The sequence below is a fragment of the Cololabis saira genome, chromosome 5 (genome assembly GCF_033807715.1).
Source record: "Cololabis saira isolate AMF1-May2022 chromosome 5, fColSai1.1, whole genome shotgun sequence".
Lineage (NCBI taxonomy): Eukaryota > Metazoa > Chordata > Actinopteri > Beloniformes > Belonidae > Cololabis > Cololabis saira.
In genome coordinates, this window is record NC_084591.1 from 8278028 (window position 1) to 8350116 (window position 72089).

General features: G+C 42.9%; 2 protein-coding genes across 2 annotated transcripts; one reads left to right on the forward strand and one right to left on the reverse strand.

Moving 5' to 3' along the window:
- Positions 1–31194: 31194 nt before the first annotated feature.
- Positions 31195–46547, forward strand: LOC133444543 (zinc finger protein 678-like; the record flags this gene model as incomplete). The annotated part of the gene is made up of 2 exons (XM_061722383.1): positions 31195–31263; positions 45579–46547. Coding segments are annotated over exons 1-2 (1038 nt in total), but the record flags the coding sequence as incomplete, so codon positions are not given.
- Positions 46548–55803: 9256 nt separating this feature from the next.
- On the reverse strand, positions 55804–56679 carry LOC133444544 (uncharacterized). Its single transcript, XM_061722384.1, has one exon. The coding sequence runs from the start codon at positions 56677–56679 to the stop codon at positions 55804–55806; it is 876 nt and encodes a 291-aa protein (XP_061578368.1).
- Positions 56680–72089: the final 15410 nt, after the last annotated feature.

Consider the following 72089-nt stretch of genomic DNA (forward strand, 5'->3'; position numbering starts at 1 on the left):
AGAAAATGACCTGAAGAAACATGCAAGTTCTGATATGCATACCCGTGCAACAAAAAACAAAGGCAGCTCAAATATTGCAATATTCTTTGCAAATTCCACTGCAGAGCAAGACAAAATCGCTGCATGTGAGGTAACATCAGTGTATCACACAGTTAAACACGGAATGTCTTACAACAGTATGGACTGCAGTAATAAGTTGAGCAGCACTATGTTTTGTGATTCAACTGCTGCTAAAAAAATGCAATGTGGAAGAACAAAGGCAGAAATGATAGCAATTAATGTGCTTGCCCCCAAAACAGTGAGTGACATTGTGAAAGAGCTGAATCCTCCTGTGCCAGCAGCAGCAGCTGCAGCAGATGTGTGCACCTGTGCAGCCCCTGTATATTTCTGTAAGTGTCTCACATGTATACCTCAAATACAAAACTGATCAAACTGATCATGAGTTGTTATTACAATCTTGTTACTGTAAGTGTATTTAGTGTAATACAGTAGCCTAATGTGTTTGTATAGTCTGTTATAGGTATTGTGCCAAAATGCTGTTATTTATGCGTTTTTGACCCCCAAAAACCCCAACATTTTTCTGCGGCGGGGAGGTGTCCCTCATTTGCAAATCTGGATGTTGGCAACCCTAACTACAACTAAGAAAGTGGACCACATCACTATGTGTCTGAGGTCTTTACACTGGCTCCCCAGCACCTCAGAGAATAGACTTTAAAATACTTCTGTTATTTTTAAAAATACATCAGGGACTTGTTGCCATAGCAACCACCCAGACCTCTCAGGTCTTCTGGTTCAGGTCTGCTCTGTGTCCCCACAATCAGAACCAAACATGGAGAAGCAGCATTCAGCTTTTATGCTCCACAGATCTAGGACTCTGAAACCCTCAGTTCCTTTAAATCAAGGTTTAAAACCAATTTGTTTACAACTGAATTATGTAAACAGAAGTCTAATAACGGAGAGCGCTCGGGCTCAGATCGGGGAAGCCGTTCCTCCCAATCAGACCCCTCCAGATATCCCTGTCATCGCCCACGTGAGCGTTGAAATCCCCCAGTAGAACAATGGAGCACCGTCACCTACCTCTCCCAGGGAATCCAACAAGGCTGTACTCCATCCTGCTGCCTGGCCCGTAGGCACAAACAACAATGAGGGACCTTTTCCCTGACCCGAAGGCGCAGGGAAGCGACACTCTCGTTCACTGCGTTAAGCTCCACAAATGTGCGAATAAGGTAGCCCTGCAGGGGGTTGATGTTTTATGAAATAATCATAACTCTCTTAACTTTCTGTATCTCGTCCTGCCAGACTTTTCAAAACAAAACAAAAAAAAACTACAGAAAATCCATCTGTGGAAGAAGTTGAAGAAAATATCTTTGGTCTTATTGCGATTGCTGCTACAGCTATTGAGACAATAGTCAGATGAATGCAGCAGAGGATCATGCCAATGATTATTCAGACGCAAAGCCCTTATGTAATGCATAATAATATTGAGGATTGTTAAAGCAGATGTTGTGCAACTCAGAGGGGCTTTAGCTGATCCAGTTATCGAAGGGTTATTAATAATTTTGTTAATAATTATTAATAATTAATAAAGTCGACTATTTATCAAATTGAATGACCAATATGATAAATAAAATCCTCGGGGCACCACCCTGTTCCTTAAGCAGGGAAATGATAACATTTACAGCAGAATATCAGTCTCAGAAATTAAGGTTTATGCCTATACAGTAATTGAAGGGTGAGATTCGAGCGCTGAGCTCTGTCAAACAAATCAATTGTGACCAAAACTTGCATGAAACAACAGAAACCACTCATTAAAAATCAATCAGAATTTATTTACATACGGGTAAAAGCAGATGTAAATAAATACCCAAATAAATCCTGATGGCACACTACATCATTATAAAACCCTTAATTAAGAAAGACAACAATCAATAAAAATGAAATGAAAGTTAAATGCATGGAATGAAAAAGAAATCAAAGCAATAATAATGATACAGAACCTCTACAGTTCAAACGTGGCTGCAATGTTTAAAGAAGCCGGAGCTCCTGTGGTATTTAAAGATGGCGAAACCCTCCCTAAGCCACGTGCAAATTTAGACTGGATGTTAATTCCGGTGTTTTAAACCGTGATTAACTGGCGAAACGGCGCCACCAAATGAACAAATAACCGTAATATGCACACAGTAATTTCATTAAGCATAAGTTCAGGTCTACACCAGTGACTGATTGCCCAGGACGCAGCCTCACGCGTCCTCGGGAGTCCGGATCTGAAGCTGCAGGCTCCGTCGCCTGCGGGCACAGTCCTGCAGGAATTTCCCCGTCAGTCTCCCGGCTCACGTGGGTCGGCTTTTGATCCCCCCCGCCGATCGCGTTCCTGGCGGGGATCCTCAGTCTCAGCGGCCGCTCAGTCTCTCTCCTGCTCCTAACTTCAAAGGAAAAGTGAACAGTGGCTGGAGCAACCTCACGCCGGCTCTCTCTGGTCCTGCGGCCTCAACACGCCGCCTTGCTGCGCATGGGGGGCCGGTTCCTCCCTTCGGAACGTCGGCTCGTCCCGTGTTGTGTGTCGCCGGGCTGCGGGAGGATCTCGCGGTCCACTGCTGGAGCTCCTGGCGGGTTCTGGCTCCTGAGTAGAGGACAGGGCTCGGAGAAAAGAAAGGAGTTAGGCAGGAAGACAGAGTCCAGAGCGCATCGCTCTGGGATCGGATCTTACGCCCGGCCCGGTTGGTGCGGGCCTCGACGGCTCCTTGAACCCCCCCCCCACAGCTCTTAAAAGCTGCTGGACAGCAAAGCGCGTCCCGGCTCGTTGGCTGAAGAGAAGAGAAGAAAAGATCTTTTGGGGTTGCTGGTATTTATAGGTTTTGGGTCTGTTCAAAGAGGCAGTACCCCCCTTTGAGGCCTGGCAGGAACCTGGTTTCCTGGGGGGCTCCACTGTGCCCGACCCCTGTGTCATAAACCTTAGTCTTGTCTCCGGGATTTTCGCTGTCCTGCTTTGATCTGGGGCCATGCAGCGGGGGTCATAAACTGACTATCTCGAGCCAGGCCGAGATGACCAGGAGGTTAGCAGCAGGGGGTCATAAAACTCATATACATTTATAACAGTCCATATGATCACTGGGTGTGGTCCAACACAGAACTACATTGTATTAATGACGCCAAAAATAGCAAACTAAGATTTTGATGACTTTAGACTTTAGCTACGGCGCATCCAGTGCTGCCAGAGACGTGCACAAAAAACGTTTATTACACTTTTGCAATGAAGTGGATCATCAAATTGCCTGAAAAACCACCTCCTGGAAGCATAAAAAGGTGTTAGCCATATTTGGAAGTCGTTTTTGAATCAGAGCTGTTTCCATTATAGGATTTCTTTATCGATATGTGTTTTGCACAATTTCTTTGTACCATCCCAGGAGAGCTTATGTCAAGCAATATGTCAAGCTGTGGTGGTATGATTTTTCTACATCAAAGTAGAGCACTGCCACAGCACCACAACAGAGCTTGCTACAATTGGGTGTGTAAAGTCCAGTGGTATAAAATTGGTGGCCCACTTTTATGTAAATGTTACAGAATGACAGTATGTAAGCACTTATCATCAAATTATTATCTTATTTTCTGTACTCTTACCCTCACTCAAAGACCATAACTCGGATCCTGAGATACTTTACTTGATCATCTCCATGTGCGGTTACATGTACTTTTTAAGCAATTAACAAAAGGTGAAGTGGAAATCAACAAAATGTGACCTCTTATAACCGCTAATAGACAGATCAGAACAGACAATTATTGTTCCATCCATCTGTTTCTCCGAGATGAAACATTTGCTTTCAGGGAACCATCCAAGGACACTCTATTGTGTGAAGCAGCGACTCTAAAAACTAAAAACAAGGTGGACCAGCCCCGCCCCCTGACTCTGGCGCCTCACCAGTCACCGATTTCCAAAAGAGAAAGAGAAGACGGAGAAGATACTAGTGAGAAGTAAGTGATACTTTAGTCAGAGAAGAGGCTAATAAATAAAAGCGCCTATTTGTTAGAGTCAAAGGGCCCGATTTACTAAAGGTTTGCGTGTGTGAAAACGTGTGCAAACTTGACAGCACCCGCAAACCAAAGTGCCAGCTGATCTACTAACAGCGTGCAAAGACGACTGCGTCTCTGAAATGCGCAAAATTGCACACGCAATTCAGTTAGTACTTTTGCCCTGATGAATAATCAATATGGGGCGTACCCAGCAGAAAGCCTAAATACTGGGAGGGGAAGATGCAAATTGCTCCATTTACCACGCGCAATGAGATTTACCAAGCCTGAAAGTAATTGCGCGTATTGTGATTGTGTCTGTATTTAATACGTTTGAAAGGAAGGTGCTAATCTGCTGCTGCTGTTATTGTGGCAAGGAGGCGACATCCAAAATCAAAGAATACGCAGAGAGAGAGTCTTTATTCTGCTGCATGCTATTTTAAAAATGGTTGCACAAGTTTTATTAAAGGCCACTTTTTCTTTAGTTCTTCGCCTTATATGTGCACCTTCTCTTATTGTGCCCCCCTCCACTCGCCCACAAGCAGGCCAAGCCTTTGTGCCAAACTTTGTATTTTTTTATCTTATTGAACGTGAAATCATCCTTCGTAAATTACATTTAATTAAAACCCGTGCTTATTAATCACAAAACACAGGTTAAACATCATGACCAAATCCGCTCCGACCCGGTGTGTCTGTGATCAGCGCAGACAGACTGCAGCTTCGCCTGAATTATGCTTCTGCGTTAAATCGACGGCCATATGATGGTCCCGTCTGTCACACATTTACTGTCAGTGTTTGCTATATAATATATAATATTTGCAATATACTGTGGACATCTGAATAAAAACTTTTTCTCCTCAGATCAGGCCGAGCACCGCGGGGTCACGTAAACCCGACCAATTAAATATTAAAATCAAATTCAGTCCTGTGGCCCGTTTTTCTATTTCGTATTTTTGATCTGTGCCTAAAATTGAAATATGAAAAACCAGACTTTTTTCTGTTTTTTGTGTTACCAACTGCATTTATTCTATCGCAGGTTTTCTCCGATATTCCGTTTCTTTTGGTAATGTTTAAATTTCTTTGCTGTAGTTCATGAATGTGTTTATTTGCCTCTTCCAGTAATATCTCTAACTCCAACTCGTCAAATTTCATTTTGCGCTTGTGACTTGTGACTGTGCATTCCATCCACTCTCTATGGCGCAGAGTTTGCGCTCGCAAACCTTAACACGCAACACCTCATTTAAATACTGCTGTTTGCACCTGTTATCAATTGCGCACGCAATCTTAGTTGATCACCCGCAAACCACACGCAAACAGCACGCGCAAACTTTTTCAGTGCACACGCAATTTAGTACTCTTTATTTAGGATCTTAGTAAATCGGGCCCAAAGTGCCTTAACCATGTGGAAAAACCTGTATGATCTCAGCGCTCCCTGTTAACACGTTTAAAAATGTGCGGATAGAGTGAGCAAGAGCTCTCTCTGCTGGTCAAAAAAGCTTACAGCACTTACTATTCCCAGGCGGGAATTAAATTCAATACTGATTTTTCCAACAATTTTCCAACAAAAAAAATCGATGTGTTACTGTTATTATTATTCAAATATGTTTATTGAATTTTTCAATTATATTTACATTAACATTAGAACTTGGTTCCCAGACCCATAAAATGAGTACAAATAAATGCAATACAAAAACAAATATAATGTATGCCTATGGTATGGCATGTAACGACAATGTAATGTATAAAACACATATCCACAAATAAATGTAATCGAATAATCTATATGCATACATACCGACACACAAAAAAAACAAAAAAACAAAACAAAACACTGTCAGAAATTTATCTTCAAAATAAGATAAAAATGGCTGCCAGACTTTAAAATATCTGTGCGTATCACCCCGTGCAGTGTATTTCAGTTGTTCCAGTTTGAGGTGAGACATCACATCCTCCACCCACCGCTTATGAGAGGGAGGTGTGGCCTTTTTCCAGCTAAACAGTATCAGACGTCGTGCGAGTAGAGTTGAGAACGCTACTGCTTCCGCCTGGTGCCTAGAAATTGGCATCTCCTCAGGGATGACCCCAAATAATGCAGTCAATGGATTGGGACTAATAATTTTGTTGCAAATATATGAAAATGTATCAAATATATTTTCCCAAAATAAATCTAGCTTTGGACAGAACCAAAAAATATGACTAAGGGTAGCTGGGTCCTGCCTGCATCTGATGCAAGTTGGGTCCAAGCCAGGGTAGAGTTTGGCTAACTTACTGGCAGAAAGATGTAACCTGTGCAAGACCTTAAATTGCAGCAGCCCATGTCGGATACAAATTGAGGAGGAGTGTATCAACGTCACCGCTGTTTGCCAGTTTACATCCGAAATGACGGTGCCTAATTCTTCCTCCCATTGCCTTGAAAAACGATGAAGTGATATGTCAGCAGCATGCTGGATATTATCATACAACCTAGAGACCAGACCTCTGTCTACTGAATCCATGGTCAAACAATCATCTATCCATGTACTCTTAGGGGTTGTCAAAGAGAAGTGTTTTTTGACATAGCTCTGCACCTGCAGGTATCTGAAGAAGTGTGACTGAGGAAGATTGAGATCTGACCTTAGCTGTTTAAAGGAAATGAAATGTCCATCCTTAAATAAATCCATCACATTGTTAATCCCCCTCCTACACCACAGTTGAAAAGCTGAGTCTGTTAGGGATGGAGCGAAATTAATGTTAGCCAAAATTGGGGAAGCGACAAGAGCCTGTTTATGCTTAAAATGGATCCTAAACTGCAACCATATTCTCAGGCAGTCAGATATTACAGGGTTGTTTGTCCAACAGCGTTTACTCAAAGGTAGTGGGGCACAAATTAGGGAGCGGAGTGAAGCTGGTTTACTGGCATATTGTTCCATATGACACCATACTGGACATTTATCATCTGATGTATCCGAGAACCAGAATAAGATTTTTTGGATATTAGCAGCCCAGTAATAATACAAAAAATTGGGGAGGGAGAGCCCACCGTCCTCCTTCTTTCTCTCCAAATACCCCCTCTGTATTCTGGGTATTTTTTTATTCCAAATAAAAGTAGATATTAACTTATTTAAGTCCTTAAAAAAGGATTTAGGTATGAAGACTGGTATCGCTTGGAACAGAAATAAAAATCTGGGCATGATAGACATTTTTATTGAGTTTATCCTTCCGGCGAGTGACAGAGGGAGTGTCGACCATCTGTCCATATCCTGTTTGGCTCCATTAAATACTCTTTTAAAATTACTGTCGAACAAATCTTTATGCCTGTGTGTGACACAAACCCCCAGATGAGTAAAACTATCCATATTGATGGAAAAAGGGAAATCCTGAAATGACATCTGGCGCGCTTTGGCATTTATGGGGAATAAGACGCTCTTATTTAAATTTAACTTATACCCTGAAATTTGACCAAACCTGGTAATAAGATCGAGAGCAATAGGTATAGTAGTACATGGATCTGACAGAAAGAGGATAAGGTCATCCGCATACAGAGAAACCTTATGCCAGTGTCCCAACCTCCATATCCCAGCTAGGCTACTGGTCTGCCTTAAAATCATAGCCAAGGGCTCGATGGCAATATCGAATAGCAGCGGACTCAATGGACAACCCTGTCTCGTTCCTCTGGAGAGGGGAAAATAGTCCGATATTATCCTGGAGAACACGGTCACTGACACAGCAGTGGAAAACACCATCTCCCTGCACGTCATGGAACAGCTTGACATCCCACCCTCCCTAGAGGAGCTCAAGAAGGCCATCAACTCCCTAACCTGTGGTAAGGCTCCAGGTAATGATGGCATTCCCCCAGAGGTCATCAAGGCTGGCAAGCTGAGCTCTCTCCTCAACCACCTCCACAAACTCCTTCTACAGTGTTGGGAGGAAGGGACTGTGCCCCAGGACATGCGGGATGCTAACATCATTACGCTCTATAAGAACAAAGGAGATCGCAGCGACTGCAACAACTACCGGGGAATCTCACTGCTCAGCGTTGTTGGCAAGGCTTTTGCCCGTGTCATATTAAGCAGGTTGCAGTCACTTGCCGAACGCATTTACCCTGAGGCACAGTGTGGATTCAGAGCAGGGAGGTCAACAATCGACATGATATTCTCACTCAGACAGATGCAAGAGAAGTGCCGTGAGCAGAGGCAGCCGCTGTACATCGCCTTCATTGACCTGACAAAGGCCTTTGACCTTGTCAGCAGGAAAGGCCTCTTCATCCTTCTGCAGAGGATTGGCTGTCCCCCCAAACTCCTGAGGTTGATTGAGTCCTTTCACGAAGATACTAAAGGCATCGTCCAGCATGACGGCTCAGCCTCCGACCCATTCCCAATCAGGAGTGGCGTAAAACAAGGATGTGTGCTCGCCCCGACACTCTTTGGAATATTCTTCTCCTTGCTGCTGTCGTATGCCTTCAGTCAGTCAGACGACGGAGTATACCTCCACACCAGAAGCGATGGAAATCTCTTCAATCTCGCACGTCTCAGAGCGAAGACCAAAGTGCGAAAAGTACTGATCCGGGAGTTGCTTTTCGCAGATGACGCTGCTCTGACGGCACACAACGAGGAGGCTTTACAGCGCCTTATTAGGCAATTCTCATGTGCCTGCGGAGAGTTTGGTCTTACGATCAGCCTGAAAAAGACCAACATCGTGGGCCAAGACGTCTGCAGCACCCCCCGCATCTCCATCGGTGACTACACCCTTGAGGTGGTGGAGGCCTTCCCCTACCTCGGCTCTACCATCTCCAACAACCTCTCCCTGGATGCTGAGCTGAACACGAGGATTGGCAGGGCAGCAACATCAATGGCCCGCCTGGCAAAGAGAGTCTGGGACAACCCCATGCTGACCATCAACACCAAGATGAAGGTGTACCAAGCCTGTGTGCTCAGCACACTGCTGTATGCTAATGAAGCATGGACCCTCTACTCCCATCAAGAACGCAGACTCAACTCCTTCCATTTACGCTGTCTTAGAAGGATTCTTGGCATCACCTGGCAGGACCGTATCTCAAATAAGAACGTTCTGGCTCAGGCAGGAACACCAAGCATGTTTGCTCTGCTTAGTCAAAGGCGCCTACGCTGGCTTGGCCATGTCAGTCGCATGCAAGATGGAAGAATTCCTAAAGACATGCTTTATGGGGAGCTTGCCACTGGCTCCAGACCAAGAGGAAGGCCTCACCTCCGCTACAAGGATGTCTGCAAACGAGACATGAAGGCAGGCAACATCGACCCAGCAGGTTGGGAAGCGGTAGCTGTGGACCGCAGCAAATGGAGGCTCGCCATCAAACAAGGCATTCAGAGGAGTGAGAAAAGGAGAGAGGACCTCTGGGAGGAGAGGAAAGAGCGAAGGCAACAGAAGGTGGCATCAGCACCCACAGAGGCAGGCACACCATACATCTGTGGAAACTGCAGCAGAGACTGCCACTCACGAATCGGACTGTTTAGCCACAGCAGGGCCTGTATCCCACCATCAGACTAATCCCTGGCGCATACCCCATTGTCTTTCGAGACAGAAGGAAGCCAATGATCCTGTTTGTTCTCACTGAGGCATAGGGCGCTGTATAAATAATCTTGATCCATGAACAGAACATGGGTCCAAAGCCAAATTTTTCCAGTGTGGTGAGCAGGTATTTATACTCAATCCTGTCAAACGCTTTTTGCGCATCTAAGGATAGAATCACTTCTGGTTCAACGCTGCCAGGTTGATATAAGATGTTGTAAACTCTGCGAAGGTTGTTTGACAACTGTCTGCCTGTAATAAAACCCGTTTGATCTGGATGGATCAGTTTAGGCATAATCTCCTCGAGTCTGCCAGCCAATACCTTAGTCAAAATTTTATAATCGCAACATAGCAAACTTACGGGACGGCGGTAAGACTCACACACTAGTGGATCTTTATTCTTTTTTAATAATAATGAAATGGAAGCTTGGGTCATAGTGGGGGGTAGAACTTTTGTAATCAGGGCCTCATTCAATACCTTAGACAACAATGGAATCAGTTTAGGGCCAAATGTTTTAAAAAATTCTATTGGAAACCCATCAGGACCAGGCGCCTTTCCGGGTTTCATTTTCCTAATTGCACTACCAATTTCCATTACGGTTATACTTTTTTCTAATTTTAATTTGTCTGATTCCTCCAACGAGGGCATTTCCAGTTTACTAAAAAAATTCTCGATTGGCTCTCCCTCTCCTGCCTCTGAGGTATACAAATTTTCATAAAAATACTTAAAATGGGCATTAATGCCTATTTGGTCTCTTACGATCTTACCTTCCATGTCTTTTATTGCAGATATATAACCGGCTGCTGCTGATTGTTTGAGCTGGTGGCTCAAAAGCTTACTGGCACGCTCCCCGTTCTCGTATAGCTTGTGACGAGTTCTTAAATGAAGATCCACCGCTTTATCATTCGTCAGAGTATCGAATTCTGTTTGAAGCAGAATCCTTTCTCTGTATAGGTTTTCAGAGGGTGATGTTGAATGGAGTTGGTCTACCTTTTTAATCTTGTCAATTAGCTCAGTAACCCGTTTTGATCTCTTTTTATTTTCCCCAGACGTATATGAGATAATCTGTCCCCTTACATACGCCTTCATGGTCTCCCACAACGTACAAAAGCTTATCTCGGGGGACTCATTCATTTCTAGGAAAAAATCTATTTGTGCATTTATGAAATCTACAAATTTTTTATCAGCCAGCAGTCGCGAGTTAAGACGCCACACGTACGTTTAAAAGGCTTATTTTCCTCAAGCCGTAGCTTCAGAAGTACTGGACCGTGGTCCGAAATGACAATGCTGTCATATTCAACTTCAGTGGTCATGGGTAGTAATTTTTGGTCTATTAAAAAATAATCAATTCTAGAGTAGGTTTGATGCACTGGGGAGAAGAAAGAGAACTGTTTGGATGTTGGATATTTGAACCTCCAAGGGTCTATGATTCCACACGTTCGAAGGAAAGTATGCATCGGGCTGATTTGCTAAGTGGAGTAACCTTTGTACTGGAGCGGTCTTGCCTTGGATCTAAAACGCAGTTGAAATCACCCCCTGATATTAAATCATGTGAATCCAGTCCTGGCAAAAGAGAAAAAAAGGTCTGAAAAAAATCAACGTTATCCCAATTGGGAGCATATACATTTGCCAGCACCAACGACCTATTGAACAGTTTCCCTTGAATGATTACATAGCGACCATTTTTGTCCCTTATAATGTTAGACTCTTCAAAAGGCACATTTTCATGCAAGAGGATAGCCACCCCCCTGCTTTTGTGACCGAATTCAGAGTGAAAAATTTGTGTGAATCCTCCCCGATGGAGTCTTGCTTGATCCTTATTTAAAAGGTTGGTTTCCTGCAAATAAACTATTTCAGCTTTTAATTTGTTTAAATGAGAGAATACCCTACTTCTTTTAGCTGGCTGGTTCAATCCTCTTACATTCCAGCTCACCAGCGTGGTATCAGCCCCAACTGTACTTTTATTCATCATCATCATCAAGTGGACCTTTCACATAATGACGCATCTCAATGGGGGTTTGCTGAGCTTGATGACAGTGATAGCCAAAGGAAAAAAGGGAAGGGTAAAAAAAAAAAAAAAAAAAAAGAAAGAAAGAGGGGATCCTGAACCAATATCATAAAACACATTTTTGACAAACATTAGGCTGTATGTAACTTCAGCCTTACACCTAGTACACAAACACCTGAACACACACATTACACCGTTTGTCTCTAAATAGAGACCTCCTCCTCTTCCACTCACCTTCTACTCCTAACCCGCTTACCATGCGTGCTCCCCACTAGGACCAATATAAAACATAACAAATTCTTAACTCTTACAACATATTTATAGCCTCTTGACACAGTCTTCGCTTTGACATCAAGTTTCCCATTTTCAACTTTAAATGTGGAAATATTTATAGTAAAAGTAAGACAAGCCCGAACGTAACTCTATGAGATAAGAGATGCCCACGAAATTTTCAGACTAAAAGGCAACGTGCAATGTGTCTTAGCCTCATCTCCCCGTTTAATAAAACTGTACATCAGCCAGTGGCCACTTACCCAAAGCTGAACATTATGAAGCCTCATGTAACACAGTCTTTAGCACAAAGTCCTTAGCCAGCTTCGGATCTTTAAAGCTTGCCTCTCGACCATCCGCTGTGGTTATTCTTAGCGTTGCGGGGTATCTCAGGCCGTAACGGACCCCGTCACAGCCCCGGAGCAGCCTCCGCACCTCCGTGAAGGCTGCGCGTTGTTTGCTCACAGTCTGGGTGAAATCCTGCAGGATCTGGATGTGGTCGCCATCCGCGGTGGTCACTGACTTCATCTCCATCGCCTTCTTCAGAAGTGACTCTTTTTCCGTGAAGTAGTGGCATTTGACTACAAACGCCCGGGGCGGGAGGTTTTCTTGCGTCGGTTTGCTGCGGTGGGTGCGGGGCGCCCGGTCTATAGTCGGGAGCTTCAGAGCCTCCTTTAACATCTACAAACTGAGAAGGATGTTTCCCATGTTCACGGCCTTCCTTCACCCCCGTTATGCACACATTACAGCGCAGCGACCTCGCCTCCAGATCCTCGCAGCGGTCCCTCAGCGCGGCCAGCTCCCTCCTCATCTCCCCGACACCTGCTTCCATGGCGGCAAACGAGTCCGCGCGCCCGCTCAGGTCCGTCTCCAGTGCTGTCACACGGGACTCGGCCACCGCCACTCGTTTATCGACTTTCTCCACCGCAGCCAGGAGTTCAGTCCTGAATTGGCCGAACTGGCCTTGTAACTCTGCCAGTTGAGCTGTCGCCTTTTCCTCTATTTTCGCCATAAGATCCTGCTTTAAGGACTGAATAGCCAGCAGCACAGCCTGTTGACTGTCCTCATTGACGTCGCCTGCTCCACTCGGTCCGGCCTTAGCATCGGCGTTAGCCTCCAGCTCCGACCTGTTTCCTTGCTTTTTCGGCATTTTTTCTCTCAACAGCTAAGATAAGTTAGCTATTAATCTGGTTTAGGGAAATGCACAGGGTTGAAGATGATAAGTTAAAACGATATGTTGAGCAGTAAAGAGGTTATTTTGTAGTCCTGTGGGGAGCTCTGCGAAAACACGTCTTCACATGGCTCTGCTCAGACCGGAAGTCGTGTTACTGTTACACCACTTTTTTGTGTTACATTTTTTTGCATGGAAGAATATTTTGACATGTTTTAGGGGTTAAATATAGTTAGATATTTTCCTCACAATGTAAAACCATAATGACACATTCTCTTTCTCGCAGCTTTCTAATCAACTTTCCTCTTCATTAATTCCTCATCAACGACATTTTTGAAGTGTTAAAAACCAGGAGTGGTAGATTTCTTCGTTGCTGGACAATAGGTGAAGATTTTTTTCTGACCGCTTCCAGCAACTTTGTCCTTGGAGGGTGTGTATCTTTTACGCTGCCCAACACATTAAGGTACTTGGCAGGCCCCACATGGCTTTGATGATTTATTAGCTGTGCTGGATCTGGATGGCTGTGCAGGGGGCGGTGGTACAGCTACGAAGCCATTGCTCCCCTCACTGCATGATGGCGTCTGAAGTTGGATGGAGGGAGCCAGTGGTTGTGCAGGAACCACCGGGAGTACGGCTGCTGCAGAGACTCTGGACGCCATGCGTGTGGGCACGGCAGGCTTAGGCTGAATGGGCCTGAGCTGAATGGGCCACCATCTAACCTGAATATAAAACATAGACGGGATGATGAGTATGATTTACTGTATGTCCACACTACAAGTGTTGTACATTTACACTTTTTTAGGAGGTGAAATTAAGTGCTTAACCAACTTACCTCCGCTTATCACCATGCCTTTCACCCTGCCACATGATTGTGGCAGGGTGCAGGATTGGGGCGGGGTCTGCAGGGGGAGAGAGGGAGTGTGGGGGAGTGGCGCACAGGTGACGCGGCTGGAACAGATGATGGTACACAGGTGGGTCTAATCACTCTCTGTGTATTTCAGTAGGTGTGCGGGCCCTGGAGACGGAGGAGGACGGAAGCAGAGCAGAGCGCGAGCGAAGCCCTGCTGGAAGTGCTGGTGCACGTGTTGCCTCCAAAAAGAGAATTAAGAACGTTGCAAATAAAAACGTTTCTGCACCGATCCCTGTATCCGCTGTCCTGTCTGTGACCCCCGTAGCAGCGAGACTTGCTACAGTGGCGCCACACGTTGGGTGCCAGTGTAGCAGGGCGAGTGCTACGGACTACCGAATGCTACCGACCGACAGGATAGAGAGGACACGGAGTTTAGTGCAGAACCCTTTATTAACCAAAATCACCGCCACACGTGCACAAGCACGTCAGCCGACATCAACAGCAGCTTCTCAGCAGCAGCTCCTCCGCCTCTGCAGCTTCTCTGTCTCTCCTTTATAAGGCTGGCAGGGTGGAGAGGTTGACGGGCCACACCTGTGTCCCGTCAGCCTGAGTGGCTGCAGCTCCTCCACCCTGCCACAATGATGAACATCCTGGAACTGCACCGCAGGTCAATCTTGTGGTGGTAGAGATGTTGGCAGAGTTAGCACTGCTGGCATTTGTTCCTGTGAAAGTACTGTCCAGTGAGGCTTTGCTGTTGGTGTTACTGTAGTCCTGTAGTTGGCCTTCTTCTCTTCTCTTGAGATGAAATTGGAGATGGATCTGGCAATCAGATCGGGCAGAGGAATGGAGAGAGCGCAGAGGATGGAGTCGGCTCCAACTCTCTCAACAATCCTTTATGCCTCCCTTTATGGAGGCTGTTATTTTACTGGGAGAGGGGAGGCGGCTGGTTGGTGGTCGACTTTTGAGCATCTTGATGACGACGTGCAGCAGAACAGACAACTCTGATCAGATCCTCTTACACTTGTGCTGCGTGAGGGAACCTGTTGAAGAATATTACAAAGTCCAGTTCAGAAGTCCGCTGTGGGAATAGAGATTTTATTTAGCCGGCGTTCAGCAGACCGACACAGACACAGTGTCTCGTTCGGTGGGCTGACATCGAGTGGTTTTGAAACAAGCTTCTTTATACAAGAACAAACAACAGAATGCAGGAATACACGAATCAGGCGAGAGACAAAAAGTAATTTACAGTCGGATGTGACTCGGGCCAAATGTCATTATCAGACATTTGGCATGACTGTCACAGACCTCCAAATCACCCCATAGGGTGCTCTCGTGATTCAAATCTGTTTGAACCAACTTCCGAGGTGTCGGGACCTTCACGTGGGGTAGGAAGCTGGAGTCACAACAAAAGGTGTTGAGTCCAGTTGTCTGTTTGAGCCAACTTCCGAGGTGTCGGGACCTTCACGTGGGGTAGGAAGCTGGAGTCACAACAAAAGGTGTTGAGTCCAGTTGTCTGTTTGAGCCAACTTCCGAAGTGTCGGGACCTTCACGTGGGGTAGGAAGCTGGAGTCACAACAAAGGTCTTGAGTCCAGTTCAAAGCCCTGTAGGGGGTAGGGGCTGGAGCTTCCCATGACAATGTGGCTCGACAATTCACAATTTTTTTTTTTTTTTTCTTTTTCACTTAAGTACAGTCAATCCCAATTTTGAACAGAAAGTCTGAATTTTCCTCCTCCACTGACGGTAGAGGTGGAATTACAGTGGAGTACATGATTGTAGTAGTAGTTTGAGCCATACATATTTTGCAAGTGAACCTTAGACATGTAATCAGAAGCCAAATAACAATTAGGAGTACAAACCCCAATAAAGCAAATTCAAATATCAAGTAACCAACGTGTCCTAACTGTTCTCTAAACCAACCAAACAAACTAGTCGTGACAGGTGTATGTAATGTGTTAGCAATGTTTTTCAAGTGATCTGTTATTTCTTGGATGGTGGCATTGTGGTTAGGTATAAAGGTACAGTTTTCAGTTTTAATCACAGCACAAGTTCCCCCTTGAGAAGCTAATAAGTAGTCCAATGCAGCACGATTTTGCAAGGCCATCATCCTTACAGCAGTCATCTCTTGTGAAAGCATAGACATGCCCTTTGCTGTGGTATTTGCTAAGTCTTCAACTGCATGAGATAGATCCCTTATCTGATCCAAAGCTGCCATGACTCCGTAATTTGGAACGAGGGCACCAACAAATCTTGTCCATGGTGTTTGGGTGTGTGTGTTCAATTCTCTTTTAACAATGCGAACTTTCGGTGGTACAGGGACGATTTTCATGGCTGGTACCACATGGCCCAGACCACATATACCAGACCAATCGTTTGGAAGATATTCGTAAGCCTTCATGCCACAAATCCAGTAAACACCTTTTGGTAGAGGTATGGAACAGCGATTAACCATTGTAGCAAGGTAGTTATAATCCGTAATGGAATCGGGCAGTGGATTTTGGCTTGTTTTAGGCTTGACAAGCGGTTCTTCAGAAGGAGAGTATGTGGAGTCACAGTTTGATATTCCTAGGTGGATAGTTCCTTTGCCTTCAACACACCACTTTAATGTCTTTGGGATCATGGTGAGGGTGAGAGGAATCGGTGTGCTGCAGGAATAACAGCTAGTGTGAATTTGATCACAATACATTTGTCTCATTTGGGGGGGTTTGTGACAGTTGCAATGCCCATAAGAGGAATTGAGGTTCAAAATGTAACAGGTGTCACATGAAGTAATGGGCAGAGTCATTAATGGGAGTCCTTCTTTTGTGCTGTGTGGAATGAACCCACACACATAACAGTTATCAGGGTGTGGGCTATTTTCAGCAACCATTTTTGCCAGTTGGAGGTATGTGTTTGTTGAGGGTTGTGTTTCATATATTTTAGGAGTTATTTTCTCCTGGTAAACGGTTAGGTCTCGTTTGTGGTGTTTGCAAGGGTGTCTGTTTTGTTCCTGCGACAGATGTGAGTGTTTTGGCGTGTACAATGCATCTGCTTCTGGGCCTCTGTGGCCTGCGCTGCTCCCCTGCTCCTCTGCCAGTCGTCGAAGTCTGGGGTGTTGAAGTTCATCTACTTCTGGGCTGTCCGAGCCTGCGTTGTTTCTTTCACTGGCTCCGACGGTGGTGAGGACGAAGACCCCCAGGAAGAAGATGGTACCAGCTGGTTTCCGGTGCATGGCGGAGGAGTTGTTTTCTTGCAGTGGGATGCGTGGATCCAGATTAGACGCCCCTCACACTTGACGGCGGTGTTGGTGGTGAGCAGGACGTGTTGAGGTTTAGACCAGCGAGGTTTCAGGGCGTTTTTCCGTCGGAACTCCCTGACACAGACCCAGTCGCCGGGTTGGAGGTTATGGCACGGTTTGTCACTAGGAGGAGACTGGACAGCTTTTACTTGTCTGTGGATTGACTGGACAGCAAAAGTTAGAGCAGAACAGAATGATATCATGGATTCATCCATGGCATGGAGGTCCATCTTTTTCATACATAGAACTGAATTACTTGGTATAGTCATAGGTCTACCCGTAATAATTTCATGAGGTGTGAGTTTATGCTTCCTAACGGGTGTTGACCTCATCGATATTAGGGCCAAAGGCAACAACATTGTCCATTTTAGCCCAGTTTCAGCACACAGTTTGGCTAGTTTGTTTTTCAAGATGCCATTTTGTCTTTCAACTAGCCCTGCAGACTGCGGGTGGTATGGGCAATGCAGTCTCTGTTTAATACCCAGGGATTTACAGAGTTCAGTCATTATTTGTCCAGTGAAATGAGTACCTCTGTCTGAATTGATGCTGTGTGGAATGCCGAACCGTGGAACAATGTCTTTTAATAGGCATTTCACTACAGCAGTAGAGTCCGCCTTCCTGCAAGCCCAGGCTTCAGGCCAGTTTGAAAACATATCCACGCATACAAGAACATTTTCATATCCCTCACATTTTGGCATATGAATAAAGTCTATTTGCAGAGCTTCAAAGGGTCCCCGTGGGGGGGGGGTGTGTTGACAATGTTGTTTGTACTGTTTTCCCTGGGTTATGTTGTTGACAGATTAGGCATTGTTCACAATATTTTCTTGCATAGGATGTGAATCCTGGAGCATACCAGTCTTTCAACACTATCTGACACATTCCCCCTTTGCTTACATGTGACAAACTATGTGACATGCGTGCTAGCCACGGGTACAAGGATGTGGGTGCAACAACGCGGCCGTCGTTGCTGACCCACAAATTATTTACATTTTTACAACCATGGGAAAGCCACAATCTGTGCTCCTTCGCATCAGCAGTCTCTTGTAAGAGGGCTACATCATTAGGAGAAGCCAGATCGTTAGCGGGTATAGAAGGGTAGAGCTTTACATGGACAGGTAAGCCAAATTTGGCGGCTTCTTTTGCTGCATGGTCAGCCGAAGCATTGCCTAGTGAAACAGGGTCCTTGAATTTGGTGTGGGCTTCACATTTAACAACAGCAATAGATGAAGGTAGTTGACACGCTTCTAACAGTTCACCAATCAATTGACCATGTTTAACGGGTGTCCCCGAAGATGTGATAAATCCTCGGTTCGCCCACAATATACCAAAATCATGTACACAACCAAAAGCATATCTGGAATCTGTATAGATCGTAACAGTTTTACCTTTTGCTAGTTGACAGGCTCTCATCAGTGCATATAGTTCAGCTACTTGGGCGGAGTTGGAGGAGGGCAGGGCGGCACTTTCAACAGTTGAGAAATTATCACAAATTGCATAACCTGCATATGGTATTCCATTTTCTCTATAAGCAGAGCCGTCAGTGAAGAAAACAAGATCAGAGTTGGAGAGTGGAGTTTCAGAAAGGTCGGGATGAGGTTTAGATGAACATGAGGTGACATCCATACAATTATGGGGTTCACCATCATCTTCGGTTGGAAGTAATGTAGCAGGGTTAAGGATAGAACATCTTTTTAGTGTAATGTGTGGAGCAGTGAGAGTTAGTACGTATTTTGCTTCTCTTGTCCCTGTCACATGTCTATGTGCCTCTCTGGTAATCAGGGTGAGTGCATCGTGTGGGACCATGACTGTTAGTGGTGACCCTAAAACAATATCAGCAGATTTGTTAATAGCAAGTGCTGCTGCGGCCACGGCTTTGAGACAAGGTGGAAGCCCTCTCTCGACGGGATCCAGTTTAGAGGAAAAGTACGCCACAGGTCTGTAAGCAGAGTTATGACGTTGAGTGAGAACAGATTGGGCAAATCCACATTTTTCATGTACAAAAAGAGTGAATGGTTGGTTGTAGTCGGGAAGGCCGAGCGCAGGGGCAGATAGTAATGCCTGTTTTAACTTGTTAAAAGCATCGTCAGCTTGTTGTGACCAGGTTAAGGGCTGAGTGCAGTCTGAGGGTTTGCATATGTCTTGGAGTGGCATTGCAAGTGATGCATAATCCATTATCCATTGTCTGCAATAGCCCGTCATACCTAAAAATGTCTTCATCTGTGACATAGTTGTGGGTTTGGGCATTTCTATTATAGATTTTATTCTGGAGGGAGTAAGGACCCTTGTGGAGCCAGATAGTGTATGTCCCAAATACTGGACTTCATTCTGACACAGTTGAGCTTTCTTAAGTGAGGTTTTGTGGCCTTTGACAGCTAAAGCGTTGAGAAGGCTAACTGTGTCTGTTTCGCATGCAGAGGCAGAGGGACTGGCTAAAAGTAAATCGTCAACATATTGAATCAGAGTGGAGCCTCCAGGAAATGACACGTCTTTGAGATCATTATTTAGAGCACGAGAAAAAATTGTAGGTGACTCAGTATACCCTTGGGGTAATCTGGTGAATGTGTATTGTCGTCCATCATATGTAAATGCAAATAAATATTGGCTATCCTTATGTAGAGGGACAGAAAAGAATGCACTGCAAAGGTCCAACACAGTATAGTGGGAGGAATTGGCAGGTATTGACGACAAAACTGTAGTAGGATTTGGAACTAAAGGGAAACGTGGGAGTACCACTTCATTTATAGCTCGTAGGTCCTGTACAAATCTATATTCTGGTTTACCTGGTTTTTTAACAGGAAGTATAGGCGTGTTGCATGGACTATCACACGGCACTATTATTCCCTGGCTTAACAGAGATTGAACTATAGGGCGGATGCCCTCTCTCTTTTCCTGAGAAAGAGGATACTGTGAAATCTTTGGCAAAGAGACATTCTGTTTCAGCAATATCTGTACTGGTTCAGTAGATTTGATCAAACCAATGTCATTAGAAGAAGAAGACCATACTGATGGGGGCACGCTGGACACTATTCTATCCTGTGTTTTCCCTTTTTCCGCATCCATCAGCTGGTTCTGATCTATCAGAGCTGCTAGTACGGCGGTTGTGTTATCTTGGTTAGTCTCTAAAAAGATACCGTCTGGTGTGCAGTAAATGGTACAATTTAGTTTGCACAACAAGTCTCTCCCTAATAGATTTACAGGTGTGGTGTCTGACAGCAGAAAGGAGTGAGAAGTTGTGAAGTTTGACATGCTTTCAGTAAACGGGCCTATAGATACTGTAGTAGGCTCAGAGACAGGTAAACACATGGGAATCCCTCCAACTCCCACAGCTCTGACAGTTTCTTTAGATGATTTCAAATTTGTAGAAGTGATTGGTCTTAAAGTTGAAAGAGAAGCTCCTGTATCTACCAGAAATGATGTAGATTTTCCATTTACATCTATTGTTAAGTTAGGCTCTTCATTTGTTTTTGCTAGTTTTATCAGTGGAGCTACTGTTACAGTTATTTCTGTTTCAATTTGGGCACTGTCCTGACAGCTCTATGGATTGTGCTGTGGGGTTTGTTGGACCTCCATGTGACCACTTGATGGAGTTACCATAGGCAGGGTAAAATTAGGTTGGGATGTTCTATAGGGGCAGTCTTTTATCCAATGATCTGGTTCACCACAACAGAAGCAGTTCCTATTGTTTTTGTTTGGGAAGTGCGACGTGTGACCTTTGTTGTGGTGTGAGCGATCCATTGGTCCACATCTTTGGTTGATCCCTCTGCCGCTGCGTCCTCCTCTCGGTACTCCGCCTGTGTAGTGAGACACTTGGGCAAGCATTAGTGTTTCATACATTTTAGATTCCTTTTGTTCTGTGTTATCCCAGTGGTGTTGAGCTATTTCCACCAGTTCAGTCATTGCTTTCCCCGCCCACCCAACTGTCAGTACTACTTTAGCCTTAACCTTTGGTTGAAGGCAGCTAGCAAATATATTTTGCAAGTAACCTGGAGGAAGTCCATTAATCTGATCTTGTGACAAACCACAATTTTCTTTTGCTGTTATCATCATTGTAGCATAGAGTTCCCTGGGATTCTCATCTTTTCCTTGTTTAAGTTTTGTGAGAGGAGTAAAGTCCACTTGTTGTACTACTTCCTTTTAAACTGCTAAAGTGATGACGCTGTAAAGGGTCTGAGCTTTTTCTGGTGTGATTTTGGCAACAGCTGTAGGATCAGAGGGAATTCTACATGCATCAAGTACTCTGCTTTTCAAATCAGGTGGCAAAGTTAGCTTTAACAGTTGCATTATGTCAGGCATGTGAGGTGTGTATATTGTGCATACTGATTCCCATTCATCTAGCCATTTTTGTTTATTTTTTCTGACATCCTTGGGAAAATCTCCTACTATCGCTTTTAGTTCTCTTCGGCTCCAAGGTTTGTAGATAACATCTTTTCCCATTGTGATCAGTGGAGCTAATTTTACTGATTGTGTTTTCTTTGATTTTTTTTGCCTCTTTTCACAACCCACTCCTCTTCACTGTTTTGGCTATTGTCTTCAGACTTGGGATGTTGTAAAATCCAGTCATCATCAGAAGTGTCATCGTCACTTGATTCTTTAATCTGTTTTACCGGATAAAGGTTTTTGATTTGATCATTTAAATGGTTTTCCACTTTCATTTTTGTCTGCGTTGTGTTTTTAAGTTCTTCCAATTCTTTCACAGGATACATAGTTGTGGCATGATTGTTTTTGTTTATTTTAATGTTTGTGGAGGACCCGGTTAATGGGTCTAATTCCTTCTTTGTCTGCGTTGCGTTTTTACACTCTTCTAATTCAGCCATCAGCTTTTTATTCTGATCCGTAAGCGAAGCTATTTGGGATTCTGCATTACGGCGTCTGCTTTCATCCCTCCAAAATCTGAAGGAGTTGAAGTGCTTTTGTCCATTTGTTTGAGAATTTAATTTTTCCTTTAAATTTTCTAATCTAGTCCGGTCAAAGGTCCCACTTGGGGGAAATTTTAAGAGACCGTCGTCTTTAGTTATCTTAACCCATGTTTTAACAAACTTGGTGCTATTGGTACCGTAGTTATCGTACATGTATTTAGAAGGACCAGTCAACTCTTCCTCTGACTCTTTACTGAGAAAACTTCCCATTGTTCCTTCTGTAAGATCCCACCCAGAAAAAACTTCAATTACACTTACTTTTACCCACAAATCACTTGCTGATTCTTCCAACCATCAGTCTACTTGAGCATACAAATCATTCGGCTTAATGTAAGGAGAGCAAGTCGATTCTTACTGAAATGAAATATACCCCAAGTATTTGGGAGAGCTAGTCATCCCCATTTATAAAATAAAACCAGTTCTTCTACATATATGTCCGTTTTCCACAAATAACTCAGTGTTCCAACACTTTTATGGACCTCACGTCCTGCATATGCAAGTCCCACTGGACTTAGTTTTGGTACTTCAGACCAACCATTTCGTTCTGGCCATTTCTTTCTTTTAATGTTACCCGAGATATTAAACCTTTTTAGAAGAGCGAGTCAATTCTAAGGCAGGAGAAGCAGAACATTCTCACAACACAATCAAATTCAAGTGTTATGAAATTGTCAGCATTCCTAAAACATCTCTACAATAGCCTTCCCAATAACACAAAATAATAATAAAAAAATAACCTTCACAACCACACAGCGGACTTACCTAAATTTCAGGATAACGTCAACTTTCTCTGGCACTCCAGTTCACAGACTTTCGACAACAGCCCAGAAACAATAATTTGGGATTTTGAAAATGGACCCCTTACCTCTGATTTAATTTAGATAGAAGTCGCTGGTTGTGTCGTTGGTCTGGAAAAAGGAGTTCCCATCGAAAGTCTATTGTTATCCGGGTCACAAGCACCAAATTGTTGAAGAATATTACAAAGTCCAGTTCAGAAGTCCGCTGTGGGAATAGAGATTTTATTTAGCCGGCGTTCAGCAGACCGACACAGACACAGTGTCTCGTTCGGTGGGCTGACATCGAGTGGTTTTGAAACAAGCTTCTTTATACAAGAACAAACAACAGAATGCAGGAATACACGAATCAGGCGAGAGACAAAAAGTAATTTACAGTCAGTTTGGAAAAGCTTATAAACCGTTTTTATTCGTACAACAGTGAGAACAATTATTTACAAGAGAGAAACCAAGACCTCCAGAGTCCCCAGACCTGGCTGAGCAAGTCCACACCAGGACAACTACAAGAGGACTGAACAGGGACGGTCTGTCAGGACGAGGAAGAAACCTCTTCTGTCTACAACAAACATGGAAGCAGGACTGAGGGATGCTGGCCTGGACCTGGACCAGGAACTCCTCTGTAGACCAGAGTCCTCTGTCTGAAACTGGCTCATGTGACAGGAAATGATCCCAAACGCAGCAGCAGATCTGCACCAGAATGATGAAAAATAAAATAAAGTAAAAAATAAATAAATAAAGACAAACCTCTAAGAACTGAAGCAACGTCGGACAGTTGACCGGACCAGAACCCCTCCAGAACCAAGAGACCCTGAAGGACACAGGAACCATCAAGTCTTGATCTACAAGCTCTTTGAATCTCTGGGGTACTTAGTATTGCCCCTCTTTTCTCTTTTCTTCAGAATAAATAATAATATGTTAAAAAAAGCGGTTGAGGTTGAGACAAAACTAGATAATCAGATGAGCTTCATTATATATTACACCTAAAACATTATTAAAAGTGAGAGCGGTGCTGATTTCTACAGAAGAGTGTTAGGGCCAGGCAGGAGAAAAATAAAAAATATTTTAGAAAAAAGTCGAAATGTTGAGAAAAAAGTCGCAATGTCGTGAATAAAGTTGAAATTTCAACTTTATTCACTTTTTTATTGAAGTGCACAATAAAAAAAAAAATCTTCCCCCTCTAAAATATTATTATATTTTTCTCCTGTCTGGCACTAATACTCTTTTGTAGATTTCTGTTCAAGATGCATACTATTATTTATTTAAGATTAAAAAAAAAAAAAATAATAATAATTTATATGATGTGATTTTGTACTTTGTGAGTTTGAATTTAATTCTGTCACTTTATGTCAGAAATGATGATGATCCAGCAGTTTTTTTTTAAATAAACTGATATATAAGAGCAGCGTTGGTGTTTCTCTGCTGTAGTGCGAGTTTCCTCCACCAGGGGGCGATCTCGCGAGACTTTATACGTCGTGCTCTCTGAAAACCATAAATATCGCTCTTTCACTGATGTCACATCCTGACTCAGACTCAGGAGCTTTTGGACGTTGCGTCTTTCCTGGACCTGATGGCAGTTCTTTCAAGACCATTCTCATTCTTTGCCTGTTCAACTTGAAGATGTTGCAGACGTAGGGTTGCCACCTTTCAGAAATAGAAATAAGGGATGCCCCGATTTCAGCAGCGCAGGCGCCAAAAAAAGGGACATCCCCAAAACTTCTAAACTGCATAGAAATGTATTTATTTTATTATGAAAAAACAAAATGCTTTGATTTAAAGCTTAAAGTGCCTTAATAGCACTGAACTTGCATGACTGTACAGACAACCAACCATACCAGCAACTGAAATAGCCTCCTATGCTATGTTTGTCCACATCAGCCAATATGTATAATATAGCCTACAGGTGAAGGTCGGAAAATTAGAATATGGTGTAAAAGTTAATTTATTTCAATAATTCAACTTAAAAGGTGAAACTAATACATTACATAGTCTGATTACATGCAAAGCAAGATGTGTTAAACCTTTATTTGTTATAATTTTGATGATTTAATTGTTTATTGATTTCATAATATAGAGATTTTTTATTTGGGGTTTTCATAAACTGTGAGCCATAATCACCAAAATTATAACAAATAAAGGCTTGAAATATCTCACTTTGAATGTAGTGGGAAATAATATATTTGTTTCACCTTTAGTTGAATTTACTACGAATGAAGTGCACTTTAAAATTTGCATCTTCAAATTTTCCGACCTTCACTTGTATATTATGACATCAATAAATAAGAACATAATATATGTCCGTATTGGTTCAATACGGAACGCAACTTTTAATTCCCAATTACGTAACAATTCCGTATTTCAAGGGACGGGTGGCAAGCCTATGCAGACGCAGAGTTACGGAGCTACCTGAGGACTCCTGCCTTTGATGGTGGAGCTGGTGGAGGATGGAGACATCAGTTACCCACAACTGAGCTTTATGGTCTGCAGATATCGTTGCAAACCTGGCGCCAGCGCTCCCTCCCAGCTAAAATTGCTTTCGTCAATGGAAATTATGACTAAATATCGTCGTCAACGAACCTTTATCACCTGAGGAAAACGAGACGCAACGAAAATGCTGGTCATGTGACGATAACGATAATATATAATGCGGAATAGAGGAATAAAAACCAGACTAAAATGTAGATTACAAAATAAAATCTCTGCTAAAATGTGTCTTCATTTTCGTTGACCTAAACGAGACGAAATGTTCTACCAAAGATCCTTAATATGCATTTTTTAAGTTTCTTCTGGTTTAGTCTTTAAACCAGTTTAGTCTTTAGATCTTTGGATCCACTTTCCTACATAGACGTGGAAAAGAAAACCCAATGTGTTGTGGAAAAAGAAAAAGATGGAGAGAAATACGGAAAAATAAATATGTTGTAAACTCAATTTAGAGTCTTCTGTATCTGGAATGTATTATTGAGTCTATAAGGTAACAATATAATAATAAAATAACCTTGTTTGAATTATAAAATGGGTTTGGCTAAATACAATCTTTGACTAAAACTTGACACGACTAAAAGGAGAAGGAACGTGACTAAAACTAATAAAAACTAAAATGATATCTGGACCCAGAGACTAGACTGAAACTAGAAGTGAAACAGGCTGAAAACAACAACACTAGTGTCACGTTGAGCTGTTGACATGTTTTCTTGTTGTTGATCACATGGTTGTGTTTGTGCGGAGGAGGACAGACCAGCAGAGGGACGGAGGAGCCCGTCCTTGTCCTCCAGCTCCTTTTTACATCCTTGTGGTCGTTCAGTGTTTGTATCTCTGGAGTCGTGGAGTGTTTAATGACGGCCGCTGTGTTTTATCAAAAGAATAACGTGAACGTTTCTTCGTGTTTCTTCTCCTCTCCTTTTCCTTCCTCTATTCTCCATTTCCATTTTTATTTATTATAAATATCTCACAGCTATCGTTTTTGTCCATCGTTCCTGTAGTTTCTTGTGCCGGCCCCCCTTTTTTCTCTTTTGTGCATGTTTGCAGGCCGGAGCCTCGGGAGCTGCGTTCTGGCCTGCGGTCCTGGTCCCCCCCCCCATCCCCGGTCATCCCGTTGCTGCTTCCACCTGCCTAAGTGGATGTCTGCTGTGTGCTGCTGACGCCTCCGCCCCTCTGGTCATCCCGCTGCTGCTTCCACCTGCCTGTTGTGTGCTGCTGACGTCCCCGACTCCCCCAGTCTGGCCTTCGGCAGGAGGGTCCCCCCTTATGAGCCTGGTCCTGCTCAAGGTTTCTTCCTCCTAAATTTTTTTACTGTATCAACCCTCACGGACCCTGAGGTCCTCTGGCACCGGCCTTTTAACCATTCCCCGAACCGCGACCAAAACCCACGGTGAGGCTGCATTCAGCCATTATGGCCCTTATTTATGGAACAGCCTGCCAGAGAACCTCAGGGCCGCAGAGGATGTTGACATTTTTAAAAGGAGGCTCAAGACACACCTTTTTAGTTTGGCTTTTATCTGATCTCATTTACCTAGTCTTTTTAGCTATGTATTGTGTCTACTTCTTTAGCTCTTTTTATCTTTAAAACTTTAATCCATTTTAGTGACTTTTTACTTTATGTTATTTATTATTCATCTTAAGTTTTATATAGATTTCTCTAAAATTTTACACTTTTAGGCATTTCTTACTTTCTTTTAATCTTTTAGTTTTTAGCTCCAGCGTTTCCTCAGGGGGGTCGTCCACACTGGGAGGTGTGCCTGCTCCGCCCATGGGGGTGTCATGGGGGTCCCTCAGGCCTGGGTAGCTGGGGGTGGGACTCCACCTTCTGTGTGGGGTCTGCCCCAGTCTGTCCGGGTTGGGGGGGTCTCTGTGGCGATGCTCCTTGTGGTCGTGGTCGGTGGAGCCTCTCAGTGTGGACGGCCACCCATAGGTAGTGTTCTTCCTCACCTGGATCGTTAGTGCTAAGCCATGTCACCAGTCCACTTACTGTGTGTGTGTGTGTGTGTGTGTGTGTGTGTGTGTGTGTGTGTGTGTGTGTGTGTGTGTGTGTGTGTGTGTGTGTGTGTGTGTGTGTGTGTGTGTGTGTGGGCGTGTGAGTGTGTGCACATGTATATGAGTGTGAGTGAGTGTGTGTGTACGCGTGGGGGGCGGGGTCGTATGGAACGTTTTAAATTGTGTTTTTTTTATTGTTATTTTATTCTGCATGTAAAGCACCATGTGTTGCATTTTATATTGTATGATTTGGTGCTATACAAATAAATAAAGTTTAAAGTTTAAAGGGGAGTTTTTCTTGCCACTGTTTGGCTTAAGGCTTTTCTCCCACTATGGGAGTTTTTACCTGCCATTGTTTATGTAACAATTGCTCGGGGGTTTATGTTTATGTTTATGTTTATGTGTATGTTCTGGATCTCTGGAAAGCGTCTAGAGACAACATCTGTTGTATTAGACGCTATATAAATAAAATTGAATTGAATTGAATTGAATCCCCCCCCCATTCACACCATTAGCTTTCATACCTGTCAAGTTTTGGATTTAAAGATGAGGGAAATGTTCCAGCGTCCCACCAGCCCAACCGAGGTCCCGTATTACATTTTAAGACGGGTTTACAAGAAATATATAATAACGACCTGTCAACCTCTTACAAACTACAACTACGTGCTCAGAATCCCATGTTGTGGACATTCTTATGTGTGTAATTCCTATAATAGAGAATACATTAAAACACAAAAGGGAATTAAATTACATTCATTTATTTGACATATTTTCAGTTTATTTACATATTGATTTCCTTCAAGTTAAACATTTACATTTTCTTTTAACTTGTCATTTCCACTCATGTTTCTCTGTTATTCCCTGAAGGATCATACAGATGTGCGAGGCTAGTGCCAACTCAGTTAGGAGAGGAACAAAAATGCTTTTTTAAAATGATTAGATTATAATACGGGATAAACTAATGCTGGAGGAGGGCAGGATGGAGATGTGTGGCACTGGGGCACAAAGATGCTAGATGTGAGGCTGTTTACCCTTTCAGTTAGCTTTCTCTGAAAAAGTTACATTTCTTTTTAAAAACTTACTTTGAATGAAAAGTAATATGTATATAATAATCCAAGTTTACTGTAGTTTGGTTTATTTGCACACAAAACAGAACCTGTATAAACAGTAAAAACAATGGTCAAATGAAGCATTGTGCAGGAGAGGTGGAAGCCAAAAAGGCTTATGAAAATGCCTCCCCTTTATAAAACAAACATAACAATAACAGCAGTAACAGCCGCAGTTGTAGTGTGGCACATAGGATATTTATATATATACACTGATACAAATATCTTGCTTGATCTACTTAAAAAAATAAGTCAACTTTTTGCATGAGATTATTATGTAGATCAAGAAAGACTAGTCTTTGTAAACTACTTAATTTTATGTATGTAAATAATACATTTTGCAAGTACAGTCAACTTAATTGTATTAAGTTTACTTTATTTATCAAAATTAATTTGACTTTAAAAAGAAAAAAAGGGGAAAAAAGAAAAAAAAGGAGAAAAAAAACAAGTTGACTTTATTTGCAAAAATTAAGTTGACTTTACTTGCAAGTGAATTTTGTATATACTAAAAGTTAAGTAGTTTATACAAAGACTAGTCTTTCTTGATCTACATAAAAATCTCATGCAAAAAAGTCGCCTTCATTTTCTTAAAGTAGATCAAGCAAGATATTTTTTACTGTGGTTGTTCTACTTAAACAAATAAAGCATGTTTCATCTAAAGTTGGTCAATCTGCCCAATAGATTAAAACTGTTAAAGGAAAAGTAAATACAACAAGATCGCTTGTTGTTTGAGTTTAAATGAAAAGATTGCCTGGGATTACATAAATACTGCTTGTTAAGGAAAAAATGCACAATGTCTTGTTTTTTTGAACAAATGCAGATTAAGTTCAAAAACTAGATGTATTCATGTAAAGCAACAAACTTCATTTTTAATTGTTAATATCACAGATTTAAATATGTCATATTTACATGAGCTTAGATTAATTTTTTTCAGTTTAATTGCCTGCTCACTTAAATATGTTATTTTATATATAGCGCTTATATTGCAAATTTACAGACACCCCCATTCAATTCTAAGCAATTCTTGTTTTTTTTTTTTTTTTGAGTGTAAAACGCACGAGACCAGCCGGGGGTTTATAAGCTGTGGTTGCGCTGAATTCTTCAGTTGGCAGTTATATATTATTATTAACACTGGGACCAGTAAGCTCTGACGATCAGCCAATGCACATTTCTGTTTTTATTGATTCTTTCAGGTGGGTAAATGTTACATTAGTGTTTTGTTGTTTATATTTTCTGTGTTTTATTGATTTTCTCCTAACGGTTATTAATTTTCCGTCAGCTGATTAGCAGCGCTGTAGTTTACCGTTGCCATGGCAACCAGGCAGCGCGCACGCTGTAACACGTCACATTTAAACAAAGAGGACAAATGGGAGAGATTATATTATTGATGTAATTGTTGTGTGTCTAAAGCCATAAGGGAATAATATAATTGTTTTATATAGATAATGTAGCATCCTCGACTGATGACGGTTGACTCTCTAACTGATGGTTCACAGATGTTTTTATTCCTTCAATGTAAAATCACTGCAAACACACCGTAAGAGCTTGTGCCCCTTATCAGCCAGGTGCTTTTTGTGTCGGTTAGGCACACTTTAGCACTCCCGACACTAGTTTAGTCTTGCAGAAAACGTTTCTGCAGCCGGTAAAACTTTAACCGTTAAATACCGGAGCGCTGAAGTTCTCGGCGAGACGCCTTCAAAATAAAAGCACTAAATACTCATCCTAATATATAACAAAATAAAAGCCTGGCTCCAAACAACGCCAATAAGAAAACAAACACAAAAACACAGAAATAGTATAGTATAATACAGAAATAGTCATATTAAAGGTCATTTACAGATAATAATTAGAGTTGTAAATAATATAAATATAGAATTGATCATTTTTAATACCCTACGTCTATTCATAACCACCTATTTTATGTTTATTGTGATTCTATCAGGGGTGTCGGACTCCAGTCCTCGAGGGCCGGTGTCCCTGCAGGTTTTAGATGTTTCCCTGCTTCATTGCACCATGATACAAGTGACTGTGTCATCAACATAACTATCCAGACTTTGATGACAAGCTGGTGACGATGATTAATTAGAATCAGGTGTGTAAAAGCAGTGAAACATCTTAAACATGCAGGACACCGGCCCTTCTGGGATTCAGTTTGACGCCTGTGTATTAGCTTATTGATTTTGAATTGAAATATTTTAGTGAATGTATTTTTAAACTGTATTCCAACCAAGAACACTGTCCATACTAAAGTGTACAAAAAATGCTACCTAATGGTTTTCTACTTAATGACCGGTTAATTAAAGGGGAATGAGTGAATGAATATCAAATAAAGCGGTAGAGTTGTTTTTTTTTTGTCTTTATCGTATAATGTTCACAAAGTGTAATGCAATTCATGTCATGGGTCGTTTATTTTGAAGGATCAAATACTCAACATCCCATATTATCAATTTTAAATCAATATTTCAGGGGTAGCATAATTTGATAGTCCAGTAACATCCTATCAAATAATGCTCCCGTCACTAAATGCATTCAGGTAAGATACTAATCACCTCACTGCCACTGCAGGATGAATGTTAGCATTCTTATACCTCAATTTATCCATTTTAAATCAATATACCTCAATTTATCCATTTTAAATCAATATTTCAGGGGTAGCATAATTTGATAGTTTTGATATTTTATATTATTATTATTATTCTTTTCTATATATTTTGATATTCTTACAGCCGGGGTTTGCAGACAGACCGGGATCCGAGCCAGAACCAGGACTCGGAGATGGACCGGGATCAGAACCAGAACCAGGACTCGGAGATGGACCTGGATCCGAGCCAGGACTCCGGATCCAGCAGCAGGACTAAAGCGGACGCTGCCGGTCTGCAGGTCAGTGTTGGGTCCAGAACCAAACCTAAATGGTAAAGACGTGGCAAATACAAAGTTGTTTTTTTGCATGTATCAAACAAGGACCAAAAGGTGTAAACTGAAGCCAAAGCTTAGTTTGTCTACCCTTTTAACACAATGTAACCACTATAGTGCAAGATTTGAAAAAACAAAACAAAATTAAAGCTGCAAGCAGCGATGAACGGGCCCTCGCACTCACGTCCACCGCCCCCCATAAGCATATCAGAAATGACACCACCCACGACTCTCTATGTCAAACCATCCAAAAGTTATAGCAGAAAAAAGGAACAACCAATCAGAAGAAGGGGCAGGGCTAATTCAGGCCAATGAAGGTCAAGGACTCATTACAGAGTCCCATGACACCACCCACGACTCTCTATGTCAAACCATTCAAAAGTTATGGCAGAAAATCGGGACAACCAATCAGAAGAAGGGGCGGGGCTAATTCAGGCCAATGAAGGTCAAGGACTCAAAACCGAGTCCCATGACACCACCCACGACTCTTTATGTCAAACCATTCAAAAGTTATGGCAGAGAAAAGTATTCTAGGGGGCGCTGTTGAGCCGTTAGGCCACGCCCATTAATGCAAACCATGAAATATCAAATGTATCGCCAGGCCTGGCTTGCATGCAAAATTTGGTGACTTTTGGAGAACTATCAAATATGGACCAATCAGATGAAGGGGACGAGCGCTTTTTCGCGTCTAGCATCGCCACGGTAACACTTTTGAAAGAGAAAAGTAATGTGCGTCGTCACAGGACAGAGACGCACATTTTGATGTAAAAAAAACACACAAATTGCTGACAATCTTTGCATGGAGCGGGGCTTGAACCCACGATCTCTCACACGAAAGACGGCGACGCTACCCCTCAGCCACAAATCAGCTTCACCGTTTTCTGACCGACTGATTGAGGAGAGACCAACATAGCGATATGATCTGAGTCCCGAATTGTTTTTTTGTGATTTTTAAAATATTTGTAAGATATAAATATTAATAAAACCCCACTATTTGTGCTTTTGTGAATAGCATGAACCAGTCTTTACTTCCTAGACACACGCACTGCATGGAAGGGAGCCTTTGATTTATTGTTCACGTAACGTTACTTTTATTTTTTCACAACCAAACCACGCACTTTATTTATGTCATTTGCACCGGGCAAGGACAAAAAATAAATGATTCCACAAAAATTCCAGAGTTTTTTGTGGTTGGCTGACACATTACCAGCATATTTCAAATATATCAAACCATTCAAAAGTTATAGCAGAAGAAAGGGACAACCAATCAGAAAAAGGGGCGGGACTAATTCAGGCCAATGAAGGTCAAGGACTCCATACAGAATCTGATGACACCACCCACGACTCTCTATGTCAAACCATTCCAAAGTTATAGCAGAAAATCGGGACAACCAATCAGAAGAAGGGGCGGGGCTAATTAAGGCCAACGAAGCTTAAGAACTCATTACAGAGTCCAATGACACCACCCACGACTTCCCATGTCAAACCATTCAAAAGTTATAGCAGAAAAAAGGGACAACCAATCAGAAGAAGGGGCGGGGCTAATTCAGGCCAATGAAAGTCAAGGACTCCATAAAGAATCTGATGACACCACCCACGACTCTCTATGTCAAACCATTCCAAAGTTATAGTAGAAAATCGGGACAACCAATCAGAAGAAGGGGCGGGGCTAATTAAGGCCAACAAAGCTTGAGGACTCATTACAGAGTCCCATGACACCACCCACGACTCTCTATGTCAAACCATTCAAAAGTTATGGCAGATAAAAGTATTCTAGGGGGCGCTGTTGAGCCGTTAGGCCACGCCCATTAATGCAAACCATGAAATATCAAATTTATCGCCAAGCCTGGCTTGCATGCAAAATTTGGTGACTTTTGGAGAACTATCAAATATGGACCAATCAGATCTTTTGGCATCTAGCGTCGCCACGGTAACACTTTTGAAAGAGAAAAGTAATGCGCGTAGTCGCAGGATGGAGACGCACATTTTGATGTATAACACACTTGGGGACACGTTACGGTTCGGGCTGAATTAACTGCAGAAGGAATGGCATAAATTTCGCCAAAATGACACGATTAATTCAAAATGGCCGACATCCTGTTCGGTTTTGGGCATGACCCCAAAAGACTTTTGTTTAAGTTGCGCCATGATACAGGTGTGTACCGATTTCCGTGCATGTACGTCTAACAGTATTGTGGGGCTTGAGGCACAAAGTTTTCAAGGGGGCGCTGTTGAGCCATTTTGCCACGCCCATTAATGCAAACCATTAAATACCAAATTTTTCGCCAGGCCTGGCTTGGGTGCAAAATTTGGTGCCTTTTGGGGAACTATCAAATATGGACCAATCACATGAAGGGGGGGTGCGCTTGTTGGCGTCTAGCGTCGCCACGGTAACACTTTGGAAAGAGAAAAGTAATGCGAGTAGTCGCAGGATGGAGACGCACATTTTGATGTATAACACATCTGGGTTCACGATACGGTTCGGGCTGAATTAATTCTCGAAGGAATGGCATATATTGCTCCAAAATTATGCGATTAATGCAGAATGTTCAAAATGGCCGACTTCCTGTTCGGTTTCGGCCATGGCGCCAAGAGACTTTTCTTTTAGTTGCGACATGATACACGTGTGTACCGATTTTCGTTCATGTACGTCAAAGCGTATTATGGGGCTTGAGGCGCAAAGTTTTTTCTGTCTGAACCAATCAGATGAAGGGTGGGCACGCTTTTTGGCGTCTAGCGTCGCCACGGTAACGCTTCAAAAGAGAAAAGTAATGCGTGGGGTCGGAGGATGGAGACGCACATTTTGATGTATAACACCCTTGGGGGAACGTTACGGTTCGGGCTGAATTAACTGCCGAAGGAAGGTATAAATTTCGCCAAAATGACACGATTAATTCAAAATGGCCGACTTCCTGTTCGGTTTCTCGACATGATGCCCAGAGACTTTTCTTTAAGTTGCGCCATGATACAGGTGTGTACCGATTTTCGTGCATGTACGACAAACCGTATTGTGGGGCTTGAGGCACAAAGTTTTCAAGGGGGCGCTGTTGAGCCATTTTGCCACGCCCATTAATGCAAACCATTAAATATCAAATTTTTCGCCAGGCCTGACTTGCATGCAAAATTTGGTGACTTTTTGGGGACGTTTAGGTGGGCAAAAAGGCCCTCCTTTCGTCAGAAGAAATAAAGAAAGAAAAATTCCTACAGATACAATAGGGCCTTCGCACTGCAAGTGCTCGGGCCCTAATAATAATAATAATAATAAAAATTCCTACAGATACAATAGGGCCTTCGCACTGCAAGTGCTCGGGCCCTAATAACTACATGTAAAGAAAAAAAAAAGAAAAAAAATACATATATATAAATATATATATATATATATATATATATAGATAGATAGAGAGAGAGAGAGAGAGAGAGAGAGAGAGAGAGAGAGAGAGAGAGAGAGAGAGAGAGAGAGAGAGAGAGAAACAAACAAACAAAGTAAATAAATCAGAAAAATAAATAAATGTTGCTCAAACTGGCAAACTGGACTGAATCACCAAGGCGTCCTCCATCACCATGCCACCCCTACAACACTGCACTTCTTCTAGCATTCCTACTCATACTGTAAAATATTATGTATTTGTTGTTACAGTAAATAATTGTATGTTGTTTTCTATTTGAGTAGCCTATACATAAGAATACTATATGGTGATATATTACATCCAACAGCTGAAGGTGTAACACTGAACATACAAATGCATGATTCTACTGAGACATTCATATAGTGTTTTCCATTCATACTATAGTGTCTTCCATTCTGCACATTAGTGTTCAGTGGGTGCTTAGAAATGTCTACTCAAATGATGTATGCATTTGAGAAGGAAATACCATTTAGTGAAGAGTTAACACCATTTTGAGGGTAGAGTGTGCTTTTGCAAGAGAAGTGTAGGATTTTTCATTTTGTGTGTGAGTTTTGTAATTTGTATTTTGAGTTTTGAGAAAGTGAGGTAGTCTATCAGGAAATGTGTTTAAACAATTGTGAAAAACTGTAAAGCCAAAATACACTTAATATCTTACCAAGGCGAGTCAGTTTCAGTCCACTGTCCAACGTTCTTTATCTTCAAATGCTCGTGCATTACCGACGTGCTCCCGTGATAAGCAATGTGTTCTTTGCAAATGAAATGGTTGAGATTGTGCTCTCATTATCTTCCGCATTTTACCTTGGGATGCGCTTTATCCTGGTCTTCCTTGACATAATTCCATCTAGTTATTCAAAGGTTGAGTTAACATCATCTTCCAAATCATCCACTGCTGTTTCCGCTTCAATTTCACGGTCATTATCCAGTAAAATTGACTCTCTCGCCATCAGTTGTTCCAGGTATTCTTCCAACACATCCTTGCTGGGATCTTCTTTACCAACCTCCCTATCAATCTTATTTAGGAGTCGTGTCGTAGCAGCCCATACTGCTCCCCTAAATTTATTCTATCTTTGCAAGTCCAACATTGTTGATTTGTCCTGGTATCCGCGTCTTCCTTCTTTCTTTGTTTCTTCTCCCGGGTTTCGGCACCAAATGTTGTAAGGTGCAGATATCAAGAGGAGTCGTCTTGCAAAATTTTAAGAATTTATTTACTATCTAAAATTCAGAGGAAAGGGAGGTGGAACAAAGTCTTTTGTTTGTCAAGAATTCTCTGCATCATCCAGGCGCTGCGCATCAGTACCTAATGAGCTCTCACTGACGCTCCCAGCTGCAGCACGACTGCGCTGTCCATCGTTCCAACTTTCAGGGACCTTGGTTTGGAGGTGACAGCAGCTTAATGTTTTCCAATTAACTTGCAACAGGAGCTCTGCTGCAGTGGAAAAGGGGCTGGCCTTGGATTTTGGAGCCAACAAATGGTCCTCCCGAGCAGTTGTGTTACTGGGTCTGCCGGACCTGGGCTTGTTCAAAACATGTCCAGTCTCTTCAAATCTTTTTCTTATTCTTTGTACTTGACGCTGAGACACATTAAAGGTGTAAGCCACCTCAGCAGTGGATCTTCTCTTTATACACACCCACTAATTGATTGATCAATTACAAGTGAGGCTGTAATCTAGGATTGGATGCGTCATGTGACAAGACTGTTGTCTTTGCAAAAACTGCCTAGTGGACTTTACCAAGCTGTGTGCTTTTCAGCAGTCTCGTTTGGCACCAAAACATTATTTTAAAACCTGATGGAATTAAAATTTGTCATTTCTTTAAAAAAAAAAAAGATATATATTTAAAGGGCACTTAAGGTCAACTTGTACCCAACCGACAAGAATTTTGTCAGGGACTGTATTAAACCACTTTCTCAGGTTAAGGTTGTGGATTGGCCATTATTAATAAAAAAAAAACACTGTCAATGACAGTAATGGCAGATGGTCGTTTTCTTATTGTGACAGGATGTCTGTATTCCATGCATGTAAGGTTAGTGAACATCTATTGGCAGAAAATTGACGACCCAGACTTTGGTCATATAATTTTTAACATGCTGGCCGACCTGTCTAATACTAACCTGATAATTGCATGGGATCATAGTCTAGTACTTGTTGTGCATATTGATGGATATTCGAGCAGAAACTGTAATAATGGATTCGATTTTTATCGCGCTTTTCTAAGGACACTCAAAGTGCTCACAACAGCTCCATTATTCATTCACGCCTCATTCATACTTGGTGATGGTAAACTGTGAGTAGCCACAGCTGCCTTGGGGCACTGATTGAAACGTGGCCGCCAATACGCGCCTAACGGCGTCCCCGACCACCACCAGAACATTCAGACAATATTCACGATCATTGAACAATCATCTCCTCCACCTTGCCACTGTACCCCTTCTCATGCCTCTACTACTCTCAAGGGTATTATTTCTTCTACCAATATAGTTGACATTTGGAGGATTCAACACCCTGCTGAAAGAGAGTACTCCTTCTCCAACGTACACATATCTTACTCGTGAATTTACTTTTTTCTAGTAGATGCCAAACAAGCTTCAATTACCATAATATTGTCATTTCTGATCATGCCCCAACTGTATTGTTCGCGATCTCAAAAGACCCAAACCAACCTTCTCGTGGCGACTACATTCATCATTGCTCACTGGTGAGTCCTTTTGTAATAACTTGTCTGACAAAAACAAGGACTTTATTTTTATTAACTGACACCCCACACGTCTAAGACTCCACATTATGGGAGGCATTCAAAGTTGTCATCCGGGGCCATGTCATCGCTCATAAAGCCAATTTAAGGAAATCGCAAAAGAATGAACAAAATTTATTTTAGTTATTCACATTCAGAAATAATACATATTTCAGTTGTTTCGATATCAAGCAAAAAAGATTTGGGCTGAAGCAACTTGCTTATCATGATTATCATGACAACTCTTGAATGCTTGAAGTGTCATTCAGAAATACTATATCTTCCTCAAATCACAATCCCACGCTGCCATGGGCGTCAGTTTGATTTCAGAAGTGCTGGGGACATTTACCATAAACCTGAGTAAGGTTTGAAAAGTGCTGGGTACGAGCTAGGCCCATTACTTCCGAATTGAGGTTTCATGATAAATAATAGGCATTGCATTAGATGATGCGTATTGACGCGATATTGTCCCCATATTAAAAGCCATCTGCGCGGTCTTATTTAGGTCGTCGGAAACATCATATACATATTGCAAGCCTTTTATTATTTTAATATTGCTGATCATGGCTTACAGTTTAAGAAAACTCAAATATCCTATCTCAAAATATTAGAATATTCTGGGAATCTTAATCTTAAACTGTAAGCCATAATCAGCAATATTAAAATAATAAAAGGCTTGCAATATTTCAGTTGATTTGTAATGAATCCAGAATGTATGACATTTTTGGACTCCAGAAAAATAAAGGACTTTATCACAATATTCTAATTTTCTGAGACAGTCCTGTAAACTTGTTTATGTCGTTGTGCTGAACCACTTGGGAATATCCACGGTTACTTTGTGTTAACGGAGCAGCAGAGAGCAGCACTGGCTGCTGCAGGAAACTGCGCGCTGGAAGCAGATGAGTGACGGACACTGGCTGGTTTATGGTTCCGCGTTGCACCAATGCAAAGCGTACGGCGTAGGATACGCAGGGATGCGAACGTACGGTACGCGACGCTGCGTAACCTACGCCGTAGGCTACGCCGTCGATTTAACGCGGAACCATAAATCAGGCGCATTTGTCAGTTTTTTCAGACTTTTCGTCTTTTCAACTGAGCATGAAGACACATAAAATGAGGGTGCAATGCTTATGCACCCTCGTAGAACCGGGCCTGCAGAACGCAACTTTTAATTCCCAATTCCCAACTCCTACCTGGAGGTGAAGCCCGAGTCCTCCCCGCAGCGCTGTCTGTCACACACATATACAGATCTGGGCGATCTGGGCACAGACGCAGCAGGTCCTGTTGTCCCGCCACTAAGATTTTGCTGGCCTTAATGTTTCCTGTGTTTTATTTTGTTCATTATTGATAAATTTAGTGTTGATGTGTGTGTGTGACAGACGTGTGTATGGGGCGTTAATGAAAATACGGGACAAATCGCGTCTTACTAAATTTTTTTTTTTTTTTTTTTTTTTTTTTTAAGTGGTGGGGACAAATCTGCTCGTCAGACAAAGTGGTGGGGACGCGTCCCCACCGTCCCCGGCGTAAATGACGCGCCTGCACGCTGCTATACCTCCAAAGAGATGGATCGTCCGAGGCACCCATATCTGTTTTGATGCGTCTGAACAAACATATAGTGTTGTTGCATGTGTCAGATCTAAGGATGTCAAAGGTCACATCAAGCTAAGTTTCAGCAGAGACGTTCTATAAACTGGACAGTCCACTACGGTTGTGTTTCCTGTATCTGTGTCACGTGGGTTTCCCCACTGCCCCGCCCCTTTAGGAGACAGGAAGCAGGTCCTGAGTCTATTGAGTCCTATGGGAAAAGTGAACGTGAGCACAGATTATTACCAATTCCTTCGCCCCATAGTAACCTAAGTAAATATGGGACCCATTTTTCAAAAGCCACAAACCTTCTGAACATTCTGACACCAAAATGGCAATTTTCAGACCGACAGATTAGGAGAAAATTATCTTTGTTTGAGACCTGTCTCTGTCTGAGCAACACACTCTCGCGAGATTTGGCTCTCATAGCTGGTCGGTCACTGCAGAACTGCGAAAGTCGTTTTCCCATCGGATAAAATGAAGTTTAAAACTAAAATAAAACTTGCTTCTTTGCTTAATAATACTGTTATCGTTATTATTGAAGTCTTTTTGGAAGGGAAAAAAAAATATTAGACTTATCCGATGATCTTGTACTGGGTGGGCGACCACGCCCACTTAGGAGACAGGAAGTGGATACCATTTCATACCATTGGCAGTAACGGTAATGCGCTATCTTCTGTATAGAGTATCTTTGGTTTCAGTCTTGCTTGCTCACACGTTTCATCCAAGCAACAGCTACCAGTACCCAGACTGGATTTACGTGCTCCACTAACTGGTGCACGCCTCTGTGACCTAATTAGGAATTCACTTTGCCAGTCTGAACTATTATACTGTGGACTGACTGAACCACTGTGCTCCACTGGTTCTTGCTGATGAATAGAATAGAATAGAATAGAATAGAATAGAATAGAATAGAATAGGCAAACAGGTCCTGGGTGACGGGCCAGACTAAGAGCGGTTCAAAAGCCTACCATGATGAGAAGAAGAAAAGCAAGGACCGTTACGTCGCCCGGATCGGCGACACCGGGGCCCCGCCCTGGAGCCAGGCCTGGGGTTGGGGCTCGTAGGCGAGCGCCTGGTGGCCGGGTCTTTGCCCGTGGGACCCGGCCGGGCTCAGCCCGAAACGGCGACGTGGGCCCGCCTTCCTGTAGGCCCACCACCCGCAGGAAGGTCCATGAAAGGCCGGTGCAATGTGGACTGGGTAGCAATCGTGGCGGGGTGCCTCGACGACCCAATCCCTGGACCAAAACCCTCACAGTGGGGACATGGAATGTCACCTCGCTGGGGGAGAAGGAGCCGGAGCTTGTGCGTGAGGTTGAGAGATACCGGCTAGAGATAGTCGGGCTCACCTCCACACATAGCTTGGGCTCTGGAACCCAGCTCCTTGAAAGGGGCTGGACCCTCCACTACTCTGGAGTTGCCCAGGGTGAGAGGCGGCGGGCTGGTGTGGGCTTGGTTATAGCCCCCCAGCTCAGCCGCTATGTGTTGGAGTTCACCCCGGTGAACGAGAGGGTCGCTTCCCTGCGCCTTCGGGTCGGGAAAAGGTCTCTCACTGTTGTTTGTGCCTACGGGCCGAACAGCAGTGCGGAGTACCCAGCCTTCTTGGAGTCCCTGGGAGGAGTACTTGATGGTGCTCCAACTGGGGACTCCATTGTTCTACTGGGGGACTTCAACGCTCACGTGGGTAATGACAGTGATACCTGGAGAGGCGTGATTGGGAGGAACGGCCTCCCCGATCTGAACCCGAGCAGTGTTTTGTTGTTGGACTTCTGTGCTAGTCGCAGTTTGTCCATAACGAACACCATGTTCAAGCATAAGGGTGTCCATCAGTGCACGTGGCACCAGGACACCCTAGGCCAGAGGTCAATGATCGACTTTGTTGTCGTTTCATCTGACCTTCGGCCGCATGTCTTGGACACTTGGGTGAAGAGAGGGGCTGAGCTGTCAACTGATCACCACCTGGTGGTGAGTTGGATGCGCTGGCGGAGGAGGAGGTTGGACAGACCGGGCAAACCCAAACGGATTGTGAGGGTCTGTTGGGAACGTCTGGCCGAGCCCTCTGTCAGGGACATCTTCAACTCCCACCTCCGAGAGAGCTTCTCTCGGATCCCGGGGGAGGCGGGGGACATCAAGTCCGAGTGGACCATGTTCTCTGCCTCCATTGTCAACGCGGCGGCTCGAAGCTGTGGACGCAAGGTCTCCGGTGCCTGTCGTGGCGGCAATCCTAGAACCCGGTGGTGGACACCGGAAGTACAGGATGCCGTCAGACTGAAGAAGGAGTCCTACCGGGCTATGTTGGCCGGTGGGACTCCTGACGCAGTAGATAGGTACCGGCAGGCCAAGCGAGCCGCGGCTCGGGCAGTCTTGGAGGCAAAAACTCAGGTCTGGGAGGAGTTCGGGGAGGCCATGGAGGAAGACTTTCGGTCGGCCTCGAGGAAATTCTGGAGGACCGTTCGGCGCCTCAGAAGGGGGAAGCAGTACTCTGCCGGCACCGTTTATGGTGCTGGTGGGGAGCTGTTGACCTCGACTGGGGACATTGTCGGACGGTGGAAAGAATACTTTGAGGATCTCCTTAACCCGACTGACATGCCTTCCACTGAGGAAGCAGAGGGTTGGGGCTCGGAGGCGTGCTCATCCATCAACCAAGCCGAGGTCACCGAGGTGGTTCGTAAGCTCCTCGGTGGCAGGGCACCGGGGGTGGATGAGATTCGCCCTTAGTACCTCAAGTCTCTGGATGTCGTAGGGTTGTCTTGGTTGACACGCCTCTGCGACATTGCATGGAGGAAGGGGACAGTACCGCTGGAGTGACAAACCGGGGTGGTGGTCCCTCTGTTTAAAAAGGGGGACCGGAGAGTGTGTACTGGAGAGGAGATTAGGGCCGATAGTCGAACCTCGGATTCAGGAGGAACAATGCGGTTTTCGTCCCGGTCGTGGAACACTGGACCAGCTCTATACCCTCCGCAGGGTGCTCGAGGGTTCATGGGAATTTGCCCAACCAGTCTACATGTGTTTTGTGGATCTGGAGAAGGCATTTGACCGTGTCCCTCGTGCCATTCTGTGGGGGGTGCTCAGTGAGTATGGAGTCCGGGGCCCTCTACTAAGGGCTGTCCGGTCTCTGTATGATCGAAGCAGGAGTCTGGTTCGCATTGCCGGCAGTAAGTCAGACTTGTTCCCAGTGCATGTTGGACTCCGGCAGGGCTGCCCTTTGTCACCGGTCCTGTTCATAATTTTTATGGACAGGATTTCTAGGCGCAGCCAGGGGCCGGAGGGGATCCGGTTTGGGGACCTCAGGATTTCATCTCTGCTTTTTGCAGATGATGTTGTCCTGTTGGCTTCATCAGACCGGGACCTCCAGCATGTGCTGGGGCGGTTTGCGGCCGAGTGCGACGCGGCAGGGATGAGAATCAGCACCTCCAAGACCGAGGCCATGGTTATCCATCGGAAAAGGGTGGCATGCCTTCTCCGGGTGGATGGAGAACTCCTGCCTCAGGTGGAGGAGTTCAAGTATCTCGGGATCTTGTTCACGAGTGAGGGAACAATGGAGCGTGAGATTGACAGACGGATCGTTGCAGTGTCCGCAGTAATGCGGTCGATGTACTGGACCGTCGTGGTGAAGAGGGAGCTGAGTCGAAAGGCGAAGCTCTCGATTTACCGGTCAATCTACGCCCCTACCCTCACCTATGGTCATGAACTTTGGGTAGTGACCGAAAGGACAAGATCGCGGATACAAGCGGCCGAGATGAGCTTCCTCCGCAGGGTGGCTGGACGCTCCCTTAGAGATAGGGTGAGGAGTTCGGTCACCCGGGAGGAGCTCGGAGTCGAGCCGCTGCTCCTTCACATTGAGAGGAGTCAGCTGAGGTGGCTTGGGCATCTGTACCGGATGCCTCCTGGACGCCTCCCTAGGGAGGTGTTCCAGGCATGTCCCACCGGGAGGAGACCCCGGGGAAGACCCAGGACACGCTGGAGAGACTATGTCTCTCTCGGCTGGCCTGGGAACGCCTCGGACTCCCCCCGGAAGAGCTGGAGGAAGTGTCTGGGGTGAGGGAAGTCTGGGCATCCCTGCTGAGGCTGCTGCCCCCGCGACCCGGGAACGGATAAAGCGGGAGAAGATGAGTGAGTGAGTGAGTGAGAATAGAATAGAATAGAATACTTTATTGTCTGTCCCAATGGTGACAGAAATTCCTCTTTGACAGGACTCACAACCACATTCACAAATTCACATGAAGACACATTACAATAGAAAACGCTTAAATACGTTAGAAATACATAAAAAAAACAGTAAATAAGTTAGAACAGACATGACTAGTGCCTGTTAAAAGTGCAACGATCTATTTAATATTGTTCAGAAGGATTGTGGCAGATGGAATGAAAGATTTTTTGTAAATGTTTTTCCGGGCCAGTGGAATTTTGTACCTTCTGCCTGACGGCAGTAGTTGAAATGAGTGGTGAAGGGGATGAGAGGATGAGAGGATGAGGGGATGAGAGGATGAGGGGACGAGAGGATGAGAGGGGTCTTCTGTGATCAGAGTGGCCTTCCTGATCACAGAGCGGTTGTAGAGATCAGACAGGGGTGTGTGTTGTGATCTGTATATTTTGCTGGCCTGGTTTATTATTCGTGAGAGTCTGGTTTTGTGTTTGGTGGTGAGCAAGTTGTACCAGGATGAAATGTTGAATTTAAGAATAGATTCAATGAGTGAACGGTAACCCAGAGTTAAAATGTCTTTGCTGATATTAAGTGTCCTTAGATTCCTCAGCAGGTGGAGGCGCTGTTGTGCCTTCTTGTAGATAAAGTCTGTATGCTGTGTGAAGGACAGGCAGGTGTCGATCTCAGGCCCCAGGTATTTAAAGGATTGGACCTGCTCTACCAGCTGCCCCTGGATGATGTTACAAGAGGCTTATTCCAGTCAGATATTTTCCTCCCAAACCAATGGATCAATGCCCCAGCATTTTTATGCAAACCTCCAGATACTTGGCCTAAACCTTGAAACTGTTGCATCTGTTGATGACCAAATTGTTTTGAAACAATCTGTCTGTTACAGTGTTAACGTTGCTGTTACTGTGTCAAATCCTGACAGTTTCAAAACTTACCAAGAATTACTGGATGCCACTGCCCAGTCTTTTTCCAGACAGACCACTGTAAATCCCTCTGCCGCTGAATTTCTGAATGCTGAACAAGAAATCCTCTAATACGGCACAAAACGATAGCTTTTGGGAGGACATAGCCCTCATAGCCCTCGATTTGTGTGATCTCAAATCACACAAATCACTTCCAACACACAGTCGCTTACTCTGTTTAGCCCAAACTTCTGTTCTACATCCAATTGTACTGGATCCTACTCACAAGGTGACACAATTAATCATTAAAGATTATAACGAGAGAATGTGTCAAGATGGTTTAGAAAGGATCTTTGCTGAAATAAGAAGAACATTTTGGATCTTGAGGGGCGCAAGGCCATACATAGACATCAGCAGAAGTGTGTTTCATGTCAAAAATGGAGAGCTGGTGCCTGTGGGTTCAGCCAATGGGTCAGCACCGCCCTTTCATTAGGTAAGAAAAAGTTTACACAAGGAAAGAAGGGGGGGGAAAGCATCTCCCACACTACGTCCTGTCAGAGGACACAGTGTGATAATACAAAAAACACCTTAGCAAAAAAAATTTTATGCACTCAGATAACTTTATATCTAATAAAAAAAACCTCCATTGATCCATACTCTGTTCATTAACAACTACAAGATTTCTCCACACTACTGTTTTCAAATAACTGATGGAAAGAATTTCTTTATTAATTCCTCACACATTCGCATAACTCCCAATTAATTTTTTTATTGCACCGTTTATGTTGAGTCGTCAAATGTTCATCTGTGAGCTATTTGGATCTTATAGGGACTTTAAACTTTCAATTTTATAAATGAATTTCATAATTTTAATGTCCAATGAATTTAATTTATTTGTGTTTTTAAATAAGCTAATTGAGCTGAAAGAGTGAAAGAAATCATATTTGACATATAAGACCACAGGCCTTCATGCTGCTTGTCATGTATGTTCATTGAAAGTAGCAACAAATAAATTCAGGTTGCTGAAATATTGTTTTTGTCTCATGTCTCTTGTTTTGGGGCTCGTTTATAGCCCAAATTGTTCCTTTTTATGACATCTCTATCTTGATGGGGACTTGTTTTTGACATCACATTTGTCAGGTAATAAAACTGAATTTTCACATCCAGTTCTGAAATCAAAACTGTTTTAAAGACAAAATTTCTAATGAAAGTTTGAGATCAGTAATCTCAAGTGGCTTCGGTAAACAGTTGATGAATGTGTTCGAAGGGTTTTTGTTTCAGCACTTTCACCACTTACACTTTTGTTCTGACCTACCAAGATGTTTTATTTGAATGTTTTTGTCTGTAAAGAACTAGTTGTGACAGGACATGGTTAATATGACCCCTAGAAAATAAAGATTCATTGTTTCACTGCAAACACCATGATAGAAAGCTATTAAATACAACTGAAAAAACTTTTGACGGGTCAACCGACAACAGGATCTAAGTCTCTTTATTTTTTTACAGAAACGTAAAGGCAAAGAGAGGCCCACAGGTTACCCCTGTGATCAGTGTGAGAAAGTCCTGGCCACTTCATCATCCTTGAAGGGACATAAGAAGATTCACACTGGAGAGAAGCCGTACAGATGTGATCAGTGTGAGGCAGCTTTTACTCAATTGGGTCATTTAAGAAGGCACCAACGTATTCACACTGGAGAGAAGCCGTACAAATGTGATCAGTGTGGGGCAGCTTTTACCACATCAAGTGCTTTAACTGTGCACCAACGCATTCACACTGGAGAGAAGCTGTACAGATGTGAGCAGTGTGGGGCAGCTTTTACTCAATTGGGTCATTTAAGAAGGCACCAACGTATTCACACTGGAGAGAAGCCGTACAAATGTGATCAGTGTGGGGCAGCTTTTGCCACATCGGGTGCTTTAACTACGCACCAACGCGTTCACACTGGAGAGAAGCCATACAGATGTGAGCAGTGTGGGGCAGCTTTTACCACATCAAGTGATTTAACTACGCACCAACGCATTCACACTGGAGAGAAGCCGTACAGATGTGAGCAGTGTGGGGCAGCTTTTACCCAATCAGGTGCTTTAACGAAGCACCAACGCATTCACACTGGAGAGAAGCCGTACAGATGTGAGCAGTGTGGGGTGGCTTTTACCCAATCAGGTGCTTTAACGAAGCACCAACGCATTCACACTGGAGAGAAGCCGTACAGATGTGAGCAGTGTGGGGCAGCTTTTACCACATCAGGTGCTTTTACTACGCACCAACGCATTCACACTGGAGAGAAGCCGTACAGATGTGAGCAGTGTGGGGCAGCTTTTACCACATCAAGTTCTTTAACTAGGCACCAACGCATTCACACTGGAGAGAAGCCGTACAGATGTGGTCAGTGTGGGGCAGCTTTTACCACATCAGGTGCTTTAACTACGCACCAACGCATTCACACTGGAGAGAAGCCGTACAGATGTGAGCAGTGTGGGGCAGCTTTTACTCAATCGGGTAATTTAAAAAATCACCAACGTGTTCACACTGAATAAAATGTGTGTATCTGGAAATCTGGTATAATTGTAATACGTTCAGTTTTATATATATATTTTTTTAAATAGTTCTGCTTGTGGTCAAAATTAGTAACCTTTTTTGTAATGTTTTTATTATAATCTAACATTTTTCATCGTTGTTCTGTTATTGTTCTGTTCTGAATAAAGTTATTTGTTTGGATTTGTTGGATTTCAGTTTCCTGCTCAGTAACACCATTGTAAACAAACAGGAAGTCAATGTCAGAATGTTAGAACAGTGTCCCACAGTAGTGCCTTGTTCATGTGATTTTATCACTATAGATGAATGATGGTTCTTGATTTAATTTCATCTGAGGGATGTAAGAAAAAGTGCTTTACTAATGACACCCTCTGCTTCTGAGACCAGCTGGTCAACTGTAAAAGTGAAGTGAATGCTGTCATAGACTTAAGGCTGAATTATGGTTCCGAGTTAAATCAACGCAGAACCTACGCCGTAGGATACGCGGCTATGTGGGAGTCTCTCCGTAACCTACGCCGTAGCCTGACCTGCACCTCCCAAAAAGTTTAACTACGCATCGAGGCGACGCAGAACCAACGCAGACCGAGAGGGCTGTGATTGGTTTGCTTGGTAGCAACGCATTTCCGGTTCCGGTTCGTGAAGCAGTAGTGAACTTTCAACGCTCTTTTCTTCGTGTGTGTGTGTGATTTTTTTTTTTTTTTGGGTTGTTTTGGTTTTTTGCACAATAGTTGTCCTTATCTCTTTGATCCACTGTGAAAGGCTAGAAGCTAAACAAAGTATCATCTAGTGCTCTGGGGGGTATTGCACCGCGGCGAAATGGAGTGACGGAGAAGTCCGAAGGGTTCACAACGGCGTCACGGCAACGGCGTCACGGCAACGGCGTCACGGCAACGGCGTCACGGCAACGGCGTCACGGCAACGGCGTCACGGCAACGGCGTCACGGCAACGGCGTCACGGCAACGGCTTCACGGCAACGGCGTCACGGCAACGGCGTCACGGCAACGGCGTCACGGCAACGGCGTAGGCTCTGCGTTGATTTAACGCAGAACCTCAAATCAGGCTTTACAAAGCTAATGACAATTTAAACATTTCTTTTTTTTAAAATCCTGTGAATAAAATGTGTCTGAAGGATAATTTATATGTAGTGGAGCAGGAATTGGATCAGTGACCCAGCCAGTGGCCTAATGGTTAAGGCACTTGGCTCCTCTTCTGAAATCATCAACAATAACATCAATAACAGTCATCCCTCGTTTGCTGCTGTGGACCGGTTACCAAAAATTCCTGTGTTAATAGCATCTGATCTCCAGTTCAGCAGCTAGTCCATCAATATCAAGTCCAGTAACATTAATGCCTCCAATTAAAACCAATTTGGACAAAATTACACAATTTCACACAGTCAACTACAAAAACCTGGAGGATATTATGGATCAGCCAGAAGAATCAGGGGTTTTGGTTCCCCTTGCTGTTGGGCTGTAATTCAGGTCATTCACTCACCACCGGTAGTTGATTGTTCTTTCCGGTATCATTGTTGCTGACTCAAGATGGCTCCAATGGTGATTGGGAGCAGATCTTGGCTGCCCCAGCGCCACCAGATGACAACCCGGTATGTTCACACACTAATAAGTAAATTGTTAGCCTCAAGGAATACATCCGGATACTGTCTAACGAACTAAAATCCAATTCAATTCAATTCAATTTTATTTATATACCGTCTAATACAACAGATGTTGTCTCTAGACGCTTTCCAGAGATCCAGAACATGAACATAAACATAAATATAATTATAAATATAAATACAATCCCCCGAGCAATTATTACATAAACAATGGCAGGTAAACACTCCCATAGTGGGAGAAAAACCTTAAGCCAAACAGTGGCAAGGAAAAACTCCCCTTTAGGAGGGAAGAAACCTTGAGCAGGACCAGGCTCATAAGGGGGGACCCTCCTGCCAAAGGCCAGAGTGGGGGAGTCGGGGATGTCAGCAGGACACAGCAGGCATGTGGAAGCAGCAGCGGGATGACCAGAGGGGGGGCGTCAGCAGCACACAGCAGACATCCACGTAGGCAGGTGGAAGCAGCAACGGGATGACCGGGGATGGGGGGGGACCGGGACCGCAGGCCAGAACACAGCTCCCGAGGCTCCAGCCTGCAAACATGCACAAAAAAGAGAAAAGGGGCCGGCACAAGAAACTACAGGAGCGATGGACAAAACGATAGCTATGAGACATTTATAAAAATGGAAATGGAGAAGAGAGGAAGGGAAAGGGAGAGGAGAAGAAGGGTGAGAAGCACCGCCCAGCGGAACATGTCGGTGCCCCCCTGCAGCATAGGCCTATAGCAGCATATCTACCGCGAAGCTATATTTGAGACTAACTATTATAGTCTTGTTCTATAGCTGCAACTATGACTACTGACTCTAACACACTGGAGTTTACACTACCTAGAGATTTACCAACACCAGCTAGAGGTTTACTAAACACTAACTATAGGCTTTACTAAACAGAAAGGTTTTAAGTTTAGTTTTAAAGGTGGAGGTGGTGTCAGCCTCCTTAACCCAGATTGGAAGTTGGTTCCATAATAATGGTGCCTGATAGCAGAACGCACGCCCTCCAAATCTACATTTAGATACTCTAGGAACTACGAGTAAACCTGCACTCTGAGAGCGGAGAACTCTGCCAGGAACATAAGGCACTATCAGGTCTTGTAAATACTGCAGATCTGAGCCGTTTTGGGCTTTATATGCAAGTAATACAATTTTAAATTGGATTCTGAATTTTACAGGTAGCCAATGGAGCGACACTAACACTGGAGAGACGTGGTCTTTCCTGCTGATTCCTGTCAGTACTCGTGCTGCTGCATTTTGGATCAGCTGGAGCCTATTCAGCAAATTACTTGGACATCCTGCTAATAACACATTACAGTAATCTAGTCTAGAAGATACAAACGCATGAACTAGTTTTTCTGCATCACTCTGCGAGAAGATTTTCTTAATTTTTGCAATATTACGGAGATGGAAAAACGCTATTTTACAAACCTGATTAACATATGGTTTAAACGACAAATCCTGATCGAAAACAACACCAAGGTTTCTCACAGTTGCACTGGAAGCCATCGCAACACCATCTAATCCCTTCCTAAGATGCTCTGGACCAAGAATGATAACCTCTGTTTTATCTGAATTTAGAAGCAAGACATTTCTGGACATGCAGTCCTTGATGTCCCTAAGACATGCCTGAAGTTTAACTAACGGTTCTGTTTCATCCGGCTTCATAGACAAATAGAGCTGCGTATCATCAGCATAACAATGAAAATGAGGAGTTAGAAACATTAGAAAGATCTTAGACGCCAACTAAAGCATGTACCTCCACATTCTTTTGGAAATTACAAAAGGGTGTTATGAAAGACAGCATTACTTCACCTCTTGCTATGTCTAAATTGCCTACTAATGGCTTGATAATGGCTCATTTAAATGTATGTAGCCTTAGAAATAAAGTTCATGAGGTTGAGCGCCTGTCGCAGAAACATAATATTCATATTTTTGCAATATCAGAAACCCACCTAGACCCCTCTTATGGTGATGCTGAGGTCTCAATACAGGGTTATAATGTGTTCAGGAAAGACAGAAATAGATTTGGTGGTTGGGTGGCGATATATATTCAAAATCATATTCCTGTTGAACCTAAGAATGATTTAACCAATTATGACATAGAGGCAATTTGGGTTCTGGTTCATTTACCATACACTAAACCTATTCTTATAGGATGCTGCTATAGGCCTCCAAGTGCTGATGCCAAATATTTTTTAAATATGTGTAGTATGGTTGATAAAGCTTCTGATGGAAGTAGAGAACTATATCTTCTAGGGGATATGAATATTGACTGGCTCTCCACCAAGTGTCCCATGAAATGCAAGTTATTGTCTATTGCTCGTGTAAGCAATTTGACACAAATTGTATCTCAACCGACACGAATTTCTACAAACAAACATGGCACCACTTCCTCTACTTGTATAGACTTAGTCTTTACCAACTCTCCAGAATACTGTTCTAAAGCTGTCTCCCTGGCAGTTGGTTTCAGTGACCATAACTTGGTTACTCTGTCTAGAAAGTCTAAAATCCCTAAAAGGGGCAGCAAAATCATCCATAAAAGATCCTACAAATATTTTGATAAAGATGCATTTGTGAAAGAGGTAGAACAAGTTGAATGGTCTGTAGTTTGCAAAGAGAACAATCCTGTAAGAGCACTCGATATATTTATGAACTTGTTTATGGAAATTGCTAATAGGCATGCTCCACTTAAAAAATTCTCTGTTAGATCAAAAAGTGCTCCGTGGCTAGATAAAGAACTGAGGGACCTAATGACTTTAAGGGATGATGCATGAAAAAAGCTAACAAACTAAATTCAAAGCCAGAAAGATTAGTTTATTGTCAATTAAGGAATCTAGTGTCCAAGTTAAACAGAAGGAAAAAGAAAGAGTACTATAAACAAAGGATTAATGAGGCAAAAAATTATGGAAAAAAATTATGGTCCACACTGAATGATATAATTGGCAGGAAAACCAACACACCTATCTCGTTCATACAATCTGAAGATGGAGCATTTATAACTAAGCCTCAGGACATTGCAAATCATTTTAATGACTTCTTTAAAAGTAAAGTTGAAAAGTTAAGAGCGAATAAGCAATGCAGTGATGGGTCACTATCATACACCTTGATACAGAATACTATTATGAAAGACAAAAACTGCCTTTTCAAATTCAGTCAGATTGATAGGAAAACTGTTGCAGAACTACTTATGTCACAGCCTGACTCCATTTCTCCTGGCCATGATAACTTAGAAAGTAAATTGCTCAAACTTGTAGTCAGCTCTGTTACCACTCCAATATGTCACATCAATTAATCAATGCCTAGGCCATGGGATTCATCCAACCATGTGGAAAGAAGCCAAAATCATTCCTCTTCCAAAAGATAAAAACAAAATTTTTAACGGTCCTAACAGTCGCCCAATAAGTATACTACCATTACTAAGTAAAGTTATTGAAAAATTTGTATTTGAGCAACTATAATTTTAATTTTAATATCTTTTAATTTCCATCATCTCTTTTATCATGTTTCATGTCTTTGTGTTTTATGTGTTTTATTGTACTTTTTATGTGTTTTTATGTGTGTTAGCACATTGAGTTTATGCTTGTCATATGAAATGTGCTATATAAATAAATCTGATTTGATTTGATTTGAACTGATGGACTACTTTTCTGAAAATAATCTACTTTCTAGCTGCCAACACGCATATAGGAAAAACCATTCAACTTGCACTGCACTTGCACATATGACGGATGACTGGCTAACAGGCATGGATGATAAGAAATTAGTGGGAGCAGTAATGTTGGACTTCAGTGCGGCCTTTGACGTAATCGATCATAGCTTGCTAATTGGCAAGCTACAATGTTATGGCCTCTCTCCCACTGCAACCTCATGGTTTAGGCATTATCTCTCAGGGAGGAAACAGAGTGTTTTCCTTAATGGCAGCTACTCAAACTGGAAAGCAATGGACTGTGGGGTCCCACAAGGAAGCTGCCTTGGGCCTTTGTTATACTCAATTTTCACCAATGACTTGCCTTTGTATATACAAAATGTCAACACAGTTATGTATGCAGATGACACTACCCTGTATTACGCTGCTTTGTCTGAGCAAGCAGTAACTTGTTCCCTAAATAATGCACTAAAACAGGTGAATGAGTGGGTTGAATGCAATAAGCTCGTTTTAAATACCTCCAAGACAAAGTCCATTGTGTTTGGAACTCGACATATGTTGGCAAAAAACCCTAAATTAAATTTGGATATAAACACCATAAATATTGAACAAGTCAACACATTAAAACTGCTGGGTGTTACCATTGATAGCTCACTATCATGGTCAAATCATATAAATAACATTGTCACTAAAATGGGAAAAGGAATTGGCATGACTAGAAAGTGTGCTACCTTCATCACTCCTTCAATAATGAAATCAGTTCTGCATTCTCTGGTTCTGTCTCATCTGGAATACTGTCCTGTAATTTGGTCTTCAGCTTCAAAATCTGATCTGAAGAAGTTACAGGTTGCTCAGAATAAGGCGGCTCGGCTTGCTCTAGGTAGCTCATTTAGAACCAACATAAACTACATGCATGCACAGTTGATGTGGCTAACTGTTGAGCAGAACATATCATTACATCTTCTAACGTTATTGCGATGCATTATTAGCACCAAATTTCCATTGAGCTTGGCTCGTCGGTTACAAATGACATCAGAGCAGGTTATAGCACTAGAGGCGCTGCCTCTGGTAATATATCGCTCCCAGCTCCAAAAACAAATTCTCGCAAGCTTACTGTCATATACAGATCAATAGCTCTCTGGAATTCTCTGCCTAAACATATCAAACAAACTGTAAATAACAAAATTACTTTCAAAAAACTTACCAAGAAATATCTCACCAACTAAGAGAAGTATGTCCTCACATGTGGCTATGCCTGTCTGTTTACGTTGGTTTATTTGTTCGTACTCTGTGGATTATACTGTTCGTCCGTTGAGCATGTTCTGTGTCTGGTATAGTCTGTTATACAACCAGCCTGTCTGATTGTCTTTGTTCTCTCTTGATTATTTTTAATTTGGCTCTACTTACTTTACTGTTTATCAGTATTACTCTTAAATTTATGTTTTTATCATTTTAGGTCCGTGCAGCCTGCTTAATTGTTTTTTTAAAATGTTTTTGTTGTCGTTTTTTATTGTATGACTGCACTGTACTGTATCTTTATGTTCAGGACCCCAGGAAGACTAGAGGCACATTTGTGTGCATCTAATGGGGATCCTTAAATAAACTAAACTAAACTAAACAATGAAAATGTATGCCGTGATTCTGGATTATACTTCCCAATGGCTGCATGTATAAACTGAACAAGATTGGCCCTAGCACTGAATCCTGCGGAACACCATAACAGACCCTTGACTGTTCTGACGAAACCTCATGTACATGAACAAACTGGAACCTGTCAGATAGATATGATTTAAACCAACGTAGAGCTGTCCCTTTAATCCCAACAACATGCTTTAACCTGTGCAGTAAAATGCCATGATCAAAAGCAGCACTGAGGTCCAGTAGAACCAATATGGATACTAATCCCTTATCTGAGGCCATAAGAAGGTCATTCGTAACTCGAACCAGTGCTGTCTCTGTGCTATGATGCATTCTGAACCCTGACTGAAAGACTTCAAACAGATCATTTCTATACAAGTAGTCACATAACTGGCTTGAAACTGCCTTTTCCAGAATTTTAGACACAAATGGAAGGTTGGAAATTGGCCTATAGTTAGCTAAGGTGTCTGGGTCAAGAGAAGGTTTTTTAAGTAAAGGTTTAATTACTGCCACTTTGAAAGTCTGTGGTACATATCCTAAGCTTAGGGATAGGTTGATTAGGTCCAGTATTGTCGCACCAATAAGAGAAAAAACATTTTTGAATAGTCGAGTCGGGATGGGGTCTGACATACATGTGGTAGACTTAGCTCTATTAACGAGTGAGGTCAGCTCAGGGAGGTCTATAGGATCAAAACAGTCTAGAGTCAAGTCAGAGCCTAGGGAAGTCGCTAAAGCTGAAGAAACGCCCACAACCGGCTGGTTGATTTTTTCTCTAATTCTCGTGATTTTACTGTTAAAGAAGCTCATAAAGTCTTCACTACTGAGAGCTGCAGGAATGCGGCTCAAACAGAGTTGTGACTCTTTGTCAGCCTGGCTACAGTGCTGAACAGAAAACGTGGGTTACTTTTCGTTATCCTCTATCAACGTTGAATAATAAGCTGTTCTGGCTTTGCGAATGGCTTTTTTATATACTATTAGAATATCTTTCCATTCACGATAGGAGTCTACAGACTTACAAGAGTGCCACTTCCTTTCCATTTTACGCACGTTTTGTTTCAACATGCGAAAATCTGAATTATACCAGGGAGTTAAGCTCCTGTGGCTAGAAACCCTCCTTTTCAAAGGAGCAACTTCATCTAAAGCTGAGTGCAACAGATCAGCAGTGTTACTAACAAGAAAATCAACATCAACATCAGAGGTAGAACCCAGGTCACTGGCCTCTATTGCTACAGTAGAGGCTTCACTATTTTCCACTGTCGCAAGATGAGCAATGGCCTCCTTAAATTTAGCAATAGCTTCATCAGACAAACATCTGCTAAAATAATACCTCCTGCCCTGCACTTCAACATCGATAATATTAAATTCAAACATTATTAAATGATGGTCGTATAAATGGGAGTTTACTGGTGACATCATCAGATCATCAGTTTCAACACCATAGGTGAGAACGAGATCGAGAGTATGATTAAAACAATGCGTCGGTTTGTCCACTTTTTGTGAGATACCCATTGATTCTAGAAGAGAATTGAAAGCTAATTTAAGATTATCGCTTTCAACATCCATATGAATATTAAAATCACCCACTATGATGAATTTATCTGTACTGATCAATAATCCAGAAAGGAAATCTGAATATTCAGACAGAAACTCTAGATAAGCACCAGCAGGGGGCCGATACACTACCACTAACACAAGTGGCTTCTCTGATTTCCAGCTCGGAAATTTCAGACTAAGCGTGAGGCTTTCAAATGTATTATAATTGGACTTGGGTTCAATTTTTGTTTGGAGACTGGAGTTATAAATTGCTGCGACTCCTCCGCCTCGGGCCGTGTTTCTAGGAATGTGATGATTAAAATAGCCGGGCGGAGTCATTCAAACTAACATACTCTTCCTCCTGTAACCATGTTTCTGTTAAGCAGAAAATATCACTCCTGCTCTCTGTAATTATATAATTTACTAACAGAGACTTGGAGCTTAATGATCGTATATTTAGTAGTCCGTATCTAATTTTTCGGTCTCTTATTGGTACAAAATGTGCATTGGTTTTAATTTTTACAAGATTATTTTGGTTAACGCCTCTATAACGCCGCACCTGGTGAACTTTTGGAGGGCGATGAACTGCAACCACTTCAATTTTGCTAGGCACCTGGTTAGAGTTGCCAATTACATCATGTAATCCTATAGTTTTAGAGTCGCCAATTACATCATGTAATCCTACAGTTTTGTTGGCAGGCGTTGGTCCTCGAGAAGCAGCAGAGAAGTGTGTTAAACTACAGCTCTGCATCCTGGCCTGGACCCTGCGTTGTCAGGGGGAGGGTCTAATAAAACAGGCCAAATTACTAGAGACAAGAGCAGCACCAACCCGGGTGGGATGAATGCTGTCTCTTCTAATCAGACCAGGCTTTCCCCAGAACGTTTCCCAATTGTCAATAAAGGCCACGTCGTTTTCTGAACACCACTGGTACAACCAGCGACGGAGCGAGAGCATGCGACTAAACATGTCATCGCTGGTCAGATTGGGGAAGGGACCAGAGAAACCTACGGAGTCCGACATGGTTTTGGCGTAGTTACACACCGAGACAATATTAATTTTGGTCACTTCCGACTGCCGAAAACGGGAGTCATTAGCTCCAACATGGATGATAACTTTACCATATTTACGATTACCCTTTGCCAGTAGCTTCAAATTTGCTTCAATGTCGCCCGCTCTGGCCCCCGGGATACACCTAACTATGGTCGCTGGAGTCGGCTTCACATGCCAGACTATGGAGTCACCAACCACCAGGGTCGGCTTCTCAACGGGTGTGTCACTGAGTGGGGAAAATTGGTAAGACACATGTAGCGGGTGGTGGTGTTCCGTGAGCCCTTTAGGACTACGCGTCCTCCGAACCGTCACCCACCGGCCCTGCCTGGCCGGCTGCTCGGGAGCTGCAGGGGAGCAGCTAGCAGCAGCTGCTACAGGCCGGTCTGCCGCTAGCTTAGCCTGGTTAGCTGAGGAGGCTATCGGACTATGGTCAAATTGGCGGAACCGGACCTCCAACTGACTGAGCCTTGCCTCCAGCCCTGCAAATAAACTACATTTTAACCACTTACCGTCTTCACTAAAGGAGGCAGAGGAATAGCTATACATTTCACACACTGAGCAGCAAAGAGGTGAAACGGTGGAAGACGGAGAGGCCATGCTAAGATGCTAACAGAGGCTAACGGACAGAAAATGTAACGGTGATTAGACAGTGAAAGTTACGGAAGAGAAAATGAGCGAGTGTTGAAATAAAGACAGTAATGTACCAGATATAGTGCTATTTTACCAGAAAACAATCTAAGTTTTAGACAAAAAAGTCGGGAGAGATCTGAGCCTGCACTCGAACATCCAAGACTGAACTGCTTAATTCACTTTTGGACGTGGCCCATCAACAGTCCATGCATATCGGGCTCAAGAGGTTCAAAACCTTCCTTTTAGTTTAGCTTATAACATTTTTTTTTATTGTATTAGGGTGGTTTCATTTTTTTTGTTAGTTATTTCTTATTATTTTAATTACTTATTTTTCAATCATTTTATTATGTACTTATTCTTTTGTATTCATTTTTTTTTTATTTTGTTCTTAGTTTTATTTCAATGTTGATTTTACTTTTTCACATGTTAATTCCAGTGCTTTTTCCTCGTGAAGATCTTCCCCACCGGGTGCTCTGCCTACTTGGCCTGTTCTATCCACAGTGTGTTCATAGGTCTAGTTCATGTGTTCATAGGCCTCGTTCATGTGTTCATAGGTCTAGTTCATGTGTTCATAGGCCTAGTTCATGTGTTCATAGGTCTAGTTCATGTGTTCATAGGCCTAGTTCATGTGTTCATAGGTCTGCCTAAGCCTACCAGACGGCTACAGCTAATCCAGAACGCTGCTGCCCGGGTTCTCACTACAACTAGGGTTGCCAACCGTCCCGATTTAGGCGGGACATCACGCATTTGAGCCAAAATGAGCGCATCCCGCACGGGACGCTCTTTGTCCCGCCGCAGCGGCCGCACGGGTAAAGGGAGGATGCATATATTTTTTCTCTTTGTGCGCCGCGCATTGTGTGTCTGCCTGCCTGTCTGGCCAGCTGAATCCTAAGGGCACTACTAGGACCGCTCAGTATGCAGTGCTCACGTGCTTATGTGCGTGTGATTCAGTCTCTGTGTGTGTGTATGGGCGTGCGCGCGCGATGTGCGTGTGCTGCGTTGGTTTGTGAGGAAGTGAAACGCGTGCCAATATTCACATCTAGTCTCGCACGGAAAAATGAGCGCTGCTGCAGGAGGACGTGAAAATGATGAGAGAGAATATGAAGAGAAGGACGTGGATGTCCCAGGCCCCGGCCCTTCGAAAAAGAAAAGACTTGTGTCATATATAACAAAAAGTGGGAGAAGGAAAAATACGTTTGGGTTAAGCCTGTGTGTGGAGACCAGTCGCGGGTCTTCTGCACGTTCTGTCGGAGGGAGTTTTCTATAAGTCACGGTGGAGAAAATGACCTGAAGAAACATGCAAGTTCTGATATGCATACCCGTGCAACAAAAAACAAAGGCAGCTCAAATATTGCAACATTCTTTGCAAATTCCACTGCAGAGCAAGACAAAATCGCTGCATGTGAGGTAACATCAGTGTATCACACAGTTAAACACGGAATGTCTTACAACAGTATGGACTGCAGTAATAAGTTGAGCAGCACTATGTTTTGTGATTCAACTGCTGCTAAAAAAATGAAATGTGGAAGAACAAAGGCAGAAATGATAGCAATTAATGTGCTTGCCCCCAAAACAGTGAATGACATTGTGAAAGAGCTGAATCCTCCTGTGCCAGCAGCAGCAGCTGCAGCAGATGTGTGCACCTGTGCAGCCCCTGTATATTTCTGTAAGTGTCTCACATGTATACCTCAAATACAAAACTGATCAAACTGATCATGAGTTGTTATTACAATCTTGTTACTGTAAGTGTATTTAGTGTAATACAGTAGCCTAATGTGTTTGTATAGTCTGTTATAGGTATTGTGCCAAAATGCTGTTATTTATGCGTTTTTGACCCCCAAAAACCCCAACATTTTTCTGAGTTGCTGGGAGGTGTGCCTCATTTGCAAATCTGGATGTTGGCAACCCTAACTACAACTAAGAAAGTGGACCACATCACTATGTGTCTGAGGTCTTTACACTGGCTCCCCAGCACCTCAGAGAATAGACTTTAAAATACTTCTGTTATTTTTAAAAATACATCAGGGACTTGTTGCCATAGCAACCACCCAGACCTCTCAGGTCTTCTGGTTCAGGTCTGCTCTGTGTCCCCACAATCAGAACCAAACATGGAGAAGCAGCATTCAGCTTTTATGCTCCACAGATCTGGGACTCTGAAACCCTCAGTTCCTTTAAATCAAGGTTTAAAACCAATTTGTTTACAACTGAATTATGTAAACAGAAGTCTAATAACGGAGAGGGCTCGGGCTCAGATCAGGGAGGCCGTTCCTCCCAATCAGACCCCTCCAGATATCCCTGTCATCGCCCACGTGAGCGTTGAAGTCCCCCAGTAGAACAATGGAGCACCATCACCTACCTCTCCCAGGGAATCCAACAAGGCTGTACTCCATCCTGCTGCCTGGCCCGTAGGCACAAACAACAGTGAGGGACCTTTTCCCTGACCAGAAGGCGCAGGGAAGCGACACTCTCGTTCACTGCGTTAAACTCCACAAATGTGCGAATAAGGTAGCCCTGCAGGGGGTTGATGTTTTATGAAATAATCATAACTCTCTTAACTTTCTGTATCTCGTCCTGCCAGACTTTTCAAAACAAAACAAAAAAAAACTACAGAAAATCCATCTGTGGAAGAAGTTGAAGAAAATATCTTTGGTCTTATTGCGATTGCTGCTACAGCTATTGAGACAATAGTCAGATGAATACAGCAGAGGATCATGCCAATGATTATTCAGACGCAAAGCCCTTATGTAATGCATAATAATATTGAGGATTGTTAAAGCAGATGTTGTGCAACTCAGAGGGGCTTTAGCTGATCCAGTTATCGAAGGGTTATTAATAATTTTGTTAATAATTATTAATAATTAATAAAGTCGACTATTTATCAAATTGAATGACCAATATGATAAATAAAATCCTCGGGGCACCACCCTGTTCCTTAAGCAGGGAAATGATAACATTTACAGCAGAATATCAGTCTCAGAAATTAAGGTTTATGCCTATACAGTAATTGAAGGGTGAGATTCGAGCGCTGAGCTCTGTCAAACAAATCAATTGTGACCAAAACTTGCATGAAACAACAGAAACCACTCATTAAAAATCAATCAGAATTTATTTACATACGGGTATCAAAGCAGATGTAAATAAATACCCAAATAAATCCTGATGGCACACTACATCATTATAAAACCCTTAATTAAGAAAGACAACAATCAATAAAAATGAAATGAAAGTTAAATGCATGGAATGAAAAAGAAATCAAAGCAATAATAATGATACAGAACCTCTACAGTTCAAACGTGGCTGCAATGTTTAAAGAAGCCGGGGCTCCTGTGGTATTTAAAGATGGCGAAACCCTCTTTAAGCCACGTGCAAATTTAGACTGGATGTTAATTCCGGTGTTTTAAACCGTGATCAACTGGCGAAACGGCGCCACCAAATGAACAAATAACCGTAATATGCACACAGTAATTTCATTAAGCATAAATTCAGGTCTACACCAGTGACTGATTGCCCAGGACGCAGCCTCACGCGTCCTCGGGAGTCCGGATCTGAAGCTGCAGGCTCTGTCGCCTGCAGGCGCGGTCCTGCAGGAATTTCCCCGTCAGTCTCCCGGCTCACGTGGGTCGGCTTTTGATCCCCCCGCCGATCACGTTCCTGGCGGGGATCCTCAGTCTCAGCGGCCGCGCAGTCTCTCTCCTGCTCCTAACTTCAAAGGAAAAGTGAACAGTGGCTGGAGCAACCTCACGCCGGCTCTCTCTGGTCCTGCGGCCTCAACACGCCGCCCACGCTGCGCATGGGGGGCCGGTTCCTCCCTTCAGAACGTCGGCTCGTCCCGTGTTGTGTGTCGCCGGGCTGCGGGAGGATCTCGCGGTCCACTGCTGGAGCTCCTGGCGGGTTCTGGCTCCTGAGTAGAGGACAAGGCTCGGAGAAAAGAAAGGAGTTAGGCAGGGAGACAGAGTCCAGAGCGCAGCGCTCTGGGATCAGATCTTACGCCCGGCCCGGTTGGTGCGGGCCTCGACGGCTCCTTGAACCCCCCCCCACAGCTCTTAAAAGCTGCTGGACAGCAAAGCGCGTCCCGGGTCGTTGGCTGAAGAGAAGAGAAGAAAAGATCTTTTGGGGTTGCTGGTATTTATAGGTTTTGGGTCTGTTCAAAGAGGCAGTACCCCCCTTTGAGGCCTGGCAGGAACCTGGTTTCCTGGGGGGCTCCACTGTGCCTGACCCCCCCCAGGTGTCATAAACCTTAGTCTTGTCTCCGGGATTTTCGCTGTCCTGCTTTGATCTGGGGCCATGCAGCGGGGGTCATAAACTGACTATCTCGAGCCAGGCCGAGATGACCAGGAGGTTAGCAGCAGGGGGTCATAAAACTCTGACTTCAGGAAGAAGGGCCAAAGTCTGGCTTTACTGGTCTTCATAATCCTGAAATTGTTCATATACATTTATAACAGTCCATATGATCACTGGGTGTGGTCCAACACAGAACTACATTGCATTAATGACGCCAAAAATAGCAAACTAAGATTTTGATGACTTTAGACTTTAGCTACGGTGCATCCAGTGCTGCCAGAGACGTGCACAAAAAACGTTTATTACACTTTTGCAATGAAGTGGATCATCAAATTGCCTGAGAAACCACCTCCTGGAAGCATAAAAAGGTGTTTGCCATATTTGAAAGTTGTTTTTGAATCAGAGCTGTTTCCATTATAGGATTTCTTTATCGATATGTGTTTTGCACAATTTCTTTGTACCATCCCAGGAGAGCTTATGTCAAGCAATATGTCAAGCTGTGGTGGTATGATTTTTCTACATCAAAGTAGAGCACTGCCACAGCACCACAACAGGGCTCGCTACAATTGGGTCAGTGTGTAAAGTCCAGTGGTATAAAATTGGTGGCCCACTTTTATGTAAATGTCAGAGAATAACAGTATGTAAGCACTTATCATCAAATTATTATCTTATTTTCTGTACTCTTACCCTCACTCAAAGACCATAACTCGGATCCTGAGATACTTTACTTTACACGGACTTTACATCTCCATGTGCGGTTACATGTACTTTTTAAGCAATTAACAAAAGGTGAAGTGGAAATCAACAAAATGTGACCTCTTATAACCGCTTATAGACAGATCAGAACAGACAATTATTGTTCCATCCATCTGTTTCTCCGAGATGAAACATTTGCTTTCCGGGAACCATCCAAGGACACTTTATTGTGTGAAGCAGCGACTCTAAAAACTAAAAACAAGGTGGACCAGCCCCGCCCCCCGACTCTGGCGCCTCACCAGTCACCGATTTCCAAAAGAGGGAGAGAAGACGGAGAAGATACTAGTGAGAAGTAAGTGATACTTTAGTCAGAGAAGAGGCTAATAAATAAAAGCGCCTATTTGTTAGAGTCAAAGGGCCCGATTTACTAAAGGTTTGCGTGTGTTAAAACGTGTGCAAACTTGACAGCACCCGCAAACCAAAGTGCCAGCTGATCTACTAACAGCGTGCAAAGACGACTGCGTCTCTGAAATGCGCAAAATTGCACACGCAATTCAGTTAGTACTTTTGCCCTGATGAATAATCAATATGGGGCGTACCCGGCAGAAATCCTAAATACTGGGAGGGGAAGATGCAAATTGCTCCATTTACCACGCGCAATGAGATTTACCAAGCCTGAAAGTAATTGCGCGTATTGTGATTGCGTCTGTATTTAATACGTTTGAAAGGAAGGTGCTAATCTGCTGCTGCTGTTATTGTGGCAAGGAGGCGACATCCAAAATCAAAGAATACGCAGAGAGAGAGTCTTTATTCTGCTGCATGCTATTTTAAAAATGGTTGCACAAGTTTTATTAGAGGCCACTTTTTCTTTAGTTCTTCGCCTTATATCTTGCCACCTTCTTTTAATGTGCCCCCCTCCACTCGCCCACAAGCAGGCCAAGCCTTTGTGCCAAACTTTGTATTTTTTTATCTTATTGAACGTGAAATCATCCTTCGTAAATTACATTTAATTAAAACCCGTGCTTATTAATCACAAAACACAGGTTAAACATCATGACCAAATCCGCTCCGACCCACTGTGTCAGGATCAGCGCAGAGACTGCAGCTTCGCCTGAATTATGCTTCTGCGTTAGATCGACGGCCATATGATGGTCCCGTCTGTCACACATTTACTGTCAGTGTTTGCTATATAATATATAATATTTGCAATATACTGTGGACATCTGAATAAAAACTTAACTCATAAATAGATGAATCAAAGCGTTCTCCAGCTCTGTGTCTGATTGTCTTTTTCTCCTCAGATCATGCCGAGCACCGCCGGGTCACGCAAACCCGACCAATTAAATATTAAAATCAAATTCAGTCCTGTGGCCCGTTTTTCTATTTCGTATTTTTGATCTGTGCCTAAAATTGAAATATGAAAAACCAGACGTTTTTCCATTTTTTGTGTTACCAACTGCATTTATTCTATCGCAGGTTTTCTCCGATATTGCGTTTCTTTTGGTAATGTTTAAATTTCTTTGCTGTAGTTCATGAATGTGTTTATTTGCCTCTTCCACTAATATCTCTAACTCCAACTCGTCAAATTTCATTTTGCGCTTGTGACTTGTGACTGTGCATTCCATCCACTCTCCATGGCGCAGAGTTTGCGCTCGCAAACCTTAAGACACGCAACACCTCATTTAAATACTGCTGTTTGCACCTGTTATCAATTGCGCACGCAATCTTAGTTGATCACCCGCAAACCACACGCAAACAGCACGCGCAAACTTTTTCAGTGCACACGCAATTTAGTACTCTTTATTTAGGATCTTAGTAAATCGGGCCCAAAGTGCCTATTTCAAAGTGCTTTAACCATGTGGAAAAACCTGTATGATCTCAGCGCTCCCTGTTAACACGTTTAAAAATGTGCGGATAGAGTGAGTAAGAGCTCTCTCTGCTGGTCAAAAAAGCTTACAGCACTTGCTATTCCCAGGCGGGAATTAAATTCAATACTGATTTTTCCAACAATTTTCCAACAAAAAAAATCGATGTGTTACTGTTATTATTATTCAAATATGTTTATTGAATTTTTCAATTATATTTACATTAACATTAGAACTTGGTTCCCAGACCCATAAAATAAGTACAAATAAATGCAATACAAAAACAAATATAATGTATGCCTATGGTATGGCATGTAACGACAATGTAATGTATAAAACACATATCCACAAATAAATGTAATCGAATAATCTATATGCATACATACCGACACACCAAAAAAAAAAAGGGGGGGGGGGGGGCTACACTGTCAGAAATTTATCTTCAAAATAAGATAAAAATGGCTGCCAGACTTTAAAATATCTGTGCGTATCACCCCGTGCAGTGTATTTCAGTTGTTCCAGTTTGAGGTGAGACATCACATACTCCACCCACCGCTTATGAGAGGGAGGCGTGGCCTTTTTCCAGCTAAACAGTATCAGACGTCGTGCGAGTAGAGTTGAGAACGCTACTGCTTCCGCCTGGTGCCTAGAAATTGGCGTCTCCTCAGGGATGACCCCAAATAATGCAGTCAATGGATTGGGACTAATAATTTTGTTGCAAATATATGAAAATGTATCAAATATATTTTCCCAAAATAAATCCAGCTTTGGACAGAACCAAAAAATATGACTAAGGGTAGCTGGGTCCTGCCTGCATCTGATGCAAGTTGGGTCCAAGCCAGGGTAGAGTTTGGCTAACTTACTGGCAGAAAGATGTAACCTGTGCAAGACCTTAAATTGCAGCAGCCCATGTCGGATACAAATTGAGGAGGAGTGTATCAACGTCACCGCTGTTTGCCAGTTTACATCCGAAATGACGGTGCCTAATTCTTCCTCCCATTGCCTTGAAAAACGATGAAGTGATATGTCAGCAGCATGCTGGATATTATCATACAACCTAGAGACCAGACCTCTGTCTACTGGATCCATGGTCAAACAATCATCTATCCATACTGAGGAAGATTGAGATCTGACCTTAGCTGTTTAAAGGAAATGAAATGTCCATCCTTAAATAAATCCATCACATTGTTAATCCCCCTCCTACACCACAGTTGAAAAGCTGAGTCTGTTAGGGATGGAGCAAAATTAATGTTAGCCAGAATTGGGGAAGCGACAAGAGCCTGTTTATGCTTAAAATGGATCCTAAACTGCAACCATATTCTCAGGCAGTCAGATATTACTGGGTTGTTTGTCCAACAGCGTTTACTCAAAGGTAGTGGGGCACAAATTAGGGAGCGGAGTGAAGCTGGTTTACTGGCATATTGTTCCATATGACACCATACTGGACATTTATCATCTGATGTATCCGAGAACCAGAATAAGATTTTTTGGATATTAGCAGCCTAGTAATAATACAAAAAATTGGGGAGGGAGAGCCCACTGTCCTCCTTCTTTCTCTCCAAATACCCCCTCTGTATTCTGGGTATTTCTTTATTCCAATAAATAAAGTAAATATTAACTTATTTAAGTCCTTAAAAAAGGATTTAGGTATGAAGACTGGTATCGCTTGGAACAGAAGTAAAAATCTGGGCATGATAGACATTTTTATTGAGTTTATCCTTCCGGCGAGTGACAAAGGGAGTGTCGACCATCTGTCCATATCCTGTTTGGCTCCATTAAATACTCTTTTAAAATTACTGTCGAACAAATCTTTATGCCTGTGTGTGACACAAACTCCCAGATGAGTAAAACTATCCATATTGATGGAAAAAGGGAAATCCTGAAATGACATCTGGCACGCTTTGGCATTTATGGGGAATAAGACGCTCTTATTTAAATTTAACTTATACCCTGAATGTAGCTGCTCCCAACTTTTTCAAACTGGTTAATGAAAGTGCAACGCTCCGACTGATGGTTGTAAACGTTTTATTACAGTATTTTCTGTCTTGTAAACGCCCAAGACCAACGTGAACACTGAAATAAAATACACAGTGGCAAATATTCATCAGTGAAACCGTCATATTCCCATATATGAATTGCTTAATTGAAACCTATTACACAAAATATTAATGCTCTCAAAATACAAATTATACACATATAAAGAAGAATATTTAACTCAATTGTCCATACCGTTTGCCCCTCCAACCAGAATGTTAGGAGTTGCTAGAAGTCCATTTCTTCTGTATTTCACTTCTTTGTCTTCCAATTACTGCTTGCACGCACCAACAGACCATGAAAAAACTCACGTTTCTACCAAAAGGCATCACGTGACCACGTGATGGCGTGGTCAGATGGAGTTATTAATTAACCAATTATCCCCAAAGTATGCCCACAATAATCAAAATATAAATGGATATTAAAGTAAAATAAATCAATTCACACAGAAAATAATGTTTATGTGTGTGTTCGCTACACTGCCACCAAAATTACAAAAGGTTAACTTTCATCATATTCAAAGAAATAAACTTGTAATTTTCCAATAACTTCAAACTTAACCATTACACATAATTTCCATCAACACCTGTTATATTAAGTGACTGATTCTTTCATTTTCATGTTCATGCAGAGTTAATTTGACTAATATTCAACTAACACCACTAATTTCTGCACTGGACGCTCAAGGAATGACGGTTGCGTTAAGCGCTCACCCTCCGAGCAATAACGTTGAGGTAACATCAGATTTCAAGACTTCGACCTCCGGGTCACCTATGAGAAGCTCTGGGGCCATTGGGTTAGTCACAATTTCCTGTTCCCATAAGAACTTGGGTCCTCTTAGCCAATCTGATGCCATTAGATCTGCCACCTTGAGTCCTCTAGATGCATGATCTGCCGGGTTTTGAGTTGTTTCAATGTAAAACCATCGATTGGGGTCGGTGGTGTCTCTGATCTTCTGGATCCGATTCGCAACAAAGACAGGAAAGCTGTGGAACATTTTCTCCACGTCGCAGTTGATCGCAATTGGATACTGTCGGAACCGACACAGCACTCCAGTTAAGGTGTTGGTTAAATCAGGTCCCGTGAGGAGGTGGTCATTCAACGAGGTGCCTTGGTATTTGGCAGAGCAGTCGAAGACAACTCTAATCTTCTCTGGCTTTCGCGGGTGGTACACACCATGGTGTGGGATGTACCAAGTGTTCCCGTCTTTTGGTGTTGCATGCACTTCCTCTGCATCACCATCTTTGAAAACATTGACCATGAACTGAACATAGTCCTTCTTGTATTTGGGATTTTTATCCATCTTTCCTTTCAGATGTTTCAGCCTAACTGTGGCAAGATGTTTGTTGTTAGGCAGCTGGGGGCGCTCTCTAAAAGGCAGAGGCATCTCCAGATGACCATTGTCATTATGATGAATTCTCTCATTCAGAATTTGTAGGAACTGAATATCTTCTTGAGAGATCGTTCCATCCGTAGGATTTGTATCCTGAAAATCTTTCTCAAGAGCCTTAATTGCACATGCAGGTGTAATAGGTGGAATTTCCTTCACAGAAATGCGATAGCAGAATCCGGTATTTGTTCCTCCACCAGTAGTAGGCGTTTTGGCACCAACCACGCTCCACCCGAGGTCTGTTTTCACTGCATATGGCTCATGCTCAGCTCTGGATACGACTTCTTTCGGTTTTAGAGCTCTGACGCAGTCGTAGCCTATTAGCAGTCCAGCAGGACAGCCTAGCAAGTCTGGCATTTCGTCAGCTATGCTAAGCAAGTGTGTCCATCCTTTGGCTGTTTCCCGAGTTGGAATGCTGGTCTTCTCCAACGGAATATCTTCTCGAGTGTAAGCTGGTGGTAGTTCAATGCATTCTTCGGAACTGTATCCTCTGACCTTTAACCCACTGACTCTGTGACAATTCACTATTGACCTGTCAGTCATTGTTGACAACTTGAGTTTAACAGGCTCAGTGTGCACTTCCAGTTTTTCGCACACATCTTCAGTGACAAATGTATTACTACTTTGTGTATCTAACAGAGCATACACTAAGATCTCTTTGCTATTCTTGACAGTACTAGACAGCCACACCGGGACTATCATTGAAGTGCGGTCAGCAATGGTCATGTTCATACTACACAAAGAAGTAGAGCTACTGTCTCTCTGTTGGTTTGCTTGAGGTTTTCTCTCTTGAGCCGGTTCGTCATGAAGCGGAGTTGGATGGTTCTTTCTACAAACATTGCATGTAGCCCTTTTCCGACAATCTTTTGCAACATGGCCAACTCTCAAGCAAGCGAAGCACATATTGTTGGTTTTCACAAACGCTTTTTTCTCATCAAGAGTCAGAGCAGTAAATTTTTCGCATTTGTAAATGAAGTGGTTCTGTTGACAGCATATGCATTTTATTTGCTTATTTGTTTGAGCGGCATATGGATTAACTGTCGAGTCTGTTGATTCATCTGAATCCTTAGCTGGGTGGCCTTTTCCTTGTGCAACCTTTGTTGTTGTCACTAGGCTTCTGGCTTTGATGCGTTTTACTTCTGTGGCTGATTTCTCGTCTGTGTTTTTCAAAGCATGAAGAGAGGAAACCGGGTTGCAGGCAACGCGTGCCTCCACGGCTAAGAAGTTTGAGAATGCTTCAAAACTTGGGTATGGCTTGCCATCATCCAATTCCTTGGTGACAATGCGATTCCATCGAGCTGTGGCCCAATCAGGAAGTTTCTGGAGTAGCTTTTGATTCTCCTCACAATCATCTAGAATTTTAAGACCTGATATGTGAGGCATTGCATTTTTGCATGACACAAGAAAATCACTGAACTCTCTTAATTTTAGTGGCTCTTTTGGTCCTATCTTGGGCCAGCTACTAAGTTTACCCCTAAAGGCTCTTTGCACTATGAATGGGTGGCCATAGCGCTTGTTCAGTGCATCCCAGGCTTGCGTATATGCTTCATCATCACTTCGGTAAAAGGTTCCTTCCAGCACAGACAGCGCATCTCCGCTTATGTATTTTTTGAGATAAAACAGTCTATGTGCTGGGCTTGTACAAGTAGTCTCTATCAAGGCCTTAAAGCTAGTTCGCCATTCAGTGAACTTGAGAGGATCACCAGTAAACACAGATGGCTCAGGTGCCGGAAGTCTTGTCATTATCAGAGATTCTTTGAAGGCTTGCACTAGTGTCGCGTCATTCAGTTTTTGCACTGACTGATTCTCAGAATGAGAAGGGACTGGTGTGTCATGGAGAATCTGAGCATATGGAGCTGTGTGATGCTGAGTTTGGAACTGACTCAGAGGCAAAGTTATGTTTTCCTTTTGTCCTTGGGGCTGACTTGGAGGCAGAGTTATTTTTTGCTTTTCTCCTATTTCAGCATTCATTTTCATTTCCTCCTCCTCATACACATCATATTCAGCCTGCATAGCTTCCAGATCCCTTTGGTTTTCCAGCATTTTCAGTTTCTCTTGCTGAGCAAACACTTCTTTTCTTTGTGTAGCTATTTCACTCTGTCTGTTTATTTCGGCACGTTTTGACGCTAAGCGTGCTGCTGCTTCTGCTTTCTTTGCAGACACCTGACTTACTGCTACGCTACTTGCGCCAGCTCTTGATACGGTGGACCCATATATTGATTTTGCATCGTCTCTCTGAAGTAATTTAAGGAGTGATTTCTTAACTGCGGCAGCATCAAACTCTTTGCCTACTTCCGAGCAACGCATTTTCAACAGAGCAACTACTTCCATAGTTACTGAAGTGCAGCTATCCATTCGCCGTCTTATGTCTTGACTTGGTGTGGTCAATGCACGTATGCTTTCATACTCCTGCTTTAAGTTTGACTCATATTCTTCCAAAGTAGCTGTCATACCTTCAAGAGTCTCTTTGTCACATTGTTCTTTGAGTTTGCACCTAATGTACTGAACCTCACTTTTGAAGGTTACATACGTTAGCATAAACTTTCTTTCCTTTTTTGCACTCTCTTCTTTTGCATAGTCAAGCCACCTTTCAGTAGGTTTTCGCTCTCTTTCTGATCGCCTAGGTTGTTCATGTTCAGAAGTTGGTTCTTGGCTCTCTACGTTATGTTCTTGCAGAGTGTTATTAATTTCAGCAATGCGTTCTGTCATTTGGTCTCTTAAAGCTGCATCTGTTTCAGTTTCTAACCCGTTTTGTAATTCTATTTTTTCTTCTTCAAGAGCCTGAATTACACCCTCAAGTACAAGAACACTTTCTTCATTTTGATCCATTTTCTGAATTATTTTGAAACAACACTAATAGTAGTAATCAAAATCTTAAACCTTAAGCAAAACTTGTGCTATAAATCGCGTAATCCTCAGTATTAATTTCAAATACCAAGCATACACATTTTAAACCAAACAAGAAATCCAAGGTAGGAATGTCAAACTACTTAGTAACACAGGCCAGGAATATTCACACAAATATGCACACAATGGCCTTTCACACTTCAATTCTAATATTTACAAGTTATAATGTCCGTTTCTTATCAACTGAAAAAACCTTAAAGCCAAGGGCTTGGTGTTTCCACTCACGACCACGGCGCGCTGTTGCTCTCTTGTGGTGAGTTGTGGAACTGCAGTCTTAATCCAGCCGACCCAAGCGCAGCGGTCCGAGCAGATTGCGAGCTGATTAGACGAGCCGTCACTTCGAGCCGCCGACGACTTGTAATCTTCAAGCTGCGACAGTTCTTTCTTGCTCTCTTCCGTCCATCTCATCATGGCTTGCAAGAAGTTAACAGCTTGCATTCACCGCGGCATCCCTCTTGTTCTCGGGCCTCGGGCTGCGCTGCACACGGTGCACGTGTTCACTATAGCTGCTCCCAACTTTTTCAAACTGGTTAATGAAAGTGCAACGCTCCGACTGATGGTTGTAAACGTTTTATTACAGTATTTTCTGTCTTGTAAACGCCCAAGACCAACGTGAACACTGAAATAAAATACACAGTGGCAAATATTCATCAGTGAAACCGTCATATTCCCATATATGAATTGCTTAATTGAAACCTATTACACAAAATATTAATGCTCTCAAAATACAAATTATACACATATAAAGAAGAATATTTAACTCAATTGTCCATACCGTTTGCCCCTCCAACCAGAATGTTAGGAGTTGCTAGAAGTCCATTTCTTCTGTATTTCACTTCTTTGTCTTCCAATTACTGCTTGCACGCACCAACAGACCATGAAAAAACTCACGTTTCTACCAAAAGGCATCACGTGACCACGTGATGGCGTGGTCAGATGGAGTTATTAATTAACCAATTATCCCCAAAGTATGCCCACAATAATCAAAATATAAATGGATATTAAAGTAAAATAAATCAATTCACACAGAAAATAATGTTTATGTGTGTGTTCGCTACACTGAAATTTGACCAAACCTGGTAATAAGATCGAGAGCAATAGGTATAGTAGTACATGGATCTGACAGAAAGAGGATAAGGTTATCCGCATACAGAGAAACCTTATGCCAGTGTCCCAACCTCCATATCCCAGCTAGGCTACTGGTCTGCCTTAAAATCATAGCCAAGGGCTCGATGGCAATATCGAATAGCAGCGGACTCAATGAACAACCCTGTCTCGTTCCTCTGGAGAGGGGAAAATAGTCCGATATTATCCTGTTTGTTCTCACTGAGGCATAGGGCGCTGTATAAATAATCTTGATCCATGAACAGAACATGGGTCCAAAGCCAAATTTTTCCAGTGTGGTGAGCAAGTATTTATACTCAATCCTGTCAAACGCTTTTTGCGCATCTAAGGATAGAATCACTTCTGGTTCAACACTGCCAGGTTGATATAAGATGTTGTAAACTCTGCAAAGGTTGTTTGACAACTGTCTGCCTGTAATAAAACCCGTTTGATCCGGATGGATCAGTTTAGGCATAATCTCCTCGAGTCTGCCAGCCAATACCTTAGTCAAAATTTTATAATCGCAACATAGCAAACTTACGGTACGGCGGTAAGACTCACACACTAGTGGATCTTTATTCTTTTTTAATAATAATGAAATGGAAGCTTGGGTCATAGTGGGGGGTAGAACTTTTGTAATCAGGGCCTCATTCAATACCTTAGACCAGTGTTTCTCAATCCTGGTCCTCGAGTACCACTGTCCTGCATGTTTTAGATGCTACCCTGCTTCAGCACACCGTGATACAAGTACCTGTGTCATCAACAGAGTTGAGCAGACCTTGGTGACAAGCTAATTAGGACCTTTAATTAGAATCAGGTGTGTTGGTGCAGGGAAACATCTAAAACATGCAGGACAGTGGTACTCGAGGACCAGGATTGAGAAGCACTGCCTTAGACAACAATGGAATCAGGTTAGGGGCAAATGTTTAAAAAAATTCTATTGGAAACCCATCAGGACCAGGCGCCTTTCCGGGTTTCATTTTCCTAATTGCACTACCAATTTCCATTACGGTTATACTTTTTTCTAATTTTAATTTGTCTGATTCCTCCAACGAGGGCATTTCCAGTTTACTAAAAAAATTCTCGATTGGCTCTCCCTC

What these genes read in the sequence shown, in the direction of transcription:
- LOC133444544 (XM_061722384.1), bottom strand. Translation starts at nt 56,679, where the DNA reads ATGGCCTCTCCGTCTTCCACCGTTTCACCTCTTTGCTGCTCAGTGTGT.